Source organism: Lucilia cuprina, chromosome 3 (genome assembly GCF_022045245.1).
Source record: "Lucilia cuprina isolate Lc7/37 chromosome 3, ASM2204524v1, whole genome shotgun sequence".
Classification (NCBI taxonomy): domain Eukaryota; kingdom Metazoa; phylum Arthropoda; class Insecta; order Diptera; family Calliphoridae; genus Lucilia; species Lucilia cuprina.
The window spans coordinates 171,136-243,224 of NC_060951.1; the positions used below are offsets into that span (position 1 = coordinate 171,136).

Below are 72,089 nucleotides of genomic sequence, written 5' to 3' on the forward strand. Positions count from 1 at the left end.
TGGATAATCCCGAAGAACTAGGGCCAAAAGGATGAAAATCTGTGATCACTTTATTTCCCACCAAAATTCAATTTTTTGAGTGAAAACATAAAAGTCCATTTTCTGGATAATCTAGAAGAGTTACTGCCAAAAGGATGAATATCTGTGATCACTCTTATTTCCCACCATAATTCGATTTTTTTTGGTGAAAACATAAAAGTCCATTTTCTGGCTAATCCAGAAGAGCTAGGGCCAAAAGGATGAAAATCTGTGATCACTTTTATTTCCCACCAAAATTAAATTTTTTTGGATGAAAACATAAAATTCCATTTTCTGGCTAATCTAGAAGAGCTAGGGCCAAAAGGATGACAATCTGTGATCACTTTTATTTCCCACCAAAATTCAATTTTTTGGGTGAAAACATAAAAGTCCATTTTCTGGCTAATCTAGAAGAGCTAGGGCCAAAAGGATAAAAATATGAGATCACTTTTATTTTCCACCAAAATTCAATTTTTTGAGCGAAAACATAAAAGTCCATTTTCTGGCTAATCTAGAAGAGCTATTGCCAAAAGGATGAAAATATGAGATCACTTTTATTTCCCATTTTGGTGAAAACATAAAAGTCCATTTTCTGGTTAATCCAGAAGAGTTAGGACCAAAAGGATAAAAATCTGTGATCACTTTTATTTCCCACCAAAAATTTGATTTTTTGGGTGAAAACATAAAAGTCCATTTTCTGGCTAATCTGTGATCATTTTTATTTCCCACCAAAATTCGATTTTTTGGGTGAAAACATAAAATTCCATTTCTGGCTAATCTAGAAGAGCTAGGACCAAAAGGATGGAAATATGAGATCACTTTTATTTTCACCAAAATTCAATTTTTTGAGCGAAAACATAAAAGTCCATTTTCTGGCTAATCTAGAAGAGCTATTGCCAAAAGGATGAAAATCTGTGATCATTTTTATTTCCCACCAAAATTCGATTTTTTGGGTGAAAACATAAAAGTCCATTTTCTGGCTAATCTAGAAGAGTTAGGACCAAAAGGATGAAAATCTGTGATCATTTTTATTTCCCATTAAAATTCGATTTTTTGGGTGAAAACATAAAAGTCCATTTTCTGGCTAATCTAGAAGAGCTAGGGCCAAAAGGATGAAAATCTGTGATCACTTTTATTTCCCACCAAAATTCGATTTTTTATGTGAAAACTTAAAAGTCCATTTTCTGGCTAATCTAGAAGAGTTAGGACCAAAAGGATGAATATCTGTGATCATTTTTATTTCCCATTAAAATTCGATTTTTTGGGTGAAAACATAAAAGTCCATTTTCTGGCTAATCTAGAAGAGCTAGGGCCAAAAGGATGAAAATCTGTGATCACTTTTATTTCCCACCAAAATTTGATTTTTTATGTGAAAACTTAAAAGTCCATTTTCTGGCTAATCTAAAAGAGTTAGGACCAAAAGGATGAATATCTGTGATCATTTTTATTTCCCACCTAAATTCGATTTTTTGGGTGAAAACATAAAAGTCCATTTTCAGGCTAATCTAGAAGAGCTATTGCCAAAAGGATGAAAATCTGTGATCATTTTTATTTCCCACCAAAATTCGATTTTTTGGGTGAAAACATAAAATTCCATTTTCTGGCTAATCTAGAAGAGCTAGGGCCAAAAGGATGAAAATATGAGATCACTTCTATTTTCCATCAAAATTCAATTTTTTGAGCGAAAACATAAAAGTCCATTTTCTGGCTAATCTAGAAGAGCTATTGCCAAAAGGATGAAAATCTGTAATCACTTTTATTTCCCACCAAAATTCAATTTTTTGGGTGAAAACTTAAAAGTCCATTTTCTGGCTAATCCAGAAGAGTTAGGACCAAAAGGATAAAAATCTGTGATCACTTTTATTTCCCATTAAAATTCAATTTTTTGGGTGAAAACATAAAAGTCCATTTTCTGGTTAATCCAGAAGAGTTAGGACCAAAAGCATAAAAATCTGTGATCACTTTTATTTCCCACCAAAAATTTGATATTTGGGTGAAAACATAAAAGTCCATTTTCTGGCTAATTTAGAAGAGCTAGGGCCAAAAGGATGAAAATCTGTGATCATTTTTATTTCCCACCTAAATTCGATTTTTTGGGTGAAAACACAAAAGTCCATTTTCTGGCTAATCTAGAAGAGCTATTGCCAAAAGGATGAAAATCTGTGATCACATTTATTTCCCACCAAAATTAAATTTTTTTGGGTGAAAACATAAAATTTCATTTTCTGGCTAATCTAGAAGAGTTAGGACCAAAAGGATGAAAATCTGTGATCATTTTTATTTCCCACCAAAATTAGATTTTTTGGGTGAAAACATAAAATTCCATTTTCTGGCTAATCTAGAAGAGCTATTGCCAAAAGGATGAAAATCTGTGATCACTTTTATTCCCACCAAAATTAAATTTTTTTGGGTGAAAACATAAAAGTCCATTTTCTGGCTAATCTAGAAGAGCTAGGGCCAAAAGGATGAAAATATGAGATCACTTTTATTTTCCACCAAAATTCAATTTTTTGAGCGAAAACATAAAAGTCCATTTTCTGGCTAATCTAGAAGAGCTATTGCCAAATGGATGAAAATCTGTGATCATTTTTATTTCCCACCAAAATTCGATTTTTTGGGTGAAAACATAAAAAACCATTTTCTGGCTAATCTAGAAGAGCTAGGGCCAAAATGATGAAAATCTGTGATCACTTTTATTTCCTACCAAAATTCAATTTTTTTTGGGTGAAAACATAAAATTTCATTTTCTGGCTAATCTAGAAGAGTTAGGACCAAAAGGATGAAAATCTGTTATCATTTTTATTTCCCACCAAAATTAGATTTTTTGGGTGAAAACATAAAATTCCATTTTCTGGCTAATCTAGAAGAGCTATTGCCAAAAGGATGAAAATCTGTGATCACTTTATTCCCACCAAAATTAAATTTTTTTGGGTGAAAACATAAAAGTCCATTTTCTGGCTAATCTAGAAGAGCTAGGGCCAAAAGGATGAAAATATGAGATCACTTTTATTTTCCACCAAAATTCAATTTTTTGAGCGAAAACATAAAAGTCCATTTTCTGGCTAATCTAGAAGAGCTATTGCCAAATGGATGAAAATCTGTGATCATTTTTATTTCCCACCAAAATTCGATTTTTTGGGTGAAAACATAAAAGTCCATTTTCTGGCTAATTTAGAAGAGCTAGGGCCAAAAGGATGAAAATCTGTGATCACTTTTATTTCCCACCAAAATTCGATTTTTTGGGTGAAAACATAAAAGTCCATTTTCTGGCTAATCTAGAAGAGCTATTGCCAAAAGGATGAAAATCTGTGATCATTTTTATTTCCCACCAAAATTAAATTTTTTTGGGTGAAAACATAAATTTTCATTTTCTGGCTAATCTAGAAGAGCTAGGACCAAAAGGATGACAATCTGTGATCACTTTTATTTCCCACCTAAATTCGATTTTTTGGGTGAAAACATAAAAGTCCATTTTCTGGCTAATCTAGAAGAGCTAGGGCCAAAAGGATGAAAATATGAGATCACTTTTATTTTCCACCAAAATTCAATTTTTTGAGCGAAAACATAAAAAACCATTTTCTGGCTAATCTAGAAGAGCTATTGCCAAAAGGATGAAAATCTGTGATCACTTTTATTTCCCACCAAAATTCAATTTTTTGGGTGAAAACATAAAAGTCCATTTTCTGGCTAATCTAGAAGAGTTAGGACCAAAAGGATGAAAATCTGTGATCATTTTTATTTCCCATTAAAATTCGATTTTTTGGGTGAAAACATAAAAGTCCATTTTCTGGCTAATCTAGAAGAGCTAGGGCCAAAAGGATGAAAATCTGTGATCACTATTATTTCCCACCAAAAATCGATTTTTTATGTGAAAACTTAAAAGTCCATTTTCTGGCTAATCTAGAAGAGTTAGGACCAAAAGGATGAAAATCTGTGATCATTTTTATTTCCCACCAAAATTCGATTTTTTGGGTGAAAACATAAAAGTCCATTTTCTGGCTAATCTAGAAGAGCTAGGGCCAAACGAATGAAAATCTGTGATCACTTTTATTTACCACCAAAATTCAATTTTTTATGTGAAACCTAAAAAGTCCATTTTCTGGCTAATCTAGAAGAGCTAGGGCCAAAAGGATGAAAATCTGTGATTACTATTATTTCCCACCAAAATTCGATTTTTTATGTGAAAACTTAAAAGTCCATTTTCTGGCTAATCTAGAAGAGTTAGGACCAAAAGGATGAAAATCTGTGATCACTTTTATTTCCCACCAAAATTAGATTTTTTGGGTGAAAACTTAAAGTCCATTTTCTGGCTAATCCAGAAGAGTTAGGACCAAAGGATGAAAATCTGTGATCACTTTTATTTCCCACCAAAATTCAATTTTTTGGTGAAAACATAAAAGTCCATTTTCTGGTTAAACCAGAAGATTTAGGACCAAAAGGATAAAAATCTGTGATCACTTTTATTTCCCACCAAAATTCAATTTTTTTGGTGAAAACATAAAAGTTTATTTTCTGGCTAATCTAGAAGAGTTAGGACCAAAAGGATGAAAATCTGTGATCATTTTTATTTCCCACCAAAATTCGATTTTTTGGGTGAAAACAAAAAAGTCCATTTTCTGGCTAATCTAGAAGATGAAAAAGGATGAAAATCTGTGATCACTTATTTCCCACCAAAATTCAATTTTTCGGGTGAAAACATAAAAATCCATTTTCTGGCTAATCTAGAAGAGCTAGGGCCAAAAGGATGAAAATCTGTGATCACTTTTATTTCCCACCAAAATTCGATTTTTTACGTGAAAACTTAAAAATCCATTTTCTGGCTAATACAGAAGAGTTAGGACCAAAATGATGAAAATCTATGATCACTTTTATTTCCCACCAAAATTCGATTTTTTATGTGATAACTTAAAAATCCATTTTCTAGCTAATCCAGAAGAGTTAGGACCAAAAGGATGAAAATCTGTGATCACTTTTATTTCCCACCAAAATTCGATTTTTTTGGTGAAAACATAAAAGTCCATTTTCTGGCTAATCTAGAAGAGCTAGGACCAAAAGGATGAAAATCTGTGATCACTTTTATGTCCCACCAAAATTAGATTTTTTATCAGTTTTATTCCTTTGGCAGGCATTCGTTATTGTGTAGAATATAGTAAGTCGTTTGATTTTCTCTCATCTCTTATTTCTTTTTTAAAAGAGCATCTAGTTCTCTTTTACCCTCTCTTTATTACGTATCTATTTAAGTGTTGCTCTTAAATTAAAACCATATGTTAAATAAAATTAACCACTTTACTTGTATTGAAGATTCGAAGACTATAAATATCATATTAATTATTTAAACACATAATATTATTAGAATTGGTCTATAAACTATTTATATAAACAAAATGTGGATTTTACACGTATTCTCTTTTTTAATTTTATAGGAATTTTAAACGTTTTGCACTTTTTCTATCAACATATGGTTGCTTGCTTAAAACATTAGCGCAAGTCAGAGGAATAGGACTTTAAATAGAACGAGTAATCGAACTACTTTTGGGGGTTAGCACACAATGCAAATGTTGTGAAACAAGTTTTACGCTTCGCTGCAACTGACGGAGGATTTGTACGAATGACCGAATAAAGGATAAACCGGCAAAGAGTCGTAAAATATCTTATAGTATGTAAGAAAGTAGGACTAGTGAAATGTTTGAACAAACGATTTTGGATGATTTTTCATGCAATATTTAAGTTCACGCCAAGCAAACCAGAAGTTTTAAAGAGAAAGGAAAGGTATCGGCACAATACTTAATACCTAATAAATTTGAGTAATGTATGTAGACTTAAGACTTTAATACAAGACACATAGACCAAAAGACCAGTTGTTGAATCTTTAAGTAGGACACGCAATATGTGTTTTTCTTGAAATATTTATGTGTTTTGTTTTTAGTGTTTTACTTAAAGAAAAGTGTTTCGAAAAAAAGACGTGCTAAAAACCCCTAACAATTCATAATTAAAAGAAAAAAGGTTTCCCAGAATGTTTTTAATTACATTAAATTTACATTTCCAAATAGCAAAACATAGTTTTGGTATGTAAAGAATCTGGTGATATGAAAAATTGCTTAACATTAATTAAAAACAAAAAAAGTAGCAGTAGATAATGTACGGCATGTTAAGGGACAATAAATTGTATTTATTTAAAAATATACTACAATATTTTACATACATAGGAATTATATACATATTTATTTTCATAAAAACTAAAATATGAAAATGATTTCCAAATGTTTACCATTAATATTAGACGAGGCATTAAACGAGAACATCTTATTAAAAATCATACAGGAAAGAACATGAAATTTTAAAAATGATGTATGATACTTAAGAAGAAACATGTTTTTCTCAATGAGCCTTATAAAATTGAGACAAAAAAAATAATAAAAGACAACAGAAAATTTAACTAGTAAATTCCCTACTGTATCCAAAGTGAGAAATTCATTTATACTTTTCTTGGACGAAATCACCTGTTTCTGGTAGACGAAAAAAACAGCTTGTGGCCTTTAATAGTTCAATAAATTCCAAACTCCAATTTACTTTGAACTGCTTAATGTATGATAAGGAATCAATAAGTTGGGCCATCATTAGCGCGTGTCTGTTATAAAAATAAGAAGAAACAATTTGAACTACAGGTGTAATTCTTCTACCAGGAAGAAAAGAGAGGCTATGAAAAAAGAAAACAAACAAAATTGAGGATAAAATATACAATCCTTTTTTCGGTTTATCTGTTTTATGATATAGATAATTATCTTCTAAACAAACATTTACATAAGAAGTGCGCGTTTTTCCATGAAAATATTTAAACAACTGTAGTATTCTTTAAATTTGTTTCTTTTAAATATTCACTATTGTTTAAAAACAATATTTAAGCAACTGAAGTTGCCGTAGGTAGAAAACTATTGAAATTGTATAAATTTGTGCTAACAATTAAAAAAAGAAGAAATAAGTACTTAACAAGTGGCGAAAATATGGAAATCTGCAGAACTACTAAATAGTTAAAAAATATATATCAAAATAATATTAAAAAAAATTAATTTTATGAAATTTACCTTATTTTTCTTATTATTCTAATATAAACATTTTTGATGCAATTTAATTGATGAAATATCAATAATACGTATATACATACATATGAATGTATATACATACTTACATAAAAACAAACAAACCCAAAATCTCTTTGGTTAGTTAAAGCGAATTACACATTGGTCCCCTTTTCTTCACCCTACTCCCGTACAAACATTAATAAATACAAACAAGCCCAAAATCTCTTTGCTTAGTTAAAACGAATTACGCATTGCCCCCCTTTTCTTCACCCTCTCTTTCGCAAGCAAATATTTTCTCTATTTCGTCTCATTTGACATGACATTTTTACTTTCATTCTTTCAGTTTGCATAAATTATTAAACTATTCGGTTGTCAAGTGACTCGCTGCCAAATTAATTAATTTTACGCGTTAAAATAACAAAGAAAGTTGAAATATTTTTACATAAAAATATAATTAAAGTGTTTATGAACATAATTGTGTAAAAATTTGCCAATAAAATTAATTAGATTGTGCAGGAAACGTGTTAGAAAATTATAAGAAAATTGCAATTTTTTAATGATTGTCTTTGTTATGTATTTCTTTTGTTTGTCTTTCGTTTTGAGTGTTTGTTTGTGTGTTGCATCAGAAGTAGGAGAAAAAGTAACAGAGGAGTATAATCTCGTTGTTGTTTGAGAGTGTGCAATTTGTTATTGTAAACAAATAGTCAAAATAAAATGAAGTATAAAGTCGTAATTGAAGGCTTTAAATAAAATGCAATTATTAGTGTTTGTCAAATGTTAATTAAAATGTATTATAAAATACAGATATTCGTGTTAAATAATAAATTTAATTATTGTAATAAGTGTTATCAAAACAAAACTTCAAAATAATAACTACCTATACAAAACAGTAAATTGATTGGAAATAGAGGAGATTGGTGGATTTCTTGCTTGGAGTTTGAGAAGGAGGTAGCTGTCGTTTTTAATGAAGGTATGTATGTGCTCTTAATATATGTATACATATGTAGATATGTAGAGTGTTTCAGGGAACAATTTTATGCAGGAATACCTCCAAATCAATACGTATTAATGTAGTGAATACGAGATAAAAAATTATTGTTTTTCAAGTGGCGCTCAGTTCTCTTTGCCAAATTTTATGGTAATTGATTTATATTGGACCCGAGCTCATCTTTAAAAAAGTTCACCCTTTCAAAAATCTTAAATTGAAAGCGGATAAATTTCGTACAAATAAGTAATTTGAACAATAAAAAATAGAACAGTCGTTAGTTGATCAAATACCACGACTTTCATATTGTTCATATAACTACATAAGTGAAGACGTCTATAACGGTGTCAAATGTATGCAAAATTTTCACAAAAAGCTAATTACCATAAATAGAACCAAGACAGGAAAGTGGCACATTGTTAAAATACACCTTTACCAGCATATTAAGAAATAGTAAAATGACAGGCCCTCTTAAAAACCAAACAACAACAGTTTTTTTATGTTGTTGAGGACCTCCAAATGAAAAACAGTTAAATGACAACCTATTATTTTCGTTTAATCATCAAGTTTTTGCACATGTTTGCCATTTTCTTGTCATTGTTCGAATACGAGTACACATTTTTCGTTAGTTGTTTTTTCATTCATTGATCACTACTATATTTGACACATTGTTGTACGCGTTACCCACTCACTCTCTTAATAATATTGACTATGTATATCAAAGAATTTCTACTTAATATTGAGGTGAAATTTTTGTTATAAAACGTTTCAATGTAACAGTTTTATGCGGGTAAAGGTGTTTGTCCTTAAAAATGCATGTGTGTGTGTGTTTCAACAGTCGGGGGTTTTTAATTTTGTCATTTGGACGTTAAAACATCATTGTCATCCAACCATCTAAACATCTCATAGCCACGAGTGCGCCAGTAGCAAAAAACAAAAACAAACAAAATATATGGGTGTAAAATTGTTATCTTAGTTGTGTTGGATGAGGAACGTTTATCGAATGTGCTGGTGGCGTTTAGTTGTTTGTATATAAGATTTAAAGTATCTGGTATACAACAGCTCTATCAAGAAACAATTAAAAACATCATGTTATTGCATGTAATAATTGTGTTATTCGATTATGAAAAGAAATTTAAACTATTGTTACAATAAAAATGGTGTAATAAAAATTTAATGAAGTCGTTTAAATTATTTTGCTAAAAATTAAAGCAGTTTATAATGTGGCGTAAGATAATTATTTTTAACTGCGAAAAAATTTATTAAAAATTTATATTAATTTGCAATTTATAAAAATTAAATATCTGAACAGCAAATGTTTAATAATTCCTCTAACGGCACTTTTTTATTATTATCCTACGAAGAAGAAATTCAATTCCAAAAAACTAGTTTTGCTTTTTGACAAAATAATTTGCCATGTGGTCTGTTGCTTCTATTACTTTGGCAAAGACACGCCAGAACACGTCCTGTTACGTTCACTGTTTAGAAAAAAGGCGCTTAAGTAATACAAACACACATTGCATGTGGCTGTGAGTATAAGAGTGTTTGTATTATAATTTTTTTCTTGTCATTTTTTCTAATTTAATCAATTTTTCGTGTGTTAGGCAAAGATGACAATCTCTAATGCAAAAAAGAGGGTAATATAACATATTAACGTACAAGTTATCTTTTTTACCTTAAACAAACAACTAACCTACAAAATGTCCTTTCTTCACTGATCCTAGTCGAATTAAAAACAAAAACAACAACCAAACAATATTATTAAAAGGGTTAAATGTAAATTTCTTACGTAAGTTTATTAAAGGAACAAACGTGCATGTAGTTTTTTAGGAATTAAGAAGCATATGCCACACGAAGAAAAACAATTTTGTTTCCAACTTGTATATCCTATTCTCCTAAGGGACAAGGAATTATGGGACGTGTATAAATTGTTTTAAGATCAGTGTTTTGTTAATAATTTAAAACCTTTTTTGTAAGCAGTAAAAATTACGGACAATCTTAAAATGAATTTAAGAAACAATGTTGTCAATAGTCGTTTTATAAAAAGGCTTTTTCTTCGAAAAATAAATAATTTAGAGTTTAAACTATAAATCCTTATATAGATCTCTTAAATAAGCGTTTTCGTGGAACATTTTCTATATAAAAGCCATGTAATATACATTCTACTTTCAAGCTTATCTAATAAAAATCATAATTACTGAAAAATCTGATTTTAACTAATAACAATAATGTATGTAATTCCAAAATTGAGGAAGAACTCTTAGTTAATTAAATATTTCCTCAACAACTCAGTGAAATTTAATAGAAAGTGATTTTCCGTTAAGATCTAAAAGGGAATGAAAACCCCATCTTAATTTTTAACACTCATATGAAAGAATATAAAATCGCTTAAATTATTTAAAAAATTGCTACATTATCAACTCTGGCATTTTTTTAAATCTAACTGTTGTTTGTACCTAAGCTGCGGTGTATATGCAAATGTTTATCGGCGTTTGTGTACAATGTTTTTGTTACAATTAAATTTAAATAACAAAAATTGAAAATAAAACGTTTTCTCTGAATTTCCCTTTACGCTTGACAAACTATTTAAGAAAACTGTCAGTCTTGGGATATTACAAAATACTATTTTTTATATCGTCTGTATGTATGTATATTTCTGGAAACAGCAATGTTTGCCCCTTAATTGCCCTTAGATTTGTGAATGTGATGCTGTACAAATAAACCTTAAAGATTCAATGGCAAAAGTTTATTTAGTTTTTATATAACATTTATCTGCGTCATCATCTGTGATGATAACTTAATCCTATTGAATCTACATTAAGTATATAAGAAAAATGACCCATGTCACCTACTAAAAAAAAAACAAAGCTAATCACGTGGTTAAATTACTAAAATCAACCTTGTGTTATATACAATTTTCTTAAGGATTTCATGATCACACGTTATGCTCGAAGGCTTTTTTTCTAAAATCCAAACAGTGTGAAATTATTCACCAACAACTTAAAACCTGCATGTTCTAAAGATGTTGCGTTATACTTCTTTCATTCAATAAAGTTTTTTAATTAAAAATAATAGAATTTAAAATATTTTAATATAGAAAATATTTATAAGCTTGTTACAGTCTGTTAGTTTTTGTACAAGGACACCACTATTGACCGTTCTTTATGCAACTGATGTACAAAAACATTATTATAAACAAGTATCTATGGTTAAATATTTTACCTTTTAAAGATTCCATAAAAGATACTTTAACAAGGCGTGATTTAAATATATGTGTATTCGTCTGTTTAGACATAAATCTCTAAAAAGATTACGGGTCATTTTCACGGTTTTAGCATTAATCAAAATGACCAATTGTTAAAGACAAAAGAATTTCCTTTAACAAGATGTCATAGTTTATCTTTCATCCACAATACCCGCAAAAGTCATGTTGGTGACATTTCTACAAGATGTCTATGTGTGACATTAAGAAAACAAACGCGAAAAATCACCACCTTGTAAATGAAAAGCTTACATTGATAATGAAAATAACATGAAATTACTGAAACGAAAGTGACCAAAGGGAAAAAGGAAAATACAATTAATTCATCCCCGAATAACGAAAAGATACTTTTTAATTGCTTTCATATCAAATTTAGTAGTGGTGGTCATTAGATTGCGACACATCACGCGTAAAATTCTATTTTATATTTGAAGGAAAGGGAAAATATTTTGATTTCATAACTTTTACTTGTTTTTATTGTCTTTAGAAAATGAATGAAGGTTCTTTGGCAAAATATAATGTTATGTGTCTAACTATGATATTTCCATTATTTTCGGTTTAATTGGCCATTGGCCATCATTGCCGTTGTTTATGTTACATTGCATCTAAATTGTTTACTATTTATGCCTCAATATTTTTTATTGTTATTACACATTTAATAATATGTGTATATGAATGAGCTAAGAATTTATAGGAATTTCTTTTGAGAAGGGTCATGCCAGGAGATGTTGAATGAGTTGAAATTCCTGTTGACCCTTCTGTGAGTCAGTGAATATACCTGATAGATGTTTATAAATAGTTTACTTGTCCATTTAAATGTACTTTAGTGTTTTAGAGTTTATTTTCTTAAATGTTTGCACACACAACTTGAAGACACTTTAAGTAATATTTTCTTTTATATATATTTTTAATGTGTTTTTGTTGTTAGAATTTACGCTCTGCTAAGTTCTAAAGTATTTTTTTAATTGATGGGAACTATAACCTGTACTACTTACATTAAGTTTAAAAGTTTTTTACCTACCTTTAAAGTTGGGTAGTTTTCTTCACCTATCTGATATTGGAAAATAATTAAGTTGAGGAAATAACAAAACTATTAAAATCAAACCAAATTAAAAATTTGTTAGTGACCAGGTCTTTTTAGATCATTTGTAAATTCATTTCCCACGTTATTAAAATTGATTGATTTTTGTTATACTTAATACAATGTATGCACTTGTATTTGTTGTTGAAATATTTTATTTGAGGAAATAACCATTAACTCTTGTAAATATGTTGCATTTTTGGGGATGATTATATTTTGTGGCTTCCGGGAAAAATTGTATTTTATGACATTTTTTGTTGTAATTAAAATCTAAAAGAATATGTAAATTTCAAAACTATAAAATGTGGCCACAAAAAAGTAATAAACTTGTCTGGAACAGGGTAAATATTTATTCTATTAACTCTTCTCTTGTAAGTGCAGTTACACGTTATTAAGTTTTTTTTGAACACATAAAACTCCTAGAAACCCCATTTTCGCTGGATCATTAACGAAATGATCCAGCACATCATCTGTACACCAATGCATATTTTGAACTGATAAAGTCAATATCCGAAGTGCTTTGTTTATATAATGATAATTTCGTCCAAGAATTAATAGAAAATTATTATGTTTACCACAGGAAGTTCAAAAATGACAAACAAGTTCAATTATTAATAAAAGTCACCCAGATTAAAGCAAAGCATAACAAACACAACAGGATATGATAGTTCAAATGAACTCTATAGTATAAACCACAATGTGTGATGATGAGCATGATACTGACAAAAGACAAGTCATCTCAAGTTATTACAAAATACTATCGTAACTTTAATTTTTAATTTTTGAGTGATTGCTCTAAATTTTTGTCATTTTTAAAAGAAAATGATAATAATAATAATTCGTTACACACAGATGCAATCAAGGTTACGGGTATTTAGAAGACATACATGAAAAAAAGAGCGCGAAATTCAAATATATCAAAATAAATTTGACAATTGAAGCGAAAAATCCAAAGGAAACCAAAAAAAAAAAAAATAAAGACTTTTTTGTGTCTTTACGAAAAATATCTGTAAAAGGTGTGCGCTATCAACGTATATACGTCACTTTGATTAATTGTTTGTACGAGAAAACGAAGGATCATTAAGAATATTAAATATTTGTAGGGCACTAAACCGAGCTAGCATTAGCTATATATAGCAGTAGAAATTATAGTAGCTGTAGTGGTAGTTGAGTCACAAGACATGTGTGAAATACTTTAAAATTGTCGTGTAATATGCTCTGATTAATACCAAAAGATAAGCATGAAATGATAAAGCATTTTTTCTATTATTTGTTCTCTATACGATTGATTCAAATAGATTAAATGCTTTTACAACATTTTCCTTTAATTTCTATACAAAATTACATTTATACAAAACATTTTGCTTACGTATTTATTGTTCAAGGTTGCAAGTATATTGAAGAAAAAAATCTTGGCGCGCAAATCCAAATTGAAATTCATTCTGATTGTGTGTCAACAATAGCAATTGTTCAATGTTATTCGGGTTCCCTTTTATTTCTTTTTTACTTTTATTATAAATACTTCTGCTTCATTAATCGCCTACAACTGGCATTTTTATTTGATCAGGATCCTTTGTATGACAAAGAAAATTGTCTTAAGGATATGTGCGAGAGAGTGTGTGTGTGTGTGTTAAACAACCAGACGTCCTACACAATTTTTATACTTACATTCGTACGTACGTAAGTAGTTTTAGGCTTCCGTATACTTGAATGTTTGCCTACATGTAGTACGCTACAAGGAACGTGATATAATAGACTGAGTGCCCTTGACTCGTGCTAGTGTAGACAGATGTCCTTACTGTCGTCTGCGCTCAGATTTTTAATACATATTTTTTGCATTTTACTTTTTCTTATTTTCTTCGAGAAATCATTGTTATATACAGACAAAAACTTTAGAAATTTGTTTGTTAATGTAATGATTGTTGAGGATTTTTTTATTTCAACCGACTACTTCCTAAAGTGTAGTCGTTTATTTTTTTGGCGCAAAAATAAATATCCAACATTCAAGTGATTGTTTTTAAATTTGCCTTAAGGACTTTTAACTTCAATACCCATACATGTATAAAAGTATAAGTATGTACGTAGTTACAAAGGAATCCTTGCGTAATTATATGTGACACATTCTCCTGCAATAACAACAATATGGACATGAATAAAAAAGAACACACATATAAATCAAAACAGCTGTACATTTATTTCAAAGTACATTCTATGTTTTTCATATAAACAAAAATAATAATAAACAAAACAATTAATTTGAAATTTTATAACTTTTTAACAATTTTAGATTAGATACTTTAAGTGTTGTATGTAATCTATAAAATCTACAGTTTCCTTTAAAGATGTTGAATGTAGAAAATTAATTACTTTGTCTGGACATAGACAGCCAGCGAGAGTCTGTATTCTATATTGTGTCGGTTTTCACACAAACCTTAATAAAACCTAATCCAACAAATATTCACCTGCTCAGATCAATTACAAATTCAATAGCTGTTTTTTATTTAGTTTGTTGTTTTCATTTACAAGCTGTTAACTTCAAAAAATGATTTGAGTTTAAAATAAAATACACCTGTTTTAATACAATTCTATAAGTTGCTATGCCTTTAAAGGAATATTGTCCAGTTGTCCTTCAAAGTTTTCGACAAAATGTTTGTTCTTACATTTGTTGATCTACGACACCCATATGTTCGAAAGAACTTCTGTTTCCTTTTGTTTCTATTTATGCATAATTTAGTTCTGGTCTGCTGCAGTGTTGGGATCAAAAGGACCTTATTAGCATATTCCTTTATTTAAATGCAACTATTTTGTTTAACTCTAAATACAATTGGGAAAACCAAGCATAAAGAAACATTTGGAAACATTTGCTGTAGGTGTAACAGGAATGTTGTTTTGAACTAGATATTGGTCACAGGTGCTTTATGACTGTGAAAAATGTTAATAAGTATTTAAAATTAAAATTGTTAAGGTTTTTGTTACATATGGCTATAAAAATAAATTTTATGTAACGGTTATTTTTTATTTGCATAAAATTTAGAATATAACAGTTTAATGTTTAAGGATTTTAGCATTTAAAATCTTTACTTTATCTTTTGCACTCTATTGTCTTCAACCTTCCTTAGTGTTTCATTAAAAGAGCAATTTTTATATATTTTTATTTTCGTTTTTATTTAAATTTTCTTATTAATTAAAAACAATCAAATTGATAACTTTTCAACATTTTTAATTATATTAAGTATTTGAAAATAATTTCGCTCTTTTTTGTTTAAGAATTAAGGCAATAATTTACAAAAATTTAATTATTTTATTTAATTTTATGTTTTATTTAAATTTTGCAATGAAAAACTCAATCTTCTTTTGGTATTATCTAGGGTTTTGTTGTCATCCGTCATACATTCTAAGGTGGAGTCCTCTTCTTCTTCTTCGTAATCACTAGATGAATTGTGACCACTATCGGGACTGAGATTACGCAAAAGTTTGCGTGGATGTATTTCATCGTGTATGAGTTCAGCCTCGAATACTTTGCGCAGATTATGTGAATGCATAAAGGGTGTCTGTTCATGCGGACCTTTCCCTAACAATTTTTGGGCAGAACTCATGACACTTGCTGTAATTTGAGTGATCTTACGTTTTCTTCTAAGTCCTCCCTGTCTTCTTAATTGTCCTGGATCTAAGGTTTCTTGCAGTTGTGGCGAACATATTTCTCTTTCGTTAAATAAACTCTTTTTCGTCAAACCGGCTCTAAATTTTTGCTCCTTTTGTCTGTAGCGAGCCTTTTCTGAATCCCAGACTTCATGCAAATCACTGGCTGGATCTTCGGCTGGTGTATAGGTGGGTGACATGTTAGAATGCTGTTGCTGTGGAGGTTTTTGAGTTTTCTGAGATTTTCTATCTTTTCGGTTACTTTCGAGTATGGCGTCTATCATACGTTCTAAGGTTACATCGCCCATCTTTGTTGAACTTAAGGTAGATTCTTCCATATAAACAGGATATTTCATATTGGACTCGACTTGTTTCTGTAGTGTTTTGGTTTCTAGAGAAGGTTCCTCATTAATATTGTTTAACATTTCCTTGGGATGAGGTGTTATGTATCTAGGCTTTTCAAAGTAACTATCGGGTATACCCACACCTCTTAATGCCAATATAGGACCGGGAATCAGAGCACAAGGTGAATATTCTACATCGAAAGTAGGCAATGTAGAAGCATAATTATTAGGCAGGTTTTTGCGTGTTTGTGTATTTTCCGGTGTTTTCAACATAAGTGGAGATATTTTGTTTGTGGACAATCTCAAAGGAGAGGTGAATGCCATTTCGGGCACTATGTTACTTAAATCTTTCAAACTATCCATTTTACGTGAAGGACTCTCAGAAAAACTTCTGGTTGTTGGATGCAAAGGTGTGGAGGTATATTGGTTTTCTTTATCGTGCCATGACGTTTTGGGTCTAAGAGTACTGAGGTCAGAAGATTTACGCTTCAGACGACGCCTTTGCTGTTGTTGCGAAGAGCCAGATGTGACGGGAAAATCCAGATTATTATCGCCATTTTGTGTATAACTCTGGCGAGGACCATTAACAGCCCATTTCAACATTTTTAAGCGGGTTTTAATGCCACAACTAAAATTAAAAGAAAACAAGAATTTTATGATTAATATGTGAATACAATTCTGGTTTTAATTGTTATGAAAGTAAATGTTTATTAGCATACTCGTCTAAATATCTATTATTTATTCTACTTAATCCGTTCTTGCAACAAACCATTCAAATAAAATTCTCAAAAGCAGTAATTTTAAAAAGACACAAAACAACAAATAAAATTCGTCTTCATTGTGTGATCAGTAAACAAATGAAACTAGTTTCTGTGCAAAAACTTAATTCGCGCGCAAAATTATAAAGTTTTTTCTTTTTTTTATTTTTGCAAACAAAAATAAAATCTTAAGAAAAGAAGAACCACACCACACGTTACTAAATTGGGAGATTCATGTGTGTATTTTTGCATTGTCTTTGATTTCTTTAAGTTAAAAAAGCTTTTCTTGTGCCTAAGCTTTGAAAGGAATTCCAGCTGTGTAAGTAAAAAAAAAGAAAAAGTATTGTGTTCTTGGAGTACAATGAAAAGAATTCAGGTTTTACAAATGATTAACTTCCCTACAAGAGCAAACAATTCAAAAAAATTTTTTTTGCACAATTGCCAATGTACTTTAAATTTGGTAATTTATCCAAATTTGCAATATATATTTACTTAAGAAATTTTAAGTTTAATATTCCCGTTTTTTGAATTATATATTCACAATTTAAGAGGTCGCAATTGGTGGTTGATAATGATTCCTTTAAATAAGTGTCCATTAAGAGGTTTTATAAGTAGTTATAAATATAAGTATGTATTCACAAGATTTATGAGCATTTACAGTCCAGTCACTTTATTAACACACAATTGAGTTGGCATTCAATTATTATGCCAAAGTTTACAATTTAACTTACCTTAATCAAACTACCAAAGAAATCCCACTGCTATAAGATTGTTATCCAAAAATGTAAGTTGTAATCCAAAGTATATATAGGAGGTTTGATTAATATTTTAACACTTTTATTTTTAGTTCTTGATTTTTATTAAAATATTCTTTAAAGTTCTTGAACTTAAAAAAATTTTTATTATATTTTTTTTGGTTTTTTGTTTTAACTAAAGAAACACACACACGTCTTTTCCGTTCAACTGTCGAAATGTATCTGAGTAAGAATGTGTTCACGTCGATGTTTAACTACCGAATACTCTTTAATTTTTAACCACCCTGGCTATTTATACCACAAACTCTATAATCTAATACCAAAGAGAACAATACAAATACATTATTCAAAGAATACTCTTGCTCTAAACTATGGATATATTTAAGAGAGTATTGATTCTCTTTCATTATCCTTTGTCAATAAATAACAATAGTTTTTCTTTTTTTCGTATCTATGTATGAAAGTATGTGTGTAAATGAAGGATTGCAATTTTAATTAGGGCAGAAAAATAGTAATTGATATTTTTTCTTACATTAACTGTTGATTTTCATGATCACGATTGATCACAAGATGTATGGATATTCAATGAATAGTTCGATATCTGTCAAGGTAATCAATAAGTTTTTCGATTTTTAAGAAAGATTGAAATAAATTTTAAAGGTGTAACTGTGATTTAATTTAATTTAGTTCAAAAAAAAGTTCCCATCATTTACTATTTGCTTTTCGTATTCTATAACTTTTTGCCAGTAGAGTGTGAAAGGAAGTGACAGGAAGATTATTAAGAAAAAAATGTGAGATAGTCTGTATTAGTATTATATATTTTGTAGAAAGATAAAAAATCTAGGCTCTTAAGAGGATGTTTCTCAGAAAAATTTTTGTTAATGTTACAGTATCTCTAACATAAAAAAAAATATTTTCACAAAAATTATATAAAAAATTAACATAAATTCTAAATCTTTTTGTAAAAATTACACACAACTGATTTCAGATAATCGATTTTTATATATCTGTCTAAAATATATGTACATATATATGTTATAAATTTGAAATACATATGATGTTACAATACATATTTATCTTAGTAATAATTACTATTTAAAAAATTTATATATTTTTATTTCCTGATGTGCAGTTTATGAAATTATGAATTTCATATCTGTGATGAAATTCAGCCTTTTCTCTTTGTGTAAAAATTACTATTTTTCACAACTTCTATAAAGCTTTTTAGATTTTTGAATATTATTATAGTTATTTTGCTGAATTTATGTTGTCTTGTACATATAAAACTTTTTCTTTTATTAAAAAACTTTATTTTTAGAGCAATAAAATTATCGTTGTTTATATTGCTACACATTTATGAAATTCCCATAAAAATCAATTTAAGGCATTAAAAATGATTTTACGCTATGAAAATCCATTAATAATGACCAATTGAATTGAACAAAACCAATTTTTTATTACAACTTGAAGACAAATTGTAAATAGCCTTGATATTTTTCGCATTTCCCATTGAAGGATAAAAAAAGATATATATTTTTGCGAAATTATTTTCTTTTTTTGCCAACACGAACTACAAACACAGCTGTCTTAGAATCCTTAATCGTTATTGATCCTCAAAAAGAAAAAATATCTTAAAAAAACAAAAACTTATATTACACAAAGGTAAAAGAAACAAAGAAATTTTCCGCATTGGTCACTGTGATCACTATTCAATTTATTGTCTTCTGTATTTACCACAAAATTTCCAACAACAACAATACACACGTGTATAACGTAAAAATGTTTTGTAGTAAAAAGTGGTGAAAAAGAATGAATTCAATGGACTATTTGTAAATGAATATAAATTATTGACTTTGTTAGGATTTTATTAAATAACAAACAAGTGTGTTTCCAATGTGTTAGTGGGTAGTGTCTCGAGTTTGGGGGTTCGATTCATACCAAAGTAGAAGGTAAAGGAGCAAACAACAGGCCCGAGAGCGTTTTAATATTTGGTGTAATTTTAACTAAATATAAAACAAGATTGCCTCCGATGTGTTAGTATTTAGTGTTCTATTCGGTCAGTCTGATGGTTGGGGATTCTTTTTCCACCAGAGGAGAAGATAAAGGATACATCCTACTTTCAAACTATTCTTTAAAATAACTGAATAAATTCATTACAAAAAGTTTACTTACACTTATATACTTATCGTTTTAAAGATTGTATTCTTTAAAATAACTGGAAAATGCACTTTTTAAAACTCCTTAAAATCAAAGTAAGAAGATAAATTAGGGCATTTGGATTTATAAAGTAAAGAAACGGAAAGAAAAATACACAATACATTGAACAATGTGTCCAAGACAAATGGCAAATAAGAAAAAAAAACTACAACACAATCAGGCTAACTGAACAATGATTGAGAAATATATGACATCAAGCCCTTTTCCAATAAATTGCCAAACAATTGCACAATTTTCTATAAGATTTACTTCTTGCATCAATCTTTGTGCGTACGATTGAACATTTTGTTATTGTAGGAAGTAATAGATTGAAATAAAAGATACAAAAACTAACAAAAATGACCCGTGTCAAAAATAATAAAAAAAACACACACACACAGACATCATATATGTATGTACATATGTAATGATTTTTGTTTCTTTTTTGCTCCTTCTCTAAGCCACAGATTTTTTGTGTTTTTTCACTGTGATGGCCAGATGTTTAGGTGAAATCTTGAGGTGGTGGTTGAAGAAACAGAAAACACATAACTAAGGATTAAAATAAGTTAGATTTGTCAGTATTACGAAAGATGGAAACTTATTTTAGTAACAAGATTTAAGGAAAATTTTGTATTTCATTAGTAAACAATTTATTGATATTAACTAAATAAAAGGAAAAAATTGCAGATGCAATAATTTTATAGCAAATTATCAACATAGTTTTAGAATATTTATGCAGGACAAAAGATATGTATGTAAACTAAAATTAGGCCCTATCATTATATGGTAGGCTGTTGTTAATTGTTAAGGAAATTGTTTCTGGTGGTCTTTTTTTATAAAATATACAACATTGGTAACATTCTTATTGGCGCCATCTGATAGCATGGAAAGCTGAAATTAGTTATATTTTGGGAAAGACAAGTTAGTGGTTAGTGTTCAAGTCTGTTGTACTGGACTATCGTAAGGGAGCTCACAACTGGCCTGTTGGAGGCCTAGGTGTATTTCTTCAAATATTATGTAACACACATTCTCTTTTCAAACTATTTCATTATCAGATTTCTATAACTTCATCTTGTAATCGGACTATGCTTAACTTTCTTATAAAACCTTCAAAATTTATTAACAATATTTTTGTATAATAAATAATTCCCAGGGAAAAATCATAAAGGAATATTGCTGCTGCTCATATTTCAATCATAATTTGTGTAATATGTATTTGTTTCTTTAACTGCTTAAACCCCCTGCCGAATGGTCAATAATGCATAAAATATTCAAAATAAAACCCAAAAAAATAATGTAAAGAAATTTAAGTAAATTTTTCTACAGATTTATTTTATTTCTCATAAATGTCCTGTTAAGGAATTTCATAAATAATGAATTTTTGTCCTGTCTTTCACTTTGACAGCTAATTAGTTGTTGTTTGCATACACTCGATATTATTTGTATTTGTGTGTAGCTGTGTGCGTGTGTGTATGTGTCAATGGGAAAGAAAAATTTGTATGTTTGTCAATTTAAAATGCAAATTTTCTTATGTAAGCAACCCTCATCAGTTTTGTTTTTTGTTTTTGATTTAAAAGAGGGTTCAAGCGGGATTTTTCCATAATTTTATTTTATTTTTTTAAAGAAATTTTGCTACAATTTATTGGGATCGAATACACACAATTTAATTTTGTAGTGAAAATTTAAGGAAAACAGTTTTAATTGAAGCCATTATGATGATTATATTGTAAGGATGTCATTTAAATAATGTAAGACTTTGATAAGAGTTTTTTAAAAGTTTCCTTTTTCTTTTGTTTTCTTAAAGTTTGTCAACCTTTTTTCCTTAATTATTTTCGTTGGTAAATTAAATTAAAAACACATTTAAATTTCAATCGTTGTGAATGATATTTTTCTTTATTGTAATACATAATTTGATTAAGTATGTTTTTCAGATGTTATTTCCCTTTTATTTATTTTTTATTTTTGTTACCTTTTTAAAGGCTCTTTTTTTCCCGTCCTATTGAAGGATGTTTTCCTTACTTAAGTGCTCTTAGCCAAAAATCATATTCTATCATTTGTTTTCTTTTATAACATTTCTTTGTTTTTTTTTAATATATATTTTTTTGGTTTTAAATACATTTGAGCATTTTTTTAACAAAATTTATACTAAATAAAATTTAAAAATATTTTTAAAAAAATTATCTTATAAGTGATTTTAAAAAATGAGCTAAAGAAATTATTTTATTTTTTTTTGTATGTATTTTAATTTAATTTTAAATATAATGTAATACATATTTTTAAAAACTCATAGACATTTCTTTTGAGTTTTGAAAGTGATAATAAATTGCTAGTTTTTTTTCTTCTTTTTTTCTTTACTTGGGGAGTTTTTGGGTAGTGTATGTATAAATGTTTGCTGGGTTATTTGTAAGAGTTGTGTTCAAAAGTAGTGATAGTAGGATAAAGTGCAAGAGTTGTTGTTTTTATTTGAATGTATGATTTTCTTTTTTTAAATCGCATATATGTTTGTATGTTTGAGTATACAAATGTATAATTTTTTATGTTTGCTTTTCTTTTTGTTTATATTTAAATAGTGTGTAAGTATGTTTGTTTCTTTTTTATGTAAAGTGAGAAAATGTAGAATTATAATTTTTTAATAACTTTTTTTATAATTTTGATTGAAATAATTTTTAAATATAATTATGTTCGAGAATATATAATTATGTATGTATGTAGTTTTGTTTGTATAAGCCATTTATTGATTTGTTTTTCATTGTATAATTATTTAATTTAATGTTTTTTTTTTAATTTTTATTATTTGTTAATGCATGAGATATTGTATAGTACTATCAGTCTCACTTCCCGTGCCTAAATAAGATTTTTTATTTTATTCATTTAATATTTTGTTTTTATAAAATAATTTTTACTAATATGTTTTATACTTTTGTTAAAATATATAAATATTTTGTTGGTTTTATTTTTTTTTTTTTTTGTTAAATAAATTTCAAATCCTATTTGGGGGTTTTCTTATAATGTTTGATTTGTTTATTAGGGATTTAGTTAAATGTGGGTTATGAGGGGGAGGTTGTAGTCATTTTTCAAAAGTAAATGGAAAAATGTTTCATTGTTTCAGTTTGACTTTTATTCATTTACTTCTTTTTATTTAATTCTGTTTAATTCATTTAAATTTTATGTTCATTTTTTATATTCAAAAACTGAGTGCACAATATGTTAACTTTCATATATCAATAGTGTGTAAATAATGAAATTGTTTTTATTTTTTTTTTATTTTTTACTTTTGTTTTTCAAATATAAAATAAATAATGCAACATTTTAGTCTAGCTTTAAAGTTGAATCCCCCTAATAATCCCTTATTCATTATGTTTCTTATCATTCTAATTCTAGACAAAATATCCAAATTGTTTTTTAATTGTTTAAAAATTGAAATAAAAAAATTTAACTACTATTAACTGAGTTCCTTGATATTTATCTAGAAACGCAGACTTTATTTTTAACTATCGTTTATCTAAAAAGTTCATACTCATTCTGATTACAATTACTGATTCAATTATTAAGTATTTTAACTTTTTTGTTGCTTTTTCATTGTCTTAAATAGTGTTTTGACAAAATGTGCACTTATTCTAGTGAAAAATAAAAAGTTGTGGAATAAATAAAAATTTAATTAAAATCAACAACAAATTGTTACAATTACATGAATGTGTATGTGTGTATGTATGTATGTATGAGTTTTGAATGTCCATCTTATTTAATGTCTGGTTTGCAAAATTTTTATGTTCCGTGTTCAAATTTTCTTTTTAACATTTTTACCATGTCGCTGTGCAAATTATGATTTCAAATATCAATGGCCGTTTCATTCCAGGTTAGTTTTGCTTTATGTTAAAGTATTTCAGTTTCGTAGACCTGTTTCGTAGTTGTTGAATTAGTAGTTGGATTGCCTCCACTACCACCACCACCGCCATTGGTGTTGTTCAGTTTCATATTCACTAATTTGTCGTTGGCATTTCGATTATTGACCAGTTCGTTAGAGGATGTTGATGATGCAGATGATATATTGTTAATATTGACGGCATTGCCAGATGAATCGTTTGTATTTATTGTTAGATTAAGTTTTTGCTGTATATTTGATTCACTGCCCATTTTCTTTAGTGATTGTTGACTGTTGGGATCTAAGTTAGTTGCCGAACTAGTAGACATATCAACTGAAGGCATTTTGCTCATTTGTTGCAATCGCTGATATTGTTCTTGTAACATTTTTTGTTTTTTTAACAGTTCTTGATGACGCATTTCCAAAGCAACTTGCCGTTGCACATTATCGTTGCCAGATTCGTTGCCGCTAGAGTTTTCACCACCGCTATCAATGGCCACATTTAGAGAGGAGTCCTTAGGTTCGATTTCATTGACTGTGGGCATTGGTTGAGGGACATTGGGACTGGTAGGGCTGGCTAGGGGACTGCGAGAACTAGTCCTTGGTGGTGGTGGTGGGGGTATACGCTTGCCTCCCACCTTCAATATTAATTCAGCATTGCGTTCTGGTACCGGTGGTTTGGCAATATTGCGCATTATGGGTATTGGCACAATGTCACTTTCACATTGAGTGGGCAACGAGTGTAGGCGTCTCAGGCTGGAGACGTTAGTTGCCGTAATCAAGGGAACTGTTATGGGAGTCATATTATTTTGATTATTGATTGCAATATTATTGAATTGTTGTTGCAATTCGCTGACACTATTTGAGGCCATTAAGAGGGGTGGAGTGCCGGCCTCAGTTTGATTATATAGACGTGCCTGGGAGATTTGAGTGGTAACAGTGCTTTGTACCATGGCGGTACTATCATCAGAAGTGGAATCATCGGGTCTTATCTGTAAAAGTATATTAATAAAAATCTAAACCTATTACTAACACACAATACAAACCTCATTGTTCTGTATTAGAGGCTTTGAAAAGGTTTTCAATTCATCTAACAAAGCATCGAGTGCGTTTTCTGGTGGGGCTCCCCCGCCGACAGCGAACGTCCCCATCCTGGGTTGTGGGATTGGCTAGTGAATAAAATTTGCATATATTATTATCTTCAGATATTTTAAAGTATAACTTGAAATTGTTTTTTTTTCGCAAAACATTAATAAAACATTATAAAGAAGAACATTGATTTAGAAGTTTTTGTTATTAAAAGATTCGTATTTAGAGTTAATTGCAGATTTACTACAGTGATTTTGCATATTAAAAGCTTTTGCTATAAGAATTTCAAACATTCATTTTTTATTTCAATTTATTAAGTTTAAAGCTTTATAGTTCAATCATAAATAAAAAAGATAAAAGTAAAAATAATATTAATAAATTAAAAAGAAATAGTTAATTAACAATCATCATTGAAAATAAAATTGAATAAAAAGCTTTTTAATTTTTGTAATTCTATGCAAAGTTACATGCTTTTTCAAATGTTTATTAGTTTTTTTTACAAACTGAATTAGAATGATCAAAGAAATGGATGATAATAAAGAAATGAAAGACAGGAACTGAAAATATTTCTTTATGATAGTTTGAAAAATAAAACACCTCATGATTATACACGCTTCTTTTGTTTATGCGTTCATTTAAAAACCATTAAACTATTATTTTTTTCTGTGTAAAGACATGGTTGTTTAACCCTTAAGTAGTATTATTTAAATTCATATTTATTCTAAACTTTAAATTTAATGGTTTTTTCGTAAACTTTTTTACACCTTTTTTACTTTATGATTTAGTGTATTATTTTATTGTAATTTTTTTCTTTTTGTTTCTCAAGAAAACTTCACCGACTAAACATCAATGCTAAAGTCTTAATGACTCGCCAATTTTCAAATTACATTTAAACATGTACAGACAAAAAAAAAAAAAAAAAAAAAAAAAAAACAGAAAAAGAGTTATAGACAATTATTAATAAATTACTAGACATCAACATTTAGTTATAGATTCTAACAACTAATTTATGGACACATCTGAGATGATATTTATGAAAATATGAATGAGATCTACAATTGAATAATATGATGAGGAAAGGACAAGATAGAGAAAAAAAGTTTCCTGTGAGGGGGCGATATTTGATGTTTCAGTAATGTGAATATGAATAATGGTCGAATGGTCAACATATAAATAAATAAATTAATTTATAGTTTTAGTTATAAAACAATACAAACATTAATTCGAAATTAATGAAATTAAAATTGTACTTTAAAAAAATTTACAAAAATTTCAAATACGGTGTGAGTTTTCAAAGTCAATCAACAATACATTAAGACAAAGAAAATGTTGTTTGCACATAAAGTTAAATTAAACATTTCATGTTTATTTATTTTGGGTAAAATTAAAATTTTTAACTAAAAAATCGTTTGTAAAAGGAAAAGTAAAAACAAAATCAAAAACTAATAAATATAATAATAAAAAACATTAACAAGCGTTAAAAATATTAAAGAAAAGAGTTGGTAGTAATTGATTGTTTTTTTGCTTTCAAATATTTTACATTATTGTAACATCAACCTAAATATTATTCATTTTTAATTTTTGTTTATTTATTTTTTTTAATGTTTGATAGTTTAGTTAAGATAGCATTAAAAAAGTTTTGTCTAAGTTTTGAGTAAATGTTATTATTTTTTTGTAAATATAACAAATAAAATGGTGTGTAACAATAAAAAAAACGATAGTACTGTTTAAGGGTTAATTGATATTTATTCTTTGTTAAAAAGTTTAAAAAGGGATCATTACTCAGTGATTGCCTCTTTGAAGTTTGAACTCCAGCGCCAGTTAAACTACGCATTACACCAACAACAAGAAACACAAGAAAAAGCAAAAATAAAAAAGAGAGGAGACCATTTTAAAAGTAAAGTTGATACAACTTTAAAACTTGAAAAACAAAAACTTTAGTTTTAATGAAAATCAAACGTATAATACTCAATTTAATGGTTTTCTTTTTAAATATATTTTTTTTGTTCAATACTATTTGTTTAGTTTTCCCATCGAAAAAGTTTCTATTTTTCAATATTTTGGTTAATGTAATTATAAAATGTCTTTAAATGTTGAAGCACCGATTCCGTTCATTGATTTGTTTAATGATTGACTACTCGATTTAGTTTATTCGTTTAAAACTTTTTGTAATTTGTATAGTTTTTGCATAGTTTTGGTTTAGTTTGTTAATGTTTTTTTACTTAGTTTTATTTTGGGTGAATCGGTGAAGCGTTTCTTTGAAACTACAATTAACCTAAATTCACCAATTAAGTTAGATTTTCTTATTCATTTTAGTTAGAATTACTTAGTTTTGCTTTAGTAAATCAAGAAGAAAAATATGTATGATTAGAAATAAAAATTATAAGTTTTGTTAATTCAGCCAATTGCAAAATAGGTATAATTTAAATTTAAATTCAAATTAAATTACAACTGAAACATGAAGAATCAATTTAGTTGGTTAAAGAACAAAAACATTAAAATAATTTTATATACACACAATTTCTAATTTAAATAGTTTTATATTTTTAGGGAAGGGGGAAGAATTTTTAATATTTTAATATTTTAGTGTTCTACTTTAACTCAATTGAAAAAGAAACAACGTAAATCAACTTAAAAATATTCAAATTACAACTGAATGTGAACTTCATAGTTTTTTTACTAATTTGTTTTTAACTATTTTTTTTAATTTTATTTAAAGTATGCAAAAATCAAATTAAACTGTATGATAATATTGATCTTGATATTCTTTTATATATGTAATTTTTATTTTAATTTGAAGCAACTAATGTGAAGTGCCTTTAAAATTATGGGAGTTTAATGAAACCAGTAGAGTCCACTTACCTTATCGGCCACAGATACATCAGCAGAACGGGGAGGATCTTCATTTGTCTGGGTCTCTGTTGGTGGCAATCTTTGTTCTTGTACACTGGCCAATCTGCATTAACAGGAAAAAGTAGTTAACATGCATAAGTTTAGAAAAAATTTTGAAAACGATATTGCGATATAAGATCTATTTTTGAAAAATAATTTTACCTTTTTAATGTCACTAAAGTGCCTGTTAGCTTTTTGCATCTTCTTAAAGCCGATTCCAAACGATCGGGTTCTTCTTTTAGGAACTTTTCTTCTCGCACAACTTTTTCCATTTCGCTAGATAAAATACAACGTAATCCATTGGATAATGCCGGAAATTTCATTTTTAATTCGGCCACAGTTTTACTACAAACAGAATATAATATAATCATCAAAAGTTTGGTTGCATGTGCTAATATTAGACCCACCTGGCTCTACTAAGTACCAAAGCCATATCTTCTACAGCAGTCATATTAACTCTGGTCCTTCGATTGATTACTTCTCCTCTTAGACTCTCGACGGAGGACTCCAAATCGCTTAGGTCTTTTTCTAAACGTATAACTTCCTGTTTATACAATTCTTCTTCGCGTGATATGCGTGTAGCGTCTTGATCCTGATGACCCCATATACTGCCACTACTCGCCAACAAAGTGGCACGTATGCGCATAAAAGTGCTTTTGATATCTTCTCGAACTGCCACAGCTTGAGCCTGCGAAAGCCGGCGCAGAGTGCGCACTTCGGTACGCAAATCTTTGGCCTTTTTCTGTAGACCTCTAAGGTGATTGTAGACTTCTGGCGCCAATGCTATATCGGCTCGATAATTGTTGTGGGCCGTTTGGGCCAATACCATTGGTTTGGGAGGTGGAGGTGGTTTAAGGCGGTCACGTTCTAAATGATATTACAAACATTCATATTGAAAGCATTTCGTTGTCAACAAAACATTAAAGTAAAGAGTGTTTCAAAGTGCTTAGATACCAAATCCTTGTTCTTGACTTACCTTGTGAAGAGGTTCTTGGCAAAGTGGAGGATTTGATGGCTGGTTTTGTGGGTTTTGTATCAGCTTTTTAATTTTATACAAATATTTAGATACAAAAAAAGAGTTTTCATTAGTTCTTCATTTAGGCAATTTTGAATTCAAATTTATGAACAACATGCAGAAGACCTACATAGTTTTTAACATTAAATAGTTATAAATCTTTGAGCAGTTTAAAGTGAATGAAAGAGGTCTGCCCTATTCAGAAAATGTTGTTCATTTCTAAAACGAGTTGTTTCGAAGTGAAAAACTATTTTCAAGAATAGCGCTGAAATATTTTGAAAATATTTGTTATTTTACGATTACGAGTTTATTTTTGTTTTTTGAAATACTATTGCTACGTAGCAAATATAAATCTAGTGTTAGTAAATAAGGAATAGTTCTAGTTACTATAGCATAAATAGCTTTAATATAAAGTTGCTAATAAAAGGATTCTTAACTTAACATGCAAGTGAAATATTTTATTTACCGGCATGTTGAGGACTATGCGATTTTGGTATACCCTGTATATCGTCACTAAAGGAGACACTTTTTTCAAAAGATACCGATTTTTCTGAAAACAAATTGTTTGAAGTATAAAATATTTTTGAAACTCTTTTATGATTTTATTATGAAATGTTTGCCAACAAGAAAGAAAAAGATAAGAATAAAACTACAAATGAAAAAAGGAAAAATAATACTTACGACAGGCATTCTTGCCCAATTTGGGAGCCTTTTCTCTAACATAAAGATCTTCTCCAGAACCGTTTACTAAAAACACAAAAAATGTGTAAAAGTACAAATGTGTGTTTGATTTTCTTACAGTGTACTGTGATTTTAAAGGTGAAATTAAAAACAAAAAGTTACAACAAAATAATAATAGCAATAAAATGAAATATAAAACAATAAACGCATAATTACTAAATGATGGTGTGGTTGGCAAAATGTTTTGCAAAAAAAAACAAATAAAAGCTTGGCATGAAGTGTGAATTATTGTTATTATTCCATTACGACAGACAACTTGTACTTGCGATTTGAAAACGTTAAATTGTTTAACATACCATGACATTGTGTGGGTACTACCAAATAATTGGGATCCAAAGTTGGCACTGGTATGGGAGCGATTTGTGGATTCTGATTTACCAAAGCCTTTTGCACTAAACCAGTTAAATTAGCCAGTTGACGTTCCATATGTTCTACTCGTATACGATGTAGATCTTCCGGTCTGAAAAAGTACAACAATGATGAATTAATAAAATTAAAAGTATTTCTTGACATATTGTTTGGGTTTTTTTTTTTGTAAAAACTACAGTTTTAATTTACACTAGAGTAATTTTTACAACATTCATGCTCTGTTTGCTCAATTATTGCACAAATTTTTATACTTTTCTTGACTTCTTAATTGAAAAAGAAAGATTTTTGATTTTAGTTGACAATTGTGCGCAAGAGTGAAAACATTTTCTCCTTTCAACTTAATAAAATGTCCTATTGCAATGGTAAATAGATTTGTAAAAAAATAAACCTTCTAGAGATTACTAATCGGGGTAATTCCTTTAGCTTTTGACTCTTCCTTATTTGGAAATTGTTTAAGGGATTTAAGTGTATCCGAACTATTAACATTGAAACATTCCATGCAGACTTTGCAGCACACCGAGGAATTAGTTAAAAAACGTTATTCAAATCCTCAGAATATACAATGTCCAGAAACGTCCGAAGAAAAATGTGAAAAGCCGTCTACAATGGCATTGGTAGCAGAGCAAAGGTGAGCACTTTCTATACATTCTATACAATTAATTGTTAATTAATGTCAAACAGAGGCTACGCAGTTTCACATCCAAGTTATGAATCTTGGCAACATGAAGAAAAACCTTCCAAATTGCAAACTCTGTTTCACATAAGTGTTACTGCCTTGGCTTTCCTATCATTTGGTGGTTACTTGTTATGTCTGATAGTGCAATCTATAAAAAGCAAAGGTATTTTTTCAAATATATGAATCGGAATGAACATCTAAAATTGTGTTCCTCCAGGTACCACATATTTTCATACTGCTGCCACAACTATGGCCACGACTACCGGTACGAGGCGTATTAAAATTTATAGAAGAAGTCGGCGATCATCATTACCGCCCATGGAAACTACACAAAATTATAACTATTATAATCAATATAATAGTTATAATAACAATAATCCCTATCAATATTATAAAAGGAAGTACAGTGAATATGTATAAATAAGAATACATACCTAGTAGGATCATACAATTGGTTGGTCCTAGGCATACGACCGGGACCCATTTTCATACCATACAAAGCATATTGATCTTCAGTCATGTTTACGTCTCTGTAATTATATGAAATTTTTAATTACAAAAACAAGTGCTAAACTTTTTTTTAAACTTACGCTTGTTCTTCATCTATAATGGGAGCTATCACCGGTCCCCTGGTACCATATTGACTGTAATAGGGTTCTTCATAACTACCGCGTGTTGAACGTTCCGGCGAACTTGTATAACCATCTGTAAAATTTATTTATTTAGTTTTCGAAAGTATTTGTTGATAATGTTTACGGCGTTAACAATTCTATGAATTTAAACAAATAAAATTAACAAAACAAAAAACTACAACAATTTTCAATTTATACAGTTAAAATATAGAGAAAAGCTACAGATTTTTTTGATTTTGTTGATTGCGAAAAACAAAGAAAACCAATTCGTTTGTGGTAAAGTTGTGTCTGTAATTGGCATTTTGTTTAAGTACCTGGTATACTGTATAACTGATCCGGGGGATAAGGAAACAAGGGTTCCATGCTACCCCTGGAGTTGGGCGTTCTTAAAGGTTTCAATGGCGTTCCTATGTCATATATAGTATATCATATATTTATATTTCAATCAATCACATACACATTACATTAGTTACAATAAAACTTAAATTTTAAACAAAAACAACAAAAGGTACCTTAGGAATTGGAATTGGGTATTCCAGAAGAGAACTAACTAAATAAAAACTCAAAACATAACAAAGTAAAAGGAGTAGGATCTTTAAAGGGGAAGTTAATAAGTCAAATTTAAAACTTAAACATGCTATTTTTGTACAATATTTGTTAAGATTAATTTATTTTAAATAAATTACAGGACAACATTTGGAAAGTATTTAAATATTGCAATAACGTTGTATAGTAACTTACCCATTGTCATCTTATTGCGATCGGTATACATTCCACGTGGCAATGTCTGGGAGCCACCCACGTAATAAGGGGCTTGTTGTTTGCCAATCTGCAAGTCATGAAAATAATTAATTTTAATTTTTACTAAATGGTTGAATGTACTTTGTATGTGTTCCATGTACATGAAGCATGGTACAAGTATGCACTTAAAATGGTAATTTTGTCTAAATGTATGGTAACGTGTATATGTGTTTGTTAATACCAACATTTTCCTGGCATTTGACCAAGTTTTTGTTTTCTTCTAAAGAGCAATATTCATGTTTTTTTTAATTGCAAACAATTTCACTTTTTATGAGGTAAAATATATAGCGCCTTATTTGTGCGACCACCATGGTATCGGGAATATACAATACAAAAAAGCAGATTTTCAAATTATTTTCCAAACTATTTGAATTTTTTTAATGGTTAAATAAATTTCACTGCTTATTAATCTATTAACATGATTTATTTTTGCATATATAACTAGATTTAATAAAACTAGCTTAAAAACTACTTCTCATATATAAGTATTTTCACTTGAAAGAATTAATTGCACAATTTTATATTAACTTAAGCCAGATTAAATTGAAAAAGAGAGGGAGCGACATACAATATCCGTTAGTTACCGGAGTTTCCTATGACACACAATCCAGTTTAAATAATAATTTTATTTAAACACAGACAAGTTCTACATGTACAATGTTTAAGTGACTAGTTGATTGAAAATTTATTAGTGGGATTAAAAACTATAAAAATGCATAAAATCTATCAAACAACATTCAATACGAAAACAAAGACTTTAAAAAGATCAAAAGAAAAGCTATTTATGAATGAACGTATGAATATAAATGTATGAATGACTTAAATCTCTGGTATTGTTGTAATCAGTTGAGAGTTGTTAAGCCAACAGCAATAAATAAATGAATAAATGTTCAGACAATGCTTAACACCTTTTGTTAACAACATTTTTGTTATGTTTTTTTGTTTTCTGTAGTTAACAATCTTTACCACGAATGGAAAACTAAGTATTTCCACATTTAAAGTCTTATAATAGTAGTATAAAGCTCTTTGACTTGCACTTAAATACAATTTAAGACAACTTAAATGCTTTTGTTCGTAACTGTTTAGATTGTTAGGCAAAAAGCTTTTTACATTTTTCCATTTCATTAAAAGCTTTGATGTAGCTGTTTTTATTAAACATTTGATTGAAAACAAACATAGATGTTATTGCGCATGCGCGTATGCACCACAACGTTTTTAAGACTTTTTATGGTAGTTGAGTGTGAACCATCGCGGCATCAAGACGCTTATACTTGAAAGTAAAATCAAACTCTTATCTGCAACTAAAATAAAACCGTTACTAAAAATAAATATAGAAAAGTAATTACAAAGTAAAAAAAAGTAAACTAAACCTTCATTCAAATTACTACTTCAAGTGGTTGTGGTTGTTTGTGTTAATTAATAGTGGTTTTGAATTTAATTCCAAACTGGATTAAACCATAATGAGGTCTATGTGGTTGTTGCTTTTGCTTAGTGGTCAAACTGCTCTTAGCCATGCTTGGAAACCTATAGTGGGCCAGGCGCCAGCTAATGCGGCAATAACAGGCTCCAAGGCAACATCCACTGCATTTACAAGTTCATTTAGTCTGCAACAGTCACATCCCGAATTTGGTAGCAAAACCTCGTATGTGTCGGACAGTGATACTAAGGAAGTGCAACAGCCATTAGCTGCAGAATTATTGGCGGTAAAAAGTAATTACAAACCCCCAATAGCGGTGCCAGCAGTACCAAGTAGTATTAATTTTGGCGATGCCAGATTTGGCTACAAAACAACAGGCTATGAAGAGGTAGGCTTTAAAAATATTACTAATTGCAGCCAAGTGTTCCTTTAGTTTGTGTTATATCTTGGCTTTTTTGTGTTTAAAGGATCAATGTTCTGTGAAAAAATATGCCTTTAATCAAGATGGTATAGTACGTTACGAAAATAAAATACCGGAACTGTCGCAATTTACGATTTGCTTTTGGATGCGTTTTACCAATCACAGTGGCGATCATGTCATTTTAACTTATTCAAGTAAGTGCAATTAAATATCACAATTACTTGCACTATAATTAAAAACAAATATTCATGTCAGTGTTTCCAAACATTTTCTATAAAAAACATATTTTTTAATTGTGCGCCAGCAAACAATGAGGCATTTGTTTTCACATTGTTAAAAATAAACTTTTCAATAGTTTTATTGATACATATTTCAATGTAGGTCAAATCCATATTTATGTTATTAATGATATGCAAACATTTATCTAAAGAGTATTATTTTTCTTTATAATGACAAACAACAAAAGAAAACAATGAATCTAAAGATAAAATGTTTGCAATTTTGAAATGATACTTGTTTATTTAAAGGGTGTACTGTAGAGTTTGGCAAACTCTGCCTATCACAATTCGTGTTCAATAGAAATGTCTATTTCAATGGGTTATTTTAAGAGTCAAGATTAATGTGTTGTAATCATTGTTTCGAGAAATGTCTGTTACATCAAGTTGAAAGTGTTTTTGAGCCATCTTTCCGTTGTGCAAGAGTAATCTTTGACAATAAAGAGTTTAGTTGCCTCAGCAACAAAATAACAAAAACAAAAAAGTGAAAGGAAGCAAACTTCCTGCTGATCAAAAAACACTAAAGACACAAAAACCCCATCCATAGTTTAATATGATGCTGATGCTAGAAAAAATAGATTGGTCAAGTTTTGGCATAAAGAGGCGGAGGTCTGCACATGTACTGACTTTTTTTGTGAAAAAAAATGTTCAAACATTTTTATTACTTAAAACACAAAACAGTTATCTCCATACATGCATGTGTGTCAATATGAGTTTTTAAGTACGCGTACAATATGAATGTTTAAGTTAATGTTTAAGTGAACGAGAGATGCCAAAATTTCTGAATCACTAAACGTAGTTAATGGTCAATTTCAAGTTAACATATTATTTTTATTAATGTTGTGGTACATTGCCTACTATTCATGTACACACGTAGTTTTATGTTACATAAGTGAAAACTTGGTTTCGATTTCGGTTTAGCCTAGTCCAACCAGACAGTCAACCAGCCAAACAGCGAGACTCAACCGGCTTATGTTTGTGGTAGAAAATAAAAACAAAATATATAAATTACCATGGCTAAGCGTGTTTTTAGTAATTTTGTATATAGCCAGTCATAAAGAAAATCTGCAACAATTGACACGTTTTATTTTCTATCTCTGTCGACAGAGTAGTGAAGCACAAATGGAGTTTAAGAAAAAACTCAATTAGTGGGTTAATAACACAAGCATGCTTGCCTCCTCACTATACAGATGAAGACGCAAGCGCAGACACAGACGCATGATACACAATCTGGCCCACTTTGAAATTAATTTTAGCAATTAATCACACAGCAATTGCAACAATGTGAATAAATTATTACAATTGTTGTTTTTTTTTGTTGGTAAATTAAAAGCTAAGCAGCATTATTACATATTAATTATACATGGATTAAATCCATTGTAGTCATTTCAAAAATGCATCAAAAAACCTTCAATCATTAAGAGAAATATTTCAAAAATAAATACAAGTATATTAGGGCTGATTATATAAAGAATTGCGATTTAATTTCAATTGATATCAGTGATTAACTCTCACTTTTTTATAATTAAGACAAACGCAAAATCTGATAATTTGTTTTGATGAAAAAAAAAAAATAAATAACATACTAATGTGCAGTTGTGATCAGAGTATTCCAATCTCTATTACACTTCTGTTAAATAATTCGTAAAATGATCAATACAGTGGACTATATATATATAAATTTACATACATATGTATGTATATAGAAATTATTTTGAGCCTCAAGGCTCAACCTAGCTACAATCCTCAAATTTTGCATATCTAAATTTTAGGATTCTATTAAAAAAAAACTGTAATACAACCGAAAAAAGTCCTTAATGTTTTATCTAATAAAATGAGAATAACGATACAGACCGAGGTCATTATTTATAGTAATATTAATAATCCTTGGGATTTAATGGAAAAAATGTTTAACAAACAATTCTCATGATATTTAAAAATATGTTTTTATTATTAAATGATTGACACTTGCATGAAATGTTTTTTTTTTGATGTTAAATAATACAAAAATAATTAATTATTGTTTGATTTGATTAGCTGAGGACGAACATAGAGATTTTCAGTTTTGGGTTGCGAATGCAAAAAATTCCAGTTTTTTATCGATGGCTATAAAAGGTCAACAAATGTATAGGTATGTATTGAATTCAATAAATTTTTATTGCAACATCATGTTTAGGCGTATCACAAGTACTGCATGTAGCTTTGTACATACATACATTTTTTAATATCTATGTATGTACAGATTTACAAGTACATACATGCAATTTCAATTTAAAATTTTGTTAACACACCAACAACATTTTAACATCAAAATCTAAAAATACTTATTTTAAACAACAATCATCAATCAATAGATCAATAATAATTCATTCCTAACAAACTATGTATGTTTTTTTAAACATTATTAAGTATGTACGTATTTGTGTTAACTTTTTTTCGTGACCCTTGTTTTTGTGCCATTAAATGTTTTTGTTGATGTATAGACTGAATTATCCATTGAGGGTTCGTCAATGGCATCACACTTGTACCTCATGGAATGGTAAAACGGGTGAATGGCAGGTTTGGTTAAAAGCAGAACGTATTGGACGTGGTTTCCACAATGCCGTAAGTTTTTTGTTTTTTTTTTATTAAATTTCTTCCCCAATTCAGAGTAATATGTTAAATTATTGTTGGCTTTAAATAATGAATAACCATTGCTATGATCAAAAAATTAAACTCCTTTCACTATTTAGCAAAATAAAAAAAATAGTTTGGCAATGTTTTCAATACATTTTTCCATGAATTATGTATTAAATCATAAATAATAAACAAAATTGCAAAATAATCTTATTTATGAAGTTTTTCTATAAACTGTGCAAATAAATAATAATGCGAAGCATAGTAAAAGTAATGGTTTATTAAAGCTTAAATATTATATGATCATTTGAAAATAAATTGTTATAAGGTAAACCTTTGTATGTATATATATTTCACGAAATCTTTTTTTTTAATAAAGGTGGCAAAGTCTTCAATAAAACCTAATTTACATAAACCTTTTTAACAAAAACCTTAAAGCAAACAATATAATTTAAATTTTGAAATTTATGGTGGTTTGCTACATGTCTTGCTTTTAATCATTTATAGACACAATTTATAGCCCACGCAATATTACATATTAAATTGAACATTAAATGACTTCTTAAGCTACTAACCAAGTTGCGAACTTGTTATAATTTACTATTTACACTCTCTAGCTGGTGGGCCATAAAATTCCAGCCGGTGGTAAACTTTATTCAGGTGGTACTTCGGTTACTGGTAAAATTTGTGATGGGCTACACTTTGAAGTCACTTTAGTGCAAATATATCGTGTAGCACTAAGTGCCGGTAAAGCTCATCGCGATCACAAACATCATCACGCACATCATTTTGATCATGAAGGTCAGGAAATACAACTCACCACTAAAGCTCCACCACCAGTAAGTTATTGATTAAAGCTTTTCCAAAAAGAACCAAAATTTCAATGCGATTTTATTTTAAGATAAATCGACCTCAACCAATGCATAATCTATTGGCTAATGGACAAATACCTACACGGGTAAGGATAAATCTAGCACAACCTAACCAAGCTGATGCAGCTGCGGCGACATCAATTAATCAGGCGGCTCAACAGGGTTTAACCATACACACCAACTTCGTTAATGGTCAAATTAATGTCGGTTCACGTTTAGTAGCCCAACAACTTATAGGACTTAATCACAAATTGGCCACAGGACCCCAAACAACACAAACTATTAACAGACAGCCCGTTTATGATCCTGCTAATCCTTCCAATGTGCAATTTGTAGACGAAACTGAGACTCGCATACTCTTCAAACGTCATGCCATCAGCTCTAGTATGAAACCAGACAGTGCTAATAAAGATGAGGATAAAACTCTGAAAAAACGTGGTTTAGTATTTTTGGAGGATGGCAGTATAGTGAATGATCCTTTGGTGGGAGATAATGCAGAAAAGTTCAGATACGATGGCTTGGCTGAATTTGGAGGACAACAGTTTAAGCATGACTTGAATGGCAAAAGTAATATCGAGGATGAAATTATGGAACACGATCGTGAACCAGCCGAGGAAGAAGTTAAGGCTGTTATGTCCTATTGTGATGTCTGCGAAGTAGAACCATTCCAAGGTGCCATAGTATTTGCTTGGAAGGAAGCCCATGAAAAACTGGATAACGTTCTGAAGGGCTACAGTGTGGGTGGCTGCGGCCAATTCTAGATTCATTTTAGTATAAACATAATTTTAGTACAAGTAGTTAATTATGAAATCTGTTTATTTGTAGTTGTATCATAAAAGCAAGCAGTTTTATTATGTTTTTGTTTTAGCCACTAGTCAGGGAACGCACAGAATTTTAGTTAAAAGAATGTTCGTCGGTCTTTTCGAAATAAATGACTCAGAGGGTTTTATATCTATACATTCTTATCCATGTAATATATGCAATAAATTCATATAAACATAATTATTTAATAAAGTTTTAAGCAAAAATAATATATATTGTATTTATTCTAAAGAACAGTCCAAGCTTACCTTGGATTTATGAATGTGTTGATTTTTATAATCCGAATCGAATTCCGGTTCACTGAAGTAACTCTGCAAGTGAAATAAATAAAACAGAGATTGTGGATTGTGTGGGTTTATTGAAAATATAAAATAAAAAATACCTGATCCTGATCCCAGTGCTGAGTATTGGTTTGTGGCAACGGCTGTGGTATCCCCGGACCTCCTGGTAGTATTTGAGGTGGTGCTGCTACTTCAGTAGATTCAAAGAGACGCAAGACAGAACGATCTCTTATCTCCCGTAAATGAGAGCGCACGTCTTCCAATTCATAGAACATGTCCTTGCTGGCATCATGTATGTAAATTTTGACATTGGGACCCTCTAGGTATGCCATGGTTAACTGGCGAGGAAACGAACGTACAAATAGAGCTCGTACAGTGTCAATCGAAGTTATTTCATTTGGCAATAGAGCTCTCTTTGTCTCCGAACGATATTGCAAGAAAACCAAACCTATGCGAGAACAGAAAGAGAACAAAATTTCAACTTATTCACCTCTGTTGAAATTCGGAAGAGGGATAGTGTGTGTGACACCATACCTAGAGGTCTTTCTAAGGTTTTCGAGGGTGTACGCACAACGGGTAACGAAGAACGTTGCTTACCACCACGTCTAAAACCCGTACTGGCTGTTTCCACTTCAGACATAATACCCGGATCATCATCGAACAAAGGTCCTTGATTAATTGGCACATATCCGCGATTAGGTTGCATCTAAAACAAGTAGAAAAGTAAACTTTGTAATTAGTTGTGGTTTTTCAACAAGTTTTAAATACTAACCTTCTTGTTTTTCTGAGTGCGAGTACCCATCTAAAAGAAAATATGTGTTAAACAAGTTGTTTAAAATTGAACTTATGGAATCATAAGAAAACTTCTGAGACAAAGGTTATATGCATTTTAAATTTTCCTTTTAGAAATCAGGTTGTTTAATAAGTCAAATTAATTAAAAGATAACCTAGCGTACAGGAAATGTCCTAAGATTTTTTTTGACAAAACTTAATATAAAGATTGTATGTATTCTTAAAGTCTAGTCCTAAGTATGTCGAGTAAAATTATTTTTTGTTTATAAAAAAACGAATAAATTGAAAAACATACTTCCAAATCCAATGCCTTTTGTGACTGCTGCTGCAAATTCTGTTGATTGGTGTAGGCAAGCATATCACCACCTAACGTATGTCTACGCGGATCCTCTCTTCGCATTCCACGTCTTCGTTCCTCGCCTACGGGTATAGAAAAATAAAAAAACTTAACAACATAAAATTGTACAAAGAAAGCGTTATAATTTTATACAATTCCCCAGCCACCATCGCATAAGTGACGGTAGCGGGGAAATGTAGATTAATACAAACAATACAATATTTAAACACTTTATAAATTTTGTTTTTCTATGGAAAGACTAATATTTACCTTGTTCATTGCTCTGCATATGACCAGATTTCATATCATTCTGCCAGTTCTCATCTAAAAGTGACGAATAGCGAGCAGCCACCACAAAATAAACATTAGACGAAGGAAGTTTAATGAACATTTTCAATTGCGCTTTCGTTGAAAACAAAGCAAAAACACAAGTACTGAAAATATAATGTGCGAACATATATTTACTTACCGCCTTCGCGTCCTTTGCGTTTCTTTTTGGAACTACTGCTGCTGCTACCTCCACCACTGGTGTTTGTAGGGTTCGGTGAACTTTTATCTTTGCTTTTCCAACGTATTAACATTTTAACGAAGAGACCAGGCTAAAGCCTAAACACTGGGATATTTTTACTTTTTTCTAGGGAACGTTTAAATGTACGAGTACTTTTAGTGGTAGAGGTTTTTGTGTGAGGAATTTGAAGGGGGAGTTGGGGCAAACTTTCTCTTCCTTCTTTATTTCAGTGAATGTTTTTGTCAGGACAAAAAAGGATTGTTGGTTTCTTGTGTTTAAAAGTAAAATAAATATTTGATGTGCAGCACATACTTAAACATGATGACTGTGCTCATGCATGGACTATATGATGAAAAGGAAAAAATAAACGAAAAACAAAATACATGTTGGGATAAAATGTCATGAATATTTGATAAATTCTTCTTAAGTTTAAATTTCCGTAAAAAGTATATAATAGATATGTATAGTTGAGCGATTTTTTATTTTTTGTTTTTATAGACAATCGTTTGGAGCTGGGGTTTCAATTGAAACACCTACTGTTCACACAGCGCATGTCTTTGTTACACATATGAAATTTTAAAATGTAAATTCTAGTGAGGAGACAAGGGAGCTCTGCACTGTTTGTTTATGTTTTAAAATTCAACTGAATTTTGCCGGTAGGAATAAAATATCACGTGCAAATTGCAAAACAAAATAGAGATGAAAGAGTTACAAACAAAACATCTCCAGAGAGAGTTTCATCTCAACCAGACGTCTCTTTTCTAATAAAGAGAGAAACTACTGAGGTGAATTTCTCAAAAGTTGAGTAAGGTTATTAACACACAGTACTTCTTAAACTGATGATTAGAGTTAGTAACTCTCAAACTTTTTTGTTAAATTTCGATGATTTTTCGTAGTAGACCTTAGGCGTTTTAAGGTTTCGAAGTAACTGTATTACTTTTTAATGCTAAAGTTGAAGTCAATTATATATTTTTTACCAGCACCACTTGTGGTTGTTTGTAACAAAGAAATTCCTTTGGAAAAGGTTTACAACAAACTAATAGCTATAGCAATTTGGTAATATGGAGCTTTTTTTATTTATAAGAAAAAAAAAAACTATTTACACAGATTTTCACAATATTTTGCACAAAATTTAAAAATGAATTGGACTTTTTTTTAATTTTTGAAATTAATTGTTAACACTTTGTTTCATATTTCTGGAATAAACTGCTGTGTATATATACATATATGCATATTTGATTTTCTTATAGAGTAACACACCTTTTTTTTTGGCTAAAATTGATTAATTTTCTTGGTTATATTTCTTTGTTTTATTGTGGATTTGTTTAAGATTTAATATTTTACTTTAATTTGTTTTAAAAATTTATAATTTTTATATATATCAAGTATGAATTGAATTTTTTACACAAAAAATATTATTTTGTTTGAGCTGTCTATGACCGCTTGGTAAAACCGTTCGATACTTTTTAAATGCCTTTGAATTTCGTGTATATCATAGAAGAGTTTCCGCCCTAAATGTTGTGATGAATAGGTAAGGCGCCTGCGTTGGCTCCGAAAGCAAAACAAATTGACGGTAATCCACCTTTAAGCCAAATGTAACTGAAAGATATAGTTTTGAAAGCGTTGTTGAAAATAGTGTCGTCAGATATGGAGATTTGTCTGAAAATTGGGGATTTCATGTTTTATTTTAGGGATAAATTTTCATAGGAAGGATTTCAAAAAATTTACAAACTTTTTAATTAAATTTTTTTATATGAAGTTTTTCAATAAGTTTGAGGGGGTCCGTCGGTAAAAATCTCCCGCAAGCAGTGTCGCCAGACCAGATTTTCGTGGGAAGGAATTTGGAAATTTTTTATAATTTTTTCATTATTTTTGGGGATTTGTATATTTTTTATAAATATTAACAATTATTTTCATTCTAGTTTCGTTTTTTTTACAGGTTTAACACCTTACCATTAGGGAATTTCAGGAATATTTTATTTTAGTGAAATAATCAACATAATTTCCATACAAATTAAACAAAGTTATAATTGATAATCGGTGACATTATAAATAAAATACATTTTTAAGATCTCATTGTTTTAGAATTATTTTCGAATTTGTAGAGAAGTAAAAACGTGGTATAAATACATATATTAATAGATATACTATTGAACTGCCATCTATATTTCAAAACTTAATATAATATATGATTTAGCTGAGACATGCACCCTTTTGTTAATATTAATTATTAATTTTAATGGGTTTAAATTTTTCTAATATATATACATTGGATGTTAATATATATATATACATTGCCCTAAACTTCTTCCCGGAAAAAAAATCTGTCCTCTAAGTAATATTTATGTTTGTGTGTTAAACTCTTGAGGCTCAATAAAATTCTCTAACGTTGTGCAATAAGAATTTCCCCATAGTGGTGATATTGTAAAATCTCAACTTAGGTGAATTGTGTGTATCTGCATAATTGTTAATAACTTAATGAATGTTAGGTAGTTTAGTGGTTGCGCCGTCTAGACGTTTGGGTAGGTTTTTTCGCTTAAATTTAATAACAGGGGTTCGACTCCTATACATGTATGAGGGTTTGTTGTGTCCGTCTTGCAGTTAAATTTTCCTAAGCACCTTTTCTGTGTTAAAACAGGCATTATTTATCCCTCGTTCATTTCCGCCACACGTCACTTGCTTTACCAATGCATTTGGAACGTTGCCAAGAACCAGGAGGGAGATTAATCAAAGTCTCTGAAGGAAGCTAAGTCAGACGTTGCATTACTTGTGCCTAGTCGCTTAGTGCCAATCGAGATGAGATACATTTTTTTTATTTTAAAGAAAACTTATTTTTTTAATTTCCATATTTAAAGCAGATTATTATTTAGCACGATAATTGTCGCATTAGAACAAAAAAGTTTTTGAATAAATAATTATACATATTAAAATCAATTACTTTTTTATTTAAAATATATATTTGTAATTAAAAACAAAAAAAGTGAAACATATTTTGCCTTAGAAAGATGTTATATATATATATATATAATATATATTATATATATATATATATTATATATATATATATATATATATATATATATATATTATATATTATATATATATATATATATATAATATATATATATATATATATATATATATATATATATATATATATATATATATATAATATATAATATATATATATATATATATATATATATTATATAACATAATACTCAAACTGTATACTATCAGTATCAACTAGCATATATTTGTCATAACTTGTATGGACCATTAAGAATCTACCAAAGATGAAAGAAAGCCGCCCAAGCAACAAAATCGAAATTACAAATAAACAACTCATAAGAAAAACAAGTAAGATTATTATATTCCGCCATACGGAATTTTATGTACCCAACATCAAATCATCACCTATAAAATTAATATTAATTTCTGAAAGATTGACTAAAGCCAAAAATGAACTCAGTTCATCTAGATCGTCCAGACCAGATCATCTAGATCGTCTTAGAATTTTTATTTTTACTTGATGGGGTCTATCAACAATATTTCAATGTGTTACACACTGAATGACAAATATTTCTTGTCAAAAAATCTATTTTTTCTTTTTTCACTTAAATTTTTATCAAAATTGAATACACACAATTTATTTAATACCTAAATATTTGTTGTTTCATATACATACATATGTATATATTTTTTAATATTTTCAACAGTTGAATTTCAAAATACGCCTAATTTATTGGGCCACCTTGTAAGTTGATGGATGTTTAGGACATTTGTTTGTGTTAATAAAAGTTAACATTAAAGTATGAATGATTTGTTCAAATAGAATTTAGAGTGTGAGAAGTAGACTAAGTGGCTGTCTAGTTAGATTATTAGATAAAACCAGAGCTTGAAGGTATGTGATCATTGTAGAATTGGTAATAATTTATGTGTAAAAAAAATAAAATAATTCAAAAGGAATACATTTTTTATAGCAAATGGTATCAGTATTACTATTTCAATCCGCTTAATTAGCAATTGTTTAAATCATTAAATATATATATTACTTTTACGTAATAAGAATAAATACTTTCAAATTTCTGTTAATGTCATGAGTAGGCTCAAAAACTTTATTGTTTTCGTTTTTCTGTATAGAAAATCATTAAAAGAATTGGACAATTGCCAACAAAAAATATATAAACAAAATATTGTTTAGTTAATGTAAAAATGTCATAACTCAAAATTAAACATCAAAAAAAAAAAAAATGATTCGGTGGTTTTTATGTATTCAGTTAACTGAGAGTGAAAGAATATGAAAACTGCATATTTTGATTAACTTTCTGTCATTAAGAGACCACTAAGTACATTTTTGATTATTGTTAACCGTTTTTAATCAAAGTATTTGAATATTTCCATTACGAATACTATTGCTGACACTACACTGAGTCTATTTATATGTCTGAGCAAAATTTTGCGACAACAAGACATGGTGTAAATAGTGGAGTCAATAACAAGTACAGTAGTTCAATGTGTTTATATTATAAATTACTAGACATTTTAGGCCAATAAGTTATGTTTGTTTAGAATATTTATCTAAATACTAACATACATATTTAAACTTATATAAACATTATATGCAAATTTTTACATACATATGCATATGTATATATTTTTACATTACAATGCTCCCAACTTTAAAGACTTAAATTGGATATTAGCCAATTTCTTATTTGTACATATATTTTCAATTCAATTTTTTTACTTTTAAATTTATTATTTTTTTACTTTTTTACAAAATATATTTTATTGTATTGAAATTTTTAAGCTTGACAAATTTTTGCTTTTTCATTGGTGTGAGGTGAAAACATTAATCAAGTGTTATTTATTTGTTAAAAAATAATGGGATTTTAAAATACTAAACTTGTTGATATTTATTTGAAAAAAAAATCACAATAATTCACATAAATACATATTATTATTTACATACAAGTATTTTGTTAAAATCTTCTCACAATCCCTGAATCGATCACAGTATCTGTAATTCAGACCTAAAGTTTCTAAAACCTCTTTCTTTTTGACACAGACAATCTCATAAATATCGGCAAATTGGGTTTGATAAATGTCTAAATGGTCTAGTATAGAACTCAAAGTTTTTGGTTAGCCAGTTAGTCAATTTGAAATAAGGGTCTTATTATAACAAAGGTTTATAAGACAAATTTTCATACTAAATTTTTTCATATAAAATTTTAATTTATAAAATTTTAAAATCACAAACAAATTATAAAAACAGAACATGTAAATCCAAGGTGTTAAATAATTGATAATTTTTAACGCAATCTAAAAGATGTTAACAAATTGATAAAATGCAATTGCACTGCTGACGACACACACTACTCACCTCTAAACATGTATACTGAGCATGCGTGTCAATGTTTTCATATAAAATTGGCTAAAAAATATTGAAAAAAGCATTTAATATTTTTTTGTTATAACGACAAGTGTATTCAAATGTTTTTTGTTAACATTTCAATCATTTCTTTCTCTTTTAACACTTGCATATTGATGTTCAAGCCAATAGTCTATTAAAAAATTTAGCTTGTCATTATATCGCGCGATTTTTTAGTTTATTTTTGTACAAATTTGTTGAAAAATTACACATTTGTTAGAAAATTTTTATGTATGATCACATCTGATGTCGAATGGCCAATAGAAGGGAACTTTTTTGATACATTATTTTCACAAAATAAATATGCTTAAAGCCAAATTGCAACGATTAAGAAAAATGACCATAGCTTGGTTAATAAATTAAACAAAAAAGTAAAAAAAACATATAATTCTTTTTTTTTTGCTTCTGTTTGCTTTCCTTTTCAATAGAGAATGAAAAGATCAAAGAATTTTTTTTTGTAAAAAAGAAAAATTTTGTAAGATTTTTTTTCAACGAAAATGATTGTAAATTCTTAGAAATAATTATGAGTGGTAAGAAAAAATTATATTTTATTATTTAATAAAACATTTTCTTAACAGATGCAGTATTTGTCTACATTTTTAAGATTAGAAAAATGAACACAACATACTCACAAAATTTGAGAAAAAGGCCATAATAATGATGACAATAATCATAATGAAGATTTGATAGTAGTATTTTGCTAGAATATACATACATACATACATACATACATACATACATACATACATACATACATACACTGCTGTCGGTCGGTAAGCGCTAGACAATGAGTCAACAGGGTATCTCTAAGATGAGAGTGAATATGTTGATATGTATGTAGTTATTTGAGGTTGTATATAGTGATTTTTATTAATTTTGCGATAACATGATTTGTATGGCATTAAAAATACCTTACACTTAGAAAATTTTTTTTGATATTTTTTGTGTTATTCAAGTTTAAGGTTAACATATGACTCACACTTTTAGAATTACTTATTTAATCGCTAAATTAATGTCAACAAATGTTTTATTATATTAACGAAATTTTAATTAATTATATTAACAAAAATCGTATACTTTTCAGTTAATTGCAATTTAACAGCAGTGGGATCAATTGTGATTCAATTAATGTTGCTTATGGTAACCCGTCAATACCTTTTCCAATACCAGAGGAAATCATTATACAATCGAAGAAGTCAGTATAAACTCCAAAGATTTCAACATATGTATTAACTAAATATAAATTTTCTTTATAATTTAGGCAAATATCAATCAAAACTAAAATTCTAACAGAATTTCAAAATGGCTGCAACAATGATCATGGATAAGTGAATTTCAAAATGGCAGCGAAAGCAGTGGAAAAATTCTATTGAAAAATAGAAAATTTTGAAAATAATAAAATAATTTTCTAAGTGTAATTTTATACTATCCAGTTGTTTTCTTAAAACATGTGTGTGATATATTTAAATATCTACCATGCACTTAAGATAAAATATAAGTGTATCACTTAAATTGCAAATTTTAATAATGGAAAATCAAACTTGTATGCATTTTTATTGAATTTTAAAAATAACAAAATCATTGCATTTCTTAGATAATTTAATATATTCAATGCATTTAAATAGAAAATTTAAAAACAATTTATAAAAATACGGCACACTTAATTTATTTGATTGTTAAATACAACAGCAATAAATAATATAATTTTAATTAAATTAAAAAAAAATAAATACAATGTAAACAATTATAATTTAAATGTAATTTTTAAAACTATTGATTACATTTCAAATAAAATGTATTTATGGAATTGTAGCTTAATTTTAAAAAATATCCTATTGATTAAAAATTAATTTTACAAAATTGTATATTATTGGAAATTTTTTGTTTAACGTTATTATAATGGTTTAGGAATTATATTTGTATTCTCAACTTAGTTTATGTTAAAGTTAAATTAATAATATTTAAAATTTAAATTATTTTGTTTTAGAAATGAAAAACTTGTACAACCATAGGGAACATATAGATTTCGTTTAACTCCACAATGAATTTGACACTTTTTCCTTGTTTCAACTGCAGATAATGAAGATTTTATGATTGTTTTCTAACTTTTTTTATTATTATTAATTTATTTATTTATCATTATTAAAATTTTAATCTATTGTCAAGTGTTAAACAATTTATTAGTTTCTTGAATGTCTTGTGCTGTTATTTAGTGAATATCTATGGATATATGCTTATAAATTGTTGTGTGTTTGTTTGTATGTGTATTTTAATAACAAAATTTGCATAAAAACATAGTATAAGTCACATATATGTATAAGTTTATTTATATTTATAGTGGTATGTGTATATTTACCAAATTGGTAAACTAACGTATTATATTTTTTTATATTATGAATTTCTAATGGCGTTATTTGACAATGAGTCAATGTTGTTTAAAGCTTTAAAATCGAAGTTGGTCTTATGTTTTGTCAGGCACATTGACAGTAAAATTTCTAAAACATTCAAACTGAACTCAGAAATTTAAATAAGACTTTATTGTTATTATGCGTTGCAAGTGTATACATTTGATTTAAAACCAATCAACTTGCACAAGAAGTTGTAGCAACTTAAAGTCGTGAATTGTTTGATTGTTTATGCTTTTCTTTGACAATGGTTAACCATGACATCAAGTTTAGCTTTTTTACCATTTTGTATTTGAATACTTAAGTCTAAACACAGACATACTGTCTAAATAAATAGTTAATTTATTTATTGGCAAAAATGTTGTACATACTAAAATGCTTAACCTGCTACAACTGCTAGTGGCTGCTGTGGAGTTATAATATTTGTTCATAAAACAAATATTTATGATATAATATACAAATAAATTTTACTACAAAAACAAACAAAAAAACTCCACCTTGTTAAAAATACTATTACATACATATACAACAGATCAGTTAAATTGTTTTGCTTTCATTATTAAAATGATTTTAATTAATTGCAATAAATGTTGCTGCGAATAAAAACAATCATTAACTTCAAAGTGATTTGTCAGTCTAATGTGTTATTCAGTATTCTGTTGCTATTATTGTAGACTCAAGTTTAGATCCTGATTAATTTGTTTTGTTTGAATTTGCATTCATGTTGAAAATTTAGATTTTGATCATTTTCTAAATGTTTTTTTTTTTTATTTTTTTTTTTATTTTAAGATAAATTCTTTTGTAGTAGTCTAAATAACACTTTAATCTTGTTTAACGTTGCCAATTGCTAAACGTTTTGTATAACAAATCACATTTTAATCGATATGTCTTGACTTCAATTAAACAAACAAGTCTAACTGACGGTCAGTCACAATCGACAGCCAGTAACTGACTTATTTGGTGTGGAAATACAATATTTTTTTTAAACAAATCTATGTTCAAATGTCAGGGTAAACATTTTATGGAAAATAAGCCATCAAAATTATTTTTTTTTAGTTTTAAGCTCATATTTATATTTATTTTAATATTTAATTTTAATACCATTAAAAATTTATATTTTAAAGCCTACTGTAATTAAATAGCTGCCTAAAGTATGCAGGAAGAATTATGGCAGTTTAATATAATATTTAATAACGTCATGACTCGTCATGCGTGCGTATAAGTATTAAAAATAAATTTATCAAAAATTTAAATTTTCAGGTTTTTTTTGCGCTTTTCACGGAAATTTTTAGTCGGATTGGGCTGGAAACCCGACTGGAAAATCGACTCCATTTTCATACCCATCATGAAATATTCATGTTTTTTTTGAAAAAAAAAAATGCCACGCCCACTAATGAGGCAGAAAAGCTGAAATTTAAGCCCTTCTAATGTTGTAATTTTCTTGTTTATAGAACAAATAGTTATCGAGATATAAGGATTCAAACTTTGGTCGTAAACAACCAAAAGCTTTCAATGTTGTCCTGAAACAATTTTTAGACTTTGATCAATATCTCGACTGTTTTAAAGAGTTTTTGAATAAAATTTGGCACTGTTATAGAATGCAATATTGTGTTTCATATAAGCATTACCGTAAACTGCCACGCCCACTAGACGCGGTAATAAATGGGCGTAAATATCAAAATGCAACTTTTAATAAATTTTGTATTTTTTTTTCCGAAACAATTGTAATAATCTAAAAGCTTAAGTCCTAACCTTTCATATGATATAACTTTTTGGCTAATACATCAAATAGTTCTCGAGATATAACGTTTTAAACTTTACTTGGACACAACCGAAAACGGTCAATTTTGTCCTTGAAACCATTTTTAGGATTTTACCAATAACTCCACTATTTTTAAGAATTTTGGAATACAATTTGGCAGTTAGATAGAATGGAATATTGCGCTTCATATAAGCTGTACTATAAGCGTCTAGTGTCCAAAACAACCGATAAACACGAGTTTTAATTATATTTTCCACATTTTCACCGGGTTGTTCAACCGCCAGGCGGGCCAAAGGTTGACCATCTTGTAGACCAATTACCAATCTATTATATAGTGAAACATTCACATCAATATTTCATGTAGTTTCTGAGATATAACATGTCAAAGAAAATAGTGTGCAGGAATCCACCTACTACCAGGTTCTGGTGACCTGGTGTTTTACAAAAAAAATTGCAAAATTATTTTTTCAATTTTTGTGGCCTAAAGACAATTTTGGTTTTTATTGAATATCTCGATTGTTTTTCAAGTTAATTAAATGAAATTTAGCATGTAGACAAGGGGGAATATGAAGAATCTTTTCCGAAAAAGAAAAATCTGCCACGCCCACTAATGAGGCAGAAATGGGCGTTAATACATTGTTGCCATTTTTGACACTTTTGGTTTATTTTTTAACAAAATAAATTTATCCATCTCAAAGCAGAAATCTTAGCCTTTCTTATGATGTAACTTTCATGTTTATACAACAACTACTTCTCGAGATATAACGTTTCAAACCTCGCTCGACCACAACCAAAAGCTGTCAATGCTGTCCTGAAACAATTTTTAGACTTTGATCAATATCTCGACTGTCTTAAAGAGTTTTTGAATAAGATTTGGCACTGTTATAGAATGCAATATTGTGTTTCATATAAGCATTACCGTAAACTGCCACGCCCACTAGACGCGGTAATAAATGGGCGTAAACATCTAAATACAATTTTTAATAAATTTGGTACACTTTTTCGGAAACAATTGTAAAAATCTGAAAGCTTAAGTCCTAACCTTTCATATGATATAACTTTTTGGCTAATACATCAAATAGTTCTCGAGATATAACGTTTTAAACTTTACTTGGACATAACCGAAAACGGTCAATTTTGTCCTGAAACCATTTTTAGAATTTCACCAATAACTCCACTATTTTTAAGAATTTTGGAATACAATTTGGCAGTAAGATAGAATGGAATATTGCGCTTCATATAAGCTGTACTATAAGAGTCTAGTATCCAAAACAACCTATAAACACGAGTATTAATTATATTTTCCACATTTTCACGGGGTTGTCCAACCGCCAGGCGGTCCATAGGTTGACCATCTTGTAGACCAATTACCAATCTATCATATAGTGAAACATTCACATCAATATCTCAAGTAGTTTCTGAGATATAACATGTCAAAGAAAATAGTGTGCAGGAATCCACCTACTACCAGGTTCTGGTGACCTGGTGTTTTACAAAAAAAATTGGAAATTTATTTTTTCAATTTTTGTGGCCTAAAGACAGTTTTGGTTTTTATTGAATATCTCGATTGTTTTTCAAGTCAATTAAATGAAATTTAGCATGTAGACAAGGGGGAATATGAAGAATCTTTTCCGAAAAAGAAAAATCTGCCACGCCCACTAATGAGGCAGAAATGGGCGTTAATACATTGTTGCCATTTTTGACACTTTTGGTTTATTTTTTAACAAAATAAATTTATCCATCTCAAAGCAGAAATCTTAGCCTTTCTTATGATGTAACTTTCATGTTTATACAACAACTAGTTCTCGAGATATAACGTTTCAAACCTCGCTCGAACACAACCAAAAGCTGTCAATGCTGTCCTGAAACAATTTTTAGACTTTGATCAATATCTCGACTGTTTTAAAGAGTTTTTGAATAAAATTTGGCACTGTTATAGAATGCAATATTGTGTTTCATATAAGCATTACCGTAAACTGGCACGCCCACTAGACGCGGTAATAAATGGGCGTAAACATCTAAATACAATTTTTAATAAATTTGGCACACTTTTTCCGAAACAATTGTAAAAATCTGAAAGCTTAAGTCCTAACCTTTCATATGATATAACTTTTTGGCTAATACATCAAATAGTTCTCGAGATATAACGTTTTAAACTTTACTTGGACATAACCGAAAACGGTCAATTTTGTCCTGAAACCATTTTTAGAATTTCACCAATAACTCCACTATTTTTAAGAATTTTGGAATACAATTTGGCAGTTAGATAGAATGGAATATTGCGTTTCATATAAGCTGTACTATAAGCGTCTAGTGTCCAAAACAACCGATAAACACGAGTTTTAATTATATTTTCCACATTTTCACCGGGTTGTCCAACCGCCAGGCGGGCCATAGGTTGACCATCTTGTAGACCAATTACCAATCTATCATATAGTGAAACATTCACATCAATATCTCAAGTAGTTTCTGAGATATAACATGTCAAAGAAAATAGTGTGCAGGAATCCACCTACTACCAGGTTCTGGTGACCTGGTGTTTTACAAAAAAAATTGGAAAATTATTTTTTCAATTTTTGTGGCCTAAAGACAATTTTGGTTTTTATTGAATATCTCGATTGTTTTTCAAGTTAATTAAATGAAATTTAGCATGTAGACAAGGGGGAATATGAAGAATCTTTTCCGAAAAAGAAAAATCTGCCACGACCACTAATGAGGCAGAAATGGGCGTTAACACATTGTTGCCATTTTTGATACTTTTTGTTTATTTTTTAACAAAATAGATTTATCCATCTCAAAGCTGAAATCTTAGCCTTTCTTATGATGTAACTTTCATGTTTATACAACAACTAGTTCTCGAGATATAACGTTTCAAACCTCGCTCGAACACAACCAAAAGCTGTCAATGCTGTCCTGAAATAATTTTTAGACTTTGGCACTGTTATAGAATGCAATATTATGTTTCATATAAGCATTACCGTAAACTGCCACGCCCACTAGACGCGGTAATAAATGGGCGTAAACATCTAAATACAGTTTTTAATAAATTTGGTACACTTTTTCGGAAACAATTGTAAAAATCTGAAAGCTTAAGTCCTAACCTTTCATATGATATAACTTTTTGGCTAATACATCAAATAGTTCTCGAGATATAACGTTTTAAACTTTACTTGGACATAACCGAAAACGGTCAATTTTGTCCTGAAACCATTTTTAGAATTTCACCAATAACTCCACTATTTTTAAGAATTTTGGAATACAATTTGGTAGTTAGATAGAATGGAATATTGCGCTTCATATAAGCTGTACTATAAGCGTCTAGTGTCCAAAACAACCGATAAACACGAGTTTTAATTATATTTTCCACATTTTCACCGGGTTGTCCAACCGACAGGCGGGCCAAAGGTTGACCATCTTGTAGACCAATTACCAATCTATTATATAGTGAAACATTCACATCAATATTTCATGTAGTTTCTGAGATATAACATGTCAAAGAAAATAGTGTGCAGGAATCCACCTACTACCAGGTTCTGGTGACCTGGTGTTTTACAAAAAAAAATTGGAAAATTATTTTTTCAATTTTTGTGGCCTAAAGACAATTTTGGTTTTTATTGAATATCTCGATTGTTTTTCAAGTTAATTAAATGAAATTTAGCATGTAGACAAGGGGGAATATGAAGAATCTTTTCCGAAAAAGAAAAATCTGCCACGCCCACTAATGAGGCAGAAATGGGCGTTAATACATTGTTGCCATTTTTGACACTTTTGGTTTATTTTTTAACAAAATAAATTTATCCATCTCAAAGCAGAAATCTTAGCCTTTCTTATGATGTAACTTTCATGTTTATACAACAACTACTTCTCGAGATATAACGTTTCAAACCTCGCTCGACCACAACCAAAAGCTGTCAATGCTGTCCTGAAACAATTTTTAGACTTTGATCAATATCTCGACTGTTTTAAAGAGTTTTTGAATAAGATTTGGCACAGTTATAGAATGCAATATTGTGTTTCATATAAGAATTACCGTAAACTGCCACGCCCACTAGACGCGGTAATAAATGGGCGTAAACATCTAAATACAATTTTTAATAAATTTGGTACACTTTTTCGGAGACAATTGTAAAAATCTGAAAGCTTAAGTCCTAACCTTTCATATGATATAACTTTTTGGCTAATACATCAAATAGTTCTCGAGATATAACGTTTTAAACTTTACTTGGACATAACCGAAAACGGTCAATTTTGTCCTGAAACCATTTTTAGAATTTCACCAATAACTCCACTATTTTTAAGAATTTTGGAATACAATTTGGCAGTTAGATAGAATGGAATATTGCGCTTCATATAAGCTGTACTATAAGAGTCTAGTATCCAAAACAACCTATAAACACGAGTATTAATTATATTTTCTACATTTTCACGGGGTTGTCCAACCGCCAGGCGGGCCATAGGTTGACCATCTTGTAGACCAATTACCAATCTATCATATAGTGAAACATTCACATCAATATCTCAAGTAGTTTCTGAGATATAACATGTCAAAGAAAATAGTGTGCAGGAATCCACCTACTACCAGGTTCTGGTGACCTGGTGTTTTACAAAAAAAATTGGAAATTTATTTTTTCAATTTTTGTGGCCTAAAGACCATTTTGGTTTTTATTGAATATCTCGATTGTTTTTCAAGTCAATTAAATGAAATTTAGCATGTAGACAAGGGGGAATATGAAGAATCTTTTCCAAAAAAGAAAAACTGCCACGCCCACTAATGAGGCAGAAATGGGCGTTAATGCATAGTTGCCATTTTGGAGAATTTTTCTTTATTTTTTAACAAAACAAATTTATCTATCTCAAAGCTGAAATCTTAGCCTTTCTTATGATGTAACTTTTTTGTTTATACAACAACTAGTTCTCGAGATATAACGTTTCAAACCTTGCTCGAACACAACCAAAAGCTGTCAATGCTGTCCTGAAACAATTTTTAGACTTTCACCGATGTTTCGACTGTTTTTAAAAGTTTTTAAATAAAATTTGGCACTTTTATAGAATGCAATATTGCGATTCATATAAGCTTTATCAAAAACTGCCACGCCCACTAGACGCGGTAATAAATGGGCGTAAATGTCAAAATGCAATTTTTAATAAATTTTGTATAGTTTTTCCGAATCAATTGTAATGACCTAAAAGTTGAAATCCTAACCTATCATATTATATAACCTTTTGGCGAATACATCAAATAGTTCTCGAGATATAACGTTTTAAACTTTACTTGGACATAATCGAAAACGGTCAATTTGGTCTCGAAACCATTTTTAGGCTTTCAATAATAACTCCACTATTTTTAAGAATTTTTGAATAAAATCTGGTAGTAAGATAGAATGAAATATTGCGATTCATATAAGCATTACCAAAGACTGCCACGCCCACAAGACGTGGTGATAAGTGGTCGTAAACATTTATTTACCTGTTAAAAAGTGTGTATCAGTTGTTTTTGATACTAGACACTTATAGTACAGCTTTTGTGAAGCGCAATATTACATTCTATCTAACTACCAAATTGCAGTAAAAAATTCTTAAAAATTATGGAATTATTGGCGAAAGTCTAAAAATTGTTTAAGGAACAAATTCACTTTTGCGAGTTATGTACAGGTAGAGCTTAAAACGTTATATCTCAAGAACTATTCGATGTATTAGCCAAAAAGTTATGTCATATGAAAGGTTAGGATTTCAAGTTTTAGATTATTACAATTGTTTCGGAAAAAGTATACAAAATTTATTAAAAGTTGCATTTTGATATTTACGCCCATTTATTACCGCGTCTCGTGGGCGTGGCAGTTTACGGTAATGCTTATATGAATCGCAATATCGCATTCAATAAAAGTGCCAAATTTTATTTAAAAACTCTTAAAAACAGTCGAAACATCGGTGAAAGTCTAAAAATTGTTTCAGGACAACATTGACAGTTTTTGGTTGCGTTCGAGCAAAGTTTGAAACGTTATATCTCGAAAACTAGTTGTTGTATAAACAAGAAAGTTACATCATAAGAAAGGCTAAGATTTCAGCATTGAAATGGATAAATTTGTCTTGTTAAAAAATAAAGAAAAATTCTCCAAAATGGCAACTATGCGTTAACGCCCACTTCTGCCTGTTTAGTGGGCGTGGCAGATTTTTCTTTTTCGGAAAAGATTCTTCATATTCCCCGTTGTCTACATGATAAATTTCATTTAATTATCTTGAAAAATAATCGAGATATTCAATAAAAACCAAAATTGTCTTTAGGCCACAAAAATTGAAAAAATAATTTTCCAATTTTTTTTGTAAAACACCAGGTCACCAGAACCTGGTAGTAGGTGGATTCCTGCACACTATTTTCTTTGAAATGTTATATCTCAGAAACTACTTGAGATATTGATGTGAATGTTTCACTATATGATAGATTGGTAATTGGTCTACAAGATGGTCAACCTTTGGCCCGCCTGGCGGTTGGACAACCCGGTGAAAATGTGGAAAATATAATTAAAACTCGTGTTTATCGGTTGTTTTGGACACTAGGCGCTTATAGTACAGCTTATATGAAGCGCAATCTTCCATTCTATCTAACTGCCAAATTGTATTCCAAAATTCTTAAAAATAGTGGAGTTATTGGTGAAATTCTAAAAATGGTTTCAGGACAAAATTGACTGTTTTTGGTTATGTCCAAGTAATGTTTAAGACGTTATATCTCGAGAACTATTTGATGTATTAGCCAAAAAGTTATATCATATGAAAGGTTAGGACTTAAGCTTTTAGATTTTTACAATTGTTTCGGAAAAAGTGTGCCAAATTTATTAAAAATTGTATTTAGATGTTTACGCCCATTTATTACCGCGTCTAGTGGGCGTGGCAGTTTACGGTAATGCTTATATGAAACACAATATTGCATTCTATAACAGTGCCAAATTTTATTCAAAAACTCTTTAAAACAGTCGAGATATTGATCAAAGTCTAAAAATTGTTTCAGGACAGCATTGACAGCTTTTGGTTGTGGCCGAGCGAGGTTTGAAACGTTATATCTCGAGAACTAGTTGTTGTATAAACAAGAAAGTTACATCATAAGAAAGGCTGAGATTTCAGCATTGAGATGGATAAATTTATTTTGTTAAAAAATAAACAAAAAGTGTCAAAAATGGCAACTATGTATTAACGCCCATTTTTGCCTCATTAGTGGGCGTGGCAGTTTTTCTTTTTCGGAAAAGATTCTCCATATTCCCCCTTGTCTACATGCTAAATTTCATTTAATTATCTTGGAAAACAATCGAGATATTCAATAAAAACCAAAATTGTCTTTAGGCCACAAAAATTGAAAAAATAATTTTCCAATTTTTTTTGTAAAACACCAGGTTACCAGAACCTGGTAGTAGGTGGATTCCTGCACACTATTTTCTTTGACATGTTATATCTCAGAAACTACTTGAGATATTGATGTGAATGTTTCACTATATGATAGATTGGTATTTGGTCTACAATATGGTCAACCTTTGGCCCGCCTGGCGGTTGGACAACCCGGTGAAAATGTGGAAAATATAATTAAAACACGTGTTTATCGGTTGTTTTGGACACTAGACGCTTATAGTACAGCTTATATGAAGCGCAATATTCCATTCTATCTAACTGCCAAATTGTATTCCAAAATTCTTAAAAATAGTGGAGTTATTGGTGAAATTCTAAAAATGGTTTCAGGACAAAATTGACCGTTTTCGGTTATGTCAAAGCAAAGTTTAAAACTTTATATCTCGAGAACTATTTGATGTATTAGCCAAAAAGTTATATCATATGAAAGGTCAGGACTTAAGCTTTTAGATTTTTACAATTGTTTCGGAAAAAGTATACCAAATTTATTAAAAATTGTATTTAGATGTTTACGCCCATTTATTACCGCGTCTAGTGGGCGTGGCAGTTTACGGTAACGCTTATATGAAACACAATATTGCATTCTATAACAGTGCCAAATTTTATTCAAAAACTCTTTAAAACAGTCGAGATATTGATCAAAGTCTAAAAATTGTTTCAGGACAGCATTGACAGCTTTTGGTTGTGTTCGAGCGAGGTTTGAAACGTTATATACCGAGAACTAGTTGTTGTATAAACAAGAAAGGTCACCAGAACCTGGTGGTAGGTGGATTCCTGCACACTATTTTCTTTGACATGTTATATCTCAGAAACTACTTGAGATATTGATGTGAATGTTTCACTATATGATAGATTGGTAATTGGTCTACAAGATGGTCAACCTTTGGCCCGCCTGGCGGTTGGACAATCCTGATAAAATGTGGAAAATATAATTAAAATATGTGTTTATCAGTTGTTATTGACACTAGACGCTTATAGTGAAGCTTATATGAAGCGCAATATTCCATTCTATCTAACTACCAAATTGTATTCCAAAATTCTTAAAAATAGTGGATGAATGGTGAATGTTTAAAAATTGTTTAAGGACCAAATTGACCGTTTTCGGTTATGTCCAAGTAAAGTTTAAAACGTTATATCTCGAGAACTATTTGATGTATTCTCCAAAAAGTTATATCATATGAAAGGTTAGGATTTCAACTTTTAGATTATTATAATCGTTTTGGAAAAAGTGTACCAAATATATTAAAAATTGCATTTTGATTTTTACGCCCATTTATTACCGCGTCTAGTGGACGTGGAAGTTTAAGGTAATGTTTATATGAATAGCAATATTACATTCTAGTAAAGTATAAAATTATAGTGAACAAGGGTATAAGTTTTCGAGTTTTTCTCGGAAATCTGCAATCAGATTGGACTGAAAACTTGTATTTACCGGAACACCACACGCAGAATCCGAAAATCGACTCCATTTTAAGATCCGAGCAACTTTTTTTTAAATTCCATACAGATTTAAATTTCTAATCCTACCGTTATACAGTTAGTGTATTTTTGAATATGCAACATTTTCAAAGTACAATATATCTCTCATCTCAATATACACTCTGCAATTTGAATACTTATTTGAAATAAAAACAATTTTTTTTAAGTTATTTGTTTTTTTTTTTTTGTTTTATTTTATTTTTCAAAACTTTTGGTCTTATATAATCTGTGTTTGGGGTTTTCTTCGTAGGACAATATTAAACATCAATTAAAAAAGAATGCTGATCTTGAGCTTTGTACAAAAATACCATTCTTTCTCGAGCTTCCTTTTGACTTTGATGCTGTAGTAATTATCTGTAAAGAAAAAAGGTTCGAATATGTTGAGTATATATATATATATTTTAATTAAGCTTATTTTAAGTTATTAAGAAAACTTATAATGTAATAGAAAATATATAAACACACCTTATAAAAGAATACAATAAATTTTTCACATATGTATATTTTTATTAAAGTATTTCCTAATAGCATTTTATATGAAGAAATGAAATTGTGTTTTCATTATTATTTATGCAAAATCATTTGTAGACATTCGTATTTAGAAATGATCCCACACTTATTTTAGATTATGATGTCTCGTTTAAAACTATGTAAGTATTTTCTTACACAGTCTTTGTACCAGTCTGTCCATATATTTGTTGTATATGTAATAGTAAAGGTTGAAGTACCCAACACGCGTTGTACGCGGCAACGCGTTATAAGCTTCTGTCAAAAAATTTAGAAATAGTGTATTTTCATTAAACAAGTTACACACTGTAGTTTGTAACGCGTTTGCCGCGAAAAGTTTAGCAACTTTCAACTTTTCACGCGTCGGCAGCTGATCAGGGTTGTATTTCGTTTTGTGTAGAATAAAAAAATACTTATATGAAATAAATTTCACCAACAATGCAAGAAAAATATTAAAAATTTTATCAAAAACTTAAAATTTTGTTTTTTTTAAACAGTAATAGCGTTAAAAGATATTAAATGAAAGATCAAAACTTGTGTAACTTGCAGCTTATAAAGCGCAAAATGTTTGAAAAGCGTTGCCGCTTCAACGCGTGTTGTGTACTTTCCACCTTAAAACAGTAGTGCGTATGATTTTTACAATATAATACAATTTACAATTTTATGCTGTATTTACTGGCAATTTATTTGAATCTAGTTGAACTTGAATTTTATTTAATATTTTTTTTAATATTTCTTGTCTTAATAATAGAAACAATAATAAAAGCATGATTTTGTTGTATTATCGCTTATTTATTTTATTAATTTATGCGATTCTATTAAATAATTTTTCATTATTTATTTACAAAACAAAAAATAAGAAAGAAAAAATCAATTTAAATACAGCAACAAAATTTACAATTCTACTATTAAAGGTGCAGCCCAACAAAACGCATTGGGTGAAGGCAACATGACGGAGGTCAGTCAGTCATTCGTTCGTTCGTTCAGCCAAACAGCCTGTTCAATTTGTATTTGATATTTAAATGAAAAATTGTTTGCTCGTTTAATATTAAATAACTTTGTTTTTGTTTATTTTACAACAAACATAAAGCATAAAAAACAAAAACAATATTGTCATGTTTGTCAATTTAAACACCATAAACACAACACCATTTTTAATGAATAGTTTTAAAGAAAAAAATATATTTTACATAAAAGGATAGAAACAACTTGCAAAAACATTAAAAAAAAAACAAAAACAAATTAAAAGCCCAAAACACAAAATTGTTCTTAACGTTTCATTGGGCCATTTAATTAGTAAATGTAGCATAAGTCGCCAACAGTCTTATAAATAAAAAAACATAATAATTCAGGGAATCTTAAATTCCTCGATTCATTTAAAAATTTCTAAAATTATTATGAAATCCATATTCTATAATACTTGCAACAAATTTTGGGAATCCCTGCTGCAAAAAAGAACTTTTCAGTTGGCGCAAAAATTTCGTTTTTGTAAACATTTATCACATTTAAGAATTATTTAGCATAATGTGTAAGTAAGCATGATTAATCATAATATGATTAAATATTTACAACAACTAGAAAGGAACAACAAAATATTTAACAAAGCAAAAAATATACAACAGAAAAAAAATCACATGAAATTTATCTTAATAAAAAAAGAGAAGGGTATTTTTATTCTATAAATTACACATTTTATTTAAAAAAGGCAGTTAACTATTGATTGTAGCTTACACAGCTTCAATGCTATTTGAAAATTACAAACATGAATAAATTGTTTTAAATTTTATTAATTACTCCATATGGTAATATATCAAATATATTAAACACTTCAAGAAATTTCAACAAAGTTTATTAATAATAATAAACATTTTCTTTCAGTGTAACAGTTTATCATCATTATCAACATCCATTCAATGAACTCTGCACTCACTGCCAGGTTACAAGTTGATAAATTGTTAAAATATTCCTCCTTTTGTATGTTTTTTAATTACCTTAGATCGATTAGTAATAAATATTTCAAGTTTTATTTCAAGGTTATTGTTACTTGATTTCTTTCTAACAGTACAAATTAGTAAAAATCCTATAAATAGAACTGATGATTAATACCACTGATTGTGGCAAGAAGAATTAGAAAAAAATATATGACAAAATGTTCTTATACAATGCATCATTTTATGCAAACAATTTTTTTGTTGTTTCAAATTATAATAATGAATTGAATATTTCAAAGAAATTTAAGTTTGTCACTCAAGCGGCAGAATTACACTCAAAATTATTAGTACGAAGGTTAAGCAATTATTACTGAGAAGTATTGTGAGCAATAAATAGAGTTAATTATTAACAGTTTAAGCATCCAGAGACATTTTGAGTCAGAGATGGATAATTTTATTCATCCATTTCAAACACATAGCAAACACTTAACTAAACAGTTCAAAGATTAGTCTTTAGTCCATAATCTAGTCTATATCTAGTCTATAGCCTAGACTAGTCTGGTCTATAGTCTAGTCTATAGTCCGGTCTATAGTCTAGTCTATAGTCCGGTCTATAGTCTAGTCTATAGTCCGGTCTATAGTCTAGTCTATAGTCTGGTCTACAGTCTAGTCTGTCATTTAGTCTGTAGTATAGTATATTCTCTTTTTACATTTATTTTCACATTTAGTTTGTAGTCAACTCTTTATTTTACTTAACGGCCTGATTCAGTTTTTTATCTAATCTGAATAGTTAAGCGCCTAGTTGGCTAAGACCATTTAGTTTGAATTAACTAACATTTTACCATGAGTGTATTCTTAAATAAACACTAAACGTTTACATGTATATCAGGTTAAATTTTTAGATAATAAATCAAAATAACTTTTAGTTTTGTATAACAATTTTTACAATTTTTACAATTGAACAAACATAGTCTATCTGTCTGACTGACTTGTGACATTGTAAAACTACACACACATACACACAACAAAAAGAACTTAACAGACTGTAGGGGATACTCCAATAGAGTATGAAGTGTTAATAAATCTAATTTATGATATAAATTTACATAAAATCAAATTTGTAATTAAAATTTCAATTGTTGAACAAACACCCACACACATTAGAATTAACAACAATAAAAATACTAAACACCACAGGCCAAATGAGTAAATGCATTATATATTATAAAGAAACAACAAAAACAAAACAAGTCATTTTAATAATTTCAATTATTCAGGGTTATTCCTGTACTTGTTTTTGTTACAGTGATATAGTGATATAACGAGAAGAGTAATAACAAACAAATTGCTTAAATATTAGATAATTTATTTGAAAATATTTTCAAATGACTAAACTAAATTGAAAAGAATATATTTAGAATTATTACCAGATAAAAATAGAGTCCAAAAACACTGACGAATAAGGATAATCAGCAAGTAGTAATAAACGATTATCCCCCAAACAGATTATAAGTTAATAACCTGAGCAATCGTCTATCATTAATCGATAGCGTTTACAATTGTAATCAATTTATTAATTGAGTTATTGTTCACATATCTCACTTTTTTGAATGAAGATGATTATTATTTTCAAATATAAAGCAATGTCTCATGCTGACCAGTTCTCACCAACAAGTGTTAAAGGTCTTAAAGTGTTAAAGATTTTATTAAATGATTAGTGTCTAGTGACTAGTTTCGAAATATTAGCATGTATCAATTTAATAAATTTACAAATTAATCAGATTTTTTTTTTAATTTCTATTTCCGTTTTTAACATTGTTAAATTTTAGACAATACAAATATGTATTTATATGTATATATTTGTGTTATTTTTAAAAAATGTTATAAGTTTTTTTTTCATTCAATTTACAACAAATAACTAATACCACTTGATATATTGAACAGAAATTAATTATAAAACCTTTTGTCACCTCCACTCTTATGTGTACAAAAAAAAAATTATAATCAATGATAAATTATCTTTACAAATTCCATGAAATATTAAGAAGTTGTTATTTTATTTACGTTGTGCGTTTTATATATAAAAATTTATTAACAAATTTTAAAATTAATTTTTTTAATTAATTTTTTTTTTGTTTTTTGGTCATTTAAGAAGAAAAAATTTAATATGAATTTTAGTATAAAAATGTAATAAATAATAATTTAGAAAAGACGTTTTATTGAATGAATCAAAGATGCTTTAAACATACAGAAACAAAAACAACAAAAATGTGAAAATAAAGTAATAAAATTAATTTCGTTGTTGTGAATTTCTTTAACGCCCACATTGTCTTAATGAAATACGATTTGTTTCTAATTTTTTGACTCTACAAAACACATTAATAAACAGACTTTTTAAATAATAATAATTAAAAACAAAAACTCAATTAAAATATTAACATTTATCTAAAGCAAGTAGCAAACAGATATATCCAAATACACAGTTAACACTTTAAGTATAAAATATATTTCCAAAATATTTTCTTATTTATTCAATTTATTCGCTCGTAAAGGAATAATAATTATATAATTTTATTTTAACTTAAAAACGAGCTAAATTTTATTGATTTTAAATCATTCGAGAATGAATGAAAAAATCTTTAATTCGTAGAGGTAGTTCTTTTAGCTTTTCAAACAGTTGATATATATTTTAATTATTTAAATTGTCTTTACGTTGAATTGTTCCCGGGGTTGTAGAGGAACTGAAGAAATCTTAATTATTAACTTTATAATTTCGATTTCATTTAATTAATTACTTTTTTTAAAAAGTTTATTTAATAAATAAAAAAAATTAACCCATTAAGGCCCATTATTACCACTTGCCAATAACTAAAAGTAGGATCTTAATAAGATTTTAAAGTAAAAAACAAACTCAAAATCATATTCCACTCAAGGGAAAAGTATTAAATTGTTTTTAAACCATGGGTTAATATTATTAATTTATATTTTCCTTATCATTTCGTATATGTTTTCTACAAAAAAATTAAATTAAATTTTAAATTAACTCAAACAACTCCAATTTATTGTGGCTTTCATATGCAAATTTTTTGAAAAAAAAACACATACAAAACAACGCAAAAGTAAACTGGTGTAGCTAAATTCATTAAAAATAAAGTATATATTTCAAATAGAATTTAAACAAAAACAAAAATAAATTGAAAATAAAAAACACGAATTCATAGCCGCATACATTGTAGAAGATTAACGACAACAATGGAAAAAATTAACTTTTTTTTGCCAAAAAAATAATACTTAAAAAAACAAAACGAAAAAAATGCGAAATAAAATTCTATTAACGCTGGTTTGTAATTTATTTCACATTTCAGGCTCCAGTGAGACGCTAGACTTTTAACTACGATAATTTTTGCCGAAAGTGTTTAGCAGCAACACAACATAAATTAATGTTTGTTTTGTTGTTTTATTTTTTGTTGGAAAACAAAAACTAAACTACGCTTTTGAATACCTCACATTTCACACACTCACACACACTCTAATGCATTTCCAGAGATCCGCTCAGGAAATAAATTAATCTAATGCATGACAAGTAATACAAAGCATACATACATATACAAACGTTCAAATTCTAAAACTAACACACTTAAAACTAATATGTAGATCTAAGTAGTAACATCGGTCATAGATAGATTATTTTCCATTTTTTAAACTAGTTTTTAGACATTAATAGCCAAAATTTTTAATCTAAGTCCAAAATTTATCAATGGAATTTATATATTAATTTACTACACAGCAAAAACTGGATAATGGCATTTACTTCGATAACCGCTTACTCCTGAATGACTTGCGTATACTTAGATAAGTAAGTACTTCGTTCACTGTTTTTCACACCAACACAATAAAACAACTATGCAGTGGTATTGTCAGTTAAATAGCGAACTAAAGAACAACTTTTTAACTTTTTATTTGTAAGTACTTTTATAAGTAGTGGTTTGTAGTCAAGCGTGATAAGTGCTAGCCTTTAATGAGCTTTTTAACTCATTACTTTTAAATTTGTATATGTAAGTAGTTACAAAAGTACTGATTTGTAGACAAACGTAGTAAGAACTCGCCTCCAATGACTTTTGGTGTTGTCTGTTTGAAATTTTTTATCTGCTATACATATTTTTTCATTAAAATCTCATTTAAATAAAAAAAACTTAAGTTTCCAACCCTGTCTGCAATTATTTAACTAACTAAATTACAAAAACGTATATCTATAAAAATAAAAACAAAGCCATTTTATCAAATTCGCACAATTTGTATTAATATGCTACTCTTTTTTTGACTATATGCTCTTTTATTGTTCCATACACTTTGAGAAATTACAAAAAAATGAAAAAAGCTTAAAATCGGAAAGCAAAGTGTAATTCTATAAAGAATATGATTTCAAATATTTTTGCATTATTTAAAACATTTTCGAATTTAAATTTTAATACTTATCTATGTTATTAAAGGATGTGCATATTGTCTATATTTAAAAGGTAGTATACGGGCTTTTAATAAGAATAAAAACATATACAATTTTGAACTGCCTATATTATAATACATTGTTTTTCTCAGTGTCTCAACAGTAGTGCAAAATAACGTTAATTACCATGTTTTTTATGGGCTATATACAAATCAGTATTATATATACAATTCAGTACTTTAGTACTCTTTTTTGTACCATTTTTATACCCTACACCACTATGGTGGGGAGGGTATTATACGTTTGTGCTGATGTTTGTAACATACAAAAAATATTGGTCCAATACCCACCTTAAAGTATACCGATCGATTCAGAATCATTTTTTGAGTCGATTAAGACATGTCCGTCCGTCCGTCTGTCCGGCTGGCTGGCTGTCCATGTAAACCTTGTGCGCAAGGTACAGGCCGCAATTTTCAAGATAATTTGATGAAATTTGGACCAAGCATGTTTTTTGGCACAGGGACGAAGCCTATTGAAAATGGTTGAAATCGGTCCAATATTTCACCTAGCCCCCATACAACCGTACCTCCCGATTTGAACTTTTTATGCCATAATTACGTCAAATATTCTGCTGTCTCTTTAAAAATTGGCACAAATAAGTTTTATATAAGTATAAATGGCACTGCAGATTTTCGTAAGGATCGGCCAAACCCCCCTTCAAAAAATGACTTAAACGTCTAAAATTGACTTGCAACCATTTGTATCGCAATGAAACTCAACAAAACTAACTGTTATTTAGAAATATATCCTTTTCCCAAATTAACCGAGGATCGGTACATATTTGACCTATATAAAGCCTCATTAAGAAATTTTAGTTTTTTATCAATAAATTGCTTAAATATTTTGGAATTATTGGTAATATTCAACATAAAATTTCTTTATAAAAAATAAAAATTTTATAAAAAGTAAAAATTTTAAAAATATACTCATGATGTAGGGTATTATATGGTCGGCCATGCCCGACTATACTTTCCTACTTGTTGGTTACTAAAAATACCACCGTCAAAAGACTATAGACAGACAACAGACTAGTATATTATATAGACTTGTCCATGTAATAGAGAACATACTAGTCCATACACTAAACAATAGACCAGCTATTGTCTAATAAATAGACCAGCAATTGGACTAGTCCATAATCTAGTCAAAAGACTAGTCAATAGACTAGTCCATAGACTGGCAACTCATAAACTAGTCTACAGGCCAGTTTACAAATTTGATTATGAACTCTCTAATAGAAACAAGGCGAAAAGTAATTTACAACTTTTACGCCTGATACATATGTATTTAGCATCCACATATACACAGTCCAATTAAAAAAGCAAAACCTCATACAATGTATCTGTAGATTTTAGTTTGATACAAACATTTAGTTACTTTCATTAATTAACTTATTTAAATCATTTAATTTGTTTTACAAGTGACATGTTTTGCGTGCCAATTGAATTTTTTTCTCATTTTATTTATTGTTTCTTTAATTTTGATTTGACTTTTTCATGATCTGTTTTTTTATTTTAGTTTTGACCATTATTAATGATATCATTGCTTAAAAAAAATTATACAAACAATTACTTAATAATTAAATTAAAAAAGAACAAATGAACGAAATATTTGATGTATTTAGCATTTTTGTTTTGTTGCCATTAGATTGGACACTTCTGTCAAAGGCAAATACTAATCAAAAAAAAAAAAAAAAAAAAGATAAATTCAATTCAAATTAAAAAATAAATAAAAGTACTTGAAAGTCGCAATTTAGTTTGATTTCTAAAAAGCAAAGTAAATAACAAATGAATTTCGATTGGCTGGTAGAATATTTAAGTTATTTAATTAGTCACTAGACAAAGTTAGTATTGGTGGATTATAATCAAAAGACAAACAAAACCACAATACAAACAAAGAAATACTTTTTACTTACTGATTACAAGTTTTTTTATTAAATTAAAAATAAATTATGGTCTATTGATAGTGGTTTTTAAGCAGAGAGATATAAATTAAAGAATTTTTTAAACTTATTATGTTTAACTATTATCGACTTTTGATCTCGAAATATTTTCACATTGATCATTAAGTATTTTTATACACATGATCTGGCCACACACTTGTACACTCACACATACACTTATCAATTAATAGTTTATCAATTTGAAATATTTCTTTATATTTATATGTTTGTGAGTTTGTGTGAAAAGTGTTCTAAATAGAAACAACCTCTAGGCGTTTTAAACGTCCTTGAGTGATGATAATTTCTTTGTTGAATCATTCAAAAGTGACTTGTATTAGAATCTAAAAGATTTATTTGTTTATTGAAAATATATAGCTAAAGTACAATTTATAGGATGGTGTGAATAAATGCTTAATAATAAAGACAAAATAAAAATTCTTATTTTATTTATTTTAATATAGTGTTAAGAACAAAATACGAAAATTTTTTATTATCGCGAACGAATGTAGTTTTAAGGCAAATCATGTTTTTTTTATTATAATAAAATGACAAAAAAGTTGCAGACTCCTGTTTAAAAGCTTTAAATGCCCATAATTGTTTATTTATCACATTTTAACAGCAACATACTAATTAATAATTTTTTTAACAATCGATCACTTGTAACAATCCAACAACATTCCCCATTAAATAAAAAAAACAAGCAACAAATTTATAAACAAATTCGAAAAGTTCAAGATCATAACCCAAAAGAAATAATATATAAAAACAGGTAGCACTTTAGGAAAACTTTTTTAAGCTAAACAATAGAACAAATAATTGACCAGCCAAAAAAAAAAAACAAATCAACAAACTATTTTTTACTTATACACATAATTTTGTTTGTTTAAAACAAGTCTTGTAAAAGTGTCATATTAAAAGATTAAATAAATTTGTCAAAAAATTTCTCAACACCAAAGTCCTTGTATGAGGCTTATAGAAGTTATTAAAAAAAATAATTAGAATAACGAAATAAAAATATAATAAAAATTTATCTCTAAACAATAAAGCAATAACAAGATGATGAATGAATAATTTGTAAATTTGACAAATGTGTTTTTTATTTTTTTTCAATATTTTACAGACTAGGAACTTGATTTTTATTTATAAAAAACAATAACATGCAATGCACTTACAGAAAAAACCGATAAATACCTAAGTAATACATTTCATAAGATTTGAGAGAGATTTAGATTTTTTTGAAGAACTCAGATATTTATAAAGTCCAGAACTGGAACTGAACTAATACTGAACTAGAACTGAACTAGAACTGAACTAGAACTGAACTAGAACTGAACTAGAACTGAACTAGAACTGAACTAGAACTGAACTAGAACTGAACAAGAACTGAACTAGAACTGAACTAGAACTGAACTAGAACTGAACTAGAACTGAACTAGAACTGAACTAGAACTGAACTAGAACTGAACTAGAACTGAACTAGAACTGAACTAGAACTGAATAGAACTAGAAACTGTCTGTAAGTGAACTAAAGTAGAACTATACTATACTATACTATACCGAACTATACTACAGAAGAACTGAACTATACTATACTAGAACCGAACAAAAACGACTTTCAATTAATTTTTAAGTATTTCATGGGTTTTCCGCCTTATGTGTTTCTTGCAAACTGTCTGTATGGATGTGTTCACATCAATAAATATAAGGGTGTTGGTCTTAATTGCAGAGTATAAAATGAAAACATATGACTGATTGCTCGTTCAGTTTTTTAAATTTGTCATAAACATTTCACAACAACTGAGTTTTTGGGTTATTAAAACGATTAGCAGCTTTGAGTTCTTATTTCTTATAAGCTCTTTTATGTCTAACCTGCTCACGGATATTCATCAAAAGGACGAATAAGAGGAAGTAAGAGTAAACACCATAAATTTGCCATTCACGGTGCATGAATGAACAACAAAAGAGCAAGGTTCAATATTGATCCAATTTTTCTAGGAAATACAATCCAAAAAAAACATGGAAAAACAGCCAACAGTTAAAGGTCCTTTACTAATTGTGAGAAGGGAAGGCAGACTGTGTGTGTGGAATATGTAAGTTTGAGATTGTGGTGGTTTTATTATTAAATAGTACAACATTTTAGTATGTTCGTAAATTTTACGAGCAATTCGGAGTCGTGCACGCACGCAAAACACACTTTTTTGTAGTTTATTTTATTTTGTTGCCAGTTGTTTTTACGATTTCTACGCCAACATCATTTAAATGCACACATACAAATGTAAAATGACTATTTAGTGGCATTTGGAAATAGGAAAAATATTTACAATTCAGCAGTTTTAAAAGGAATCAATGAACCACTTTTTGGATTAAATTTTAATATAGTTGTGACGATACTTTATATGTAACTTAGAAAGCAGTTATTGATATATTTATCTATATGGTTGAAATATCACATGTTATAATAACTAGTAATTTAACAAATTCTGAAATCACCAATTCCGGATAAACGCCACGAACTGTAGGGATCCGCATTGTTCCTCAAAAGTATGTGTATGTATATGAGTGTGTTTGTGTATGTACACAAACCATTTACGATAATTTTGCTTGCTCTTCCAACATGTAGCATGAAACATGACAAGAAATGAAAATGAAATTGAGCCAGCCGCCATTGTGCCACGTCAAACTGGCGCCACATTTTTATTACGATGGCAGTATGGCTGTTTTAAAAATTGTTGCTTTTTTATTCTTGTTTTTGTTGCGAAATACAAATAAAAACTACTATTACTAAATACACACACACATAGTTACACACTCATACTAACACACAAACATAAGTACCAAAGTTTAACACGAACTTAAATGTCCTTTTTTAGTGACTGAGTTTGTGTTTGTTAGTTGGTTTCTAAAGAAGTTAGTAAAAGGAAACCCCCAGTAGATAAAGCTTAAACTGACACACTTTGTATGCTTTACAAAAGAAAAGAGTCCCACTGTGGCCTCTATTTGTAGTGGTGGTATTAGTGTTTAAGTTGGTTGGTGTTATGGAACAGTTTGCACTATAAACCATTTACCATATTGATGGCCTTGTAGTTGTTGTATTTTTTCTTTTTGTTTCTTTTGCCCGATTTTCTCTTTTTAAATTGATGTGGTTCTCAAAGGCGTTGGTGTTTTTTACATTTAGTTTTATTTGACGTATTTAATATGTATGCAAGTTAACGGAAGATACCAACAACTATTTTATTTGTTTTTTGCAAATTACTACAACAGCCAAAAACAACTTTTAAATTGTCATCATTGTGCTAGTAGTTTAGTTTAAACTTTTATATAAAGAAAGTTTTTTTCTGAAAATAATAATAAAACTTAAATATAATAAATGTGGAATTTACCTTAAATGTAAAAAAAGAAATAAATTTATCTTAATCATACGTACGGGTGTACAATTTGTACATCAAGGCGTATGAATGTTATTAATCATTTAAAATTTTTTCTTTTGTTATACTCGTATGTTGGTGGGTGTGTGTGTTGCATTATTTTATTCTTTAATTTTTATTAATATATATTTTTGTAGTTGATTGTTTTAGAGAATTCGTCTACATTTGCTTTTATGACCTTCAAAGGATATAAATACATAAAAGAAAAATAATGTCAAGTACATATTTAAGTCATTAGTTTTGTGTTAAATTTAGTTTGCAAATGATTTGTAATTTTTTTTTAGAAAAAATATGTCAAAATATTTAAATGTCAAATAGTAAAAAATCACTTACATAAAAAACTGACAGGAGTAAAATTTTGAAGTAAAAGAGAAAGTTGGCGAGGTTGATTTGGAAAGTTATTATTGAATTTTGATTTATTATTAAACTATTATGGAGATGTTTAGTATTTTACAATTATACCATTATTTCTTCTAGATTTTCAGAACCGTATGTGCCTACAACATGTATATCAAAAAAAAATGTATTCAAAAGACCTTTCATATAATCTGTATGTGTAAATATTTCCTAACTTATAGAAAAATATAGTCGAAAATATGGGGTTTTGAGGATTTTGATTTTGTCTCAACCATGTATGTTCAAAAATATACATGGGAATCATTTTTATAAGTTAATAATTTTAATATAATAAAATAAAATAAAAAAGTAATAAAAAATGCAATAATTAATTACCTGCTGATTAAACTGATGACTGTTGCTTAATGATCTGAAAT

General features: G+C 28.8%; 4 protein-coding genes and 2 long non-coding RNA genes across 13 annotated transcripts in view; 3 read left to right on the plus strand and 3 right to left on the minus strand.

The window, feature by feature from the left end:
- Positions 1-7,453: 7,453 nt before the first annotated feature.
- Positions 7,454-47,638, plus strand: LOC124419131. Its single transcript, XR_006940423.1, has 3 exons — positions 7,454-8,067; positions 47,054-47,164; positions 47,231-47,638. It is a non-coding gene; the product is annotated as an uncharacterized LOC124419131 (long non-coding RNA).
- LOC111691075 lies at positions 15,650-18,299 on the minus strand. Of its 3 annotated transcripts, none has more exons than XM_046947550.1 (2): positions 17,898-18,299; positions 15,650-17,036 (listed from the first exon to the last, which is right to left on the minus strand). In XM_046947550.1, exon 2 carries the CDS (start codon positions 17,009-17,011, stop codon positions 15,737-15,739), a length of 1,275 nt encoding a protein of 424 aa, XP_046803506.1. In that variant the 5' UTR covers positions 17,012-17,036; positions 17,898-18,299; the 3' UTR covers positions 15,650-15,736. The 3 variants fall into 3 exon arrangements, with proteins under 3 accessions (XP_046803506.1, XP_046803507.1, XP_046803504.1); XM_046947551.1 differs by lacking the exon at positions 17,898-18,299 and adding an exon at positions 17,178-17,413; XM_046947548.1 differs by lacking the exon at positions 17,898-18,299 and adding an exon at positions 17,128-17,190.
- LOC111691073 (coiled-coil domain-containing protein CG32809) lies at positions 22,839-42,010 on the minus strand. Of its 6 annotated transcripts, none has more exons than XM_046947543.1 (21): positions 41,796-42,009; positions 40,497-40,877; positions 40,298-40,351; positions 39,986-40,110; positions 39,671-39,700; positions 39,496-39,604; positions 39,000-39,346; positions 38,866-38,928; positions 32,135-32,222; positions 31,708-31,800; positions 31,352-31,466; positions 31,196-31,291; positions 30,013-30,176; positions 29,657-29,722; positions 29,442-29,525; positions 28,937-28,999; positions 28,368-28,827; positions 28,123-28,305; positions 27,931-28,024; positions 25,026-25,148; positions 22,839-24,971 (listed from the first exon to the last, which is right to left on the minus strand). In XM_046947543.1, the coding sequence occupies exons 2-21, from the start codon at positions 40,606-40,608 to the stop codon at positions 23,991-23,993; spliced, it is 3,450 nt and encodes a 1,149-aa protein (XP_046803499.1). In that variant the 5' UTR covers positions 40,609-40,877; positions 41,796-42,009; the 3' UTR covers positions 22,839-23,990. The 6 variants fall into 6 exon arrangements, with proteins under 6 accessions (XP_046803499.1, XP_046803498.1, XP_046803501.1 ...); XM_046947542.1 differs by having other exon boundaries at positions 39,433-39,604; XM_046947547.1 differs by lacking the exon at positions 31,708-31,800 and adding an exon at positions 26,851-26,894 and having other exon boundaries at positions 24,829-24,971; positions 39,433-39,604; positions 41,796-42,010.
- On the plus strand, positions 30,396-31,734 carry LOC124419130. Its single transcript, XM_046947552.1, has 4 exons — positions 30,396-30,447; positions 30,509-30,713; positions 30,767-30,924; positions 30,979-31,734. Exons 1-4 carry the CDS (start codon positions 30,432-30,434, stop codon positions 31,179-31,181), a joined length of 582 nt encoding a protein of 193 aa, XP_046803508.1. The 5' UTR covers positions 30,396-30,431; the 3' UTR covers positions 31,182-31,734.
- LOC111691074 lies at positions 33,394-38,826 on the plus strand. Its single transcript, XM_023453715.2, has 6 exons — positions 33,394-33,999; positions 34,079-34,226; positions 36,345-36,438; positions 36,791-36,911; positions 37,541-37,762; positions 37,825-38,826. Exons 1-6 carry the CDS (start codon positions 33,655-33,657, stop codon positions 38,554-38,556), a joined length of 1,662 nt encoding a protein of 553 aa, XP_023309483.2. The 5' UTR covers positions 33,394-33,654; the 3' UTR covers positions 38,557-38,826.
- Positions 47,639-59,183: 11,545 nt separating the features above from the next.
- LOC124418675 overlaps positions 59,184-72,089 on the minus strand; it is a 78,931-nt gene continuing 66,025 nt past the window's right edge. Inside the window, exons 3-4 of the long non-coding RNA XR_006940136.1 lie at positions 72,049-72,082; positions 59,184-59,361 (exon numbers count right to left, since the gene is read on the minus strand). This is a non-coding gene — a long non-coding RNA (uncharacterized LOC124418675). The remainder of the gene's footprint in view (positions 59,362-72,048; positions 72,083-72,089) is intronic.

Excerpts from the sequence above, each read along its gene's own strand:
- LOC111691075 (XM_046947548.1), bottom strand. The coding sequence starts at position 17,180 with ATGGTTTGTTGCAAGAACGGATTAAGTAGAATAAATAATAGATATTTA. Across the intron at positions 17,037-17,127 it reads AATAATAGATATTTAGACGA|TTGTGGCATTAAAACCCGCT; the intron begins GTATGCTAATAA and ends TTTTAATTTTAG.
- LOC124419130 (XM_046947552.1), top strand. Across the intron at positions 30,714-30,766 it reads GCATTGGTAGCAGAGCAAAG|AGGCTACGCAGTTTCACATC; the intron begins GTGAGCACTTTC and ends AATGTCAAACAG. Across the intron at positions 30,925-30,978 it reads GCAATCTATAAAAAGCAAAG|GTACCACATATTTTCATACT; the intron begins GTATTTTTTCAA and ends GTGTTCCTCCAG.
- LOC111691074 (XM_023453715.2), top strand. The coding sequence starts at position 33,655 with ATGAGGTCTATGTGGTTGTTGCTTTTGCTTAGTGGTCAAACTGCTCTT. Across the intron at positions 36,912-37,540 it reads GACGTGGTTTCCACAATGCC|CTGGTGGGCCATAAAATTCC; the intron begins GTAAGTTTTTTG and ends TACACTCTCTAG. Across the intron at positions 37,763-37,824 it reads CCACTAAAGCTCCACCACCA|ATAAATCGACCTCAACCAAT; the intron begins GTAAGTTATTGA and ends TTTTATTTTAAG.
- LOC111691073 (XM_046947542.1), bottom strand. The coding sequence starts at position 40,608 with ATGTTAATACGTTGGAAAAGCAAAGATAAAAGTTCACCGAACCCTACA. Across the intron at positions 40,352-40,496 it reads ACGCAAAGGACGCGAAGGCG|ATGAGAACTGGCAGAATGAT; the intron begins GTAAGTAAATAT and ends CGTCACTTTTAG. Across the intron at positions 28,306-28,367 it reads TTGGTACTTAGTAGAGCCAG|TAAAACTGTGGCCGAATTAA; the intron begins GTGGGTCTAATA and ends TTCTGTTTGTAG.